This window comes from Dermacentor silvarum, chromosome 8 (genome assembly GCF_013339745.2).
Source record: "Dermacentor silvarum isolate Dsil-2018 chromosome 8, BIME_Dsil_1.4, whole genome shotgun sequence".
NCBI lineage: Eukaryota > Metazoa > Arthropoda > Arachnida > Ixodida > Ixodidae > Dermacentor > Dermacentor silvarum.
This window is the reverse complement of record NC_051161.1, coordinates 91,371,053-91,442,995: the sequence shown is the minus strand read 5'-3', so window position 1 is coordinate 91,442,995 and position 71,943 is coordinate 91,371,053. Positions and strand designations below refer to the sequence as shown.

Below are 71,943 nucleotides of genomic sequence, written 5' to 3'. Positions count from 1 at the left end.
GATGTTCTCTTTCTAGCTGCACCAACTTTTTAAAAAACGCCACTGGCAGATAGCACAGGTAAGTTTCACGATGCCGCCGCCATTACGAGAAATCAAAATGTTTAATTGAATAATTATTATATTTAGTCATAACCTTTGTTTTTCATTGTTTACTTTATGGAACATATTTCAATCTACAAATTACAGTCGATGTATTCGCGAGGCGTATAAACTTGGAACGAATTCACAGGACTACCCCAGTTTCGAAACAATACTTTTGAAAGTTTCCAACGAAATGCATTGGCGTTCCGGTTACTTTTGTGCTTTAATGTATAAAAAGCGTTCTCATAAAAAAGTGGAAGAGTGCGTTTTTATCGCAACTGTGGCGGCGCATATCTCGACGCTGGTCCCATCCTCATAATTCATTCTAAGGCGATATGCCTTGCTTACTCACTAACTGCAGTTCGTAGATTGAAATATTTGTCGTAAAGTAATTATTTTAATGATTCAATTAGGCATTCTGATTGCGAGCAGAATTATTGGCTGCCCTATCGAGTAAATTGGCGCAAGGGAGAGAATTCTGCTATCTCCTATTGGCAATTTCTAAAAATTTGGTGCAGCCAAAAAAAAAGAAATGATAGCGCGCTGGGGGAACGGAGCAAACGACGCAGGTTTTCTGGATAAGATCAATTCAATTTTGCTATTTTGAAATGTTTCACTGCCGGGGGGGGGGGGGGGGGGAGCAGTGACGTCACTCGAGGAAATGCGCTGCTGGTGGTTAGCGGATATGACGTAAGTCCCGGCACGTCGCCTCCGAGATATATCTCCGTGCCAAACGGCGCTTAATTTCGGAGGACATGGCGAGCTCGGAGCCGCACGCACTAAGTCACACATCACTTCCGGCAAGTAGCAATTAAGGCAATTCTTTTTCTGTTATTGCGTCAGCATTACGAGTGTCATAGTTGGGAAAAAGTGTTTTTTGTGTCTAGTGTGAGAAGCCTGTCACGTGGTAGAGGTAGAGAGGGAATGGGAGAGCTTGGAAGATCGTGTTGTATATATAGATCGTGTTGGATATATATATATATATATATATATATATCCGCTTCGGCTCTCGACGAGGCAGGACGTGTTTCGAGTTAGCTCCGGAACAACATTTTGCAATGTGGTGAACGTGGTTTAAATCGCTGCACCAGGACCTCAAATAAGTGCGATGTAAGACTCGCATTTCTCTCGCATTTACTCCTAAATTGCCACTGAATTTTTTTTTTTCAGATTCGGTATCGAGAACGTGACTTTTGCGAACTTTTCGGGGCGCATCCACTCGTATTTGAAATCTAACATTTTGCGTGACGGCTTGTCTACATCTACACTATGTAGGCTATGTAGGTTGAAACTATTGGCTTTTTATGGGGCCCGAAATTTGGCCTTTAAGGACTACTGGACAGCCCGTGCAGAATCTGTAGCCATGCAATCCGTAATCATGCGTGTCTCTGTAACACCAGACACACTATAAAAGAATATCTGAAATGCTTGACGTAAGAGGCAGACCATTTATTTGTTTATTAAGCGTGCCTTCCCAGCCACAGACTGCTGCTTATAAGTTTTTCTGCCCGTGAGATGCGCGCGATTGGATACAGCAGAACAGTTTCTTACAGTAGCATGCGCATAATGAAGACACAATTGCAGTGACAAGTTTTCAATTATCATACGTTTCCACTATCATTCAACTATGATAGGTTTCCAGAATTATTTCCCCTACAGCAAGGACACTTACAGTGAATCATCGCGTAATCTTTGCCATGCCTACTCCCAAATGTACTTCATTTACATCAAGAAGCTAACCTGGAAGATCATCCGTCTGCCTTTAATTCATGCTCTTCGACAGACAGAGGAATGGCGGGCAGATCAGCATGGCTATTCCTGTCTGTCTTACACAATTTGTTTATCCACCCACTCACTGACGTCATTCACCGAGCGGCTTATTACTTCTTTTTGTCTATCCTTCTATCCATCCGACCATCCATCTGTCCACCCATTAATTCATTATTCAAGCAGAGTCAACCAATCCTACTTTCAAAATTAAGCCTTGAATCTATAGTACCATGCCCTGGTGTCACAGACCCCGGTGAACGAGGCGCAGACGCCGGATCAAATTCCAAAGCCGACTTATCAGCTTCCGAAAATAATCCCACGAAAGCAAGGACAATTAAGAGTGGGCCCTCTGGTGCGCCAGCGAACGCCGGTTGCTGTCCAAAGACCGAGTCAGAGCCCAGAGTTGTCAAAACACAACAAAATATATTCTTCACACAAGGCAGTTACACACACACTTGCACACTTAGGCTAGACACAACACAATACAAATCAGATGGGTATTAACAATCACAGAAAATAACGACAAGCACAAGAGTCCAACACGTAAAGTACAAAATAAATAGGAACACTAAGTGTCCAATCGTATTCACCGTGCTGGTTGGTCTTGGAGTCAGACGATCTCGGCGTAACTTGGGGGCAAATCTCGAAGAAGGAACTTCTTCCGGAAATGCAGACGCTCGATGAACTCGTTGACTAGCTTGCCGGGGAATCCCCTTCTTCCGCAGACGCTCGGTCTTCACGTTACATAACTTCACCGGTGCGGACTCAACTCCTGAATTCTTCACTGGACTCCCGGATTCCTCACTGACAATGCTCGCACGGCGTTTATATAGCCGTCGACGGTCCTTCTCGAACATTCGATCGGAGTTGTGATTCCGTAGCACGGCCAAAGCTTGGGAAGCTTCTACTCTTTTCTCGTGCCTTCGACCGCTGCTTTCGGAACATTCTCGAGGGGGGGTGATGATGACTCATGCTGTTCACGCACGCTCACGCTGTAGTTATCTCTCTCGGCTCGCCGGGTGAGAAGGAGTCTCGGCGCGCGCGTGTGCTCTCTCTCTCTCTCCGATTATGGCGCTGAGCCGTGCTCCCCCAAGGGCTGCAGAAGATAGCGCCAACCTTTCCCTTTCCCTCAAGAACCACTTATCATCTCTCTCCGGTTAACGTCGCTTCGTCGAACCTCGTTCCAGACGTTTCGGCGCCGTTGTTAGCGTGGTTGCTTGAGGCGTATGCGCTCTCCCCCTCTGTTGAAGTTGCCGCGGGACCGGCGTGTTCTTTCGCGGGCTTGCGCGACACTCGGCGCGCGCTTGGATTACGCGCTCTTTTGTGACACCTGGCATCGACTGTCAGACCCTGTGTGCGTGGAGTGGCTAGTGCGCAGGGTATGTTTGCCTAACTATAAATCTCCGGCACATGCACCCCTTTTAAAGCTTTTTAATGTGTTAGAGTTCCCTCATGAACACAAATGTTTGGAAACCTTTCTTGCGTCGGCAATATTAAGGTGAAAGCCTTATATGTCTCGTTCTGAGGTGACCTTGAAAAAGTGGAGCCAAAAATCGGGCAAAAAATCGGCAAGAAATATGTACAAGAAATACATTACTCAATAAGATCAATACAAACCCCCATAACATTATATATCAATCGATAGACCATTACATGAGCAATATAAATATTGATAAATGATAATAATAGGCATTAAATTAATTATGATAATTAGCATGAAAAAGTGGGAAAATGGGTCGAGAAAACCCGGAAAGTGGCCAAGAACGGAGAAATAATGATAGTAACGGGTTTAAGTATGGTTATCGTGGTAATGATAAAAAATGGGTATACAGAGAGGTGAATAGCGTGAATTGATGGTGAATTAAACCGGTTTAATTGGGTGACTTGCAGTGGTCATGAGGGAGGTAGTGGCCGTATACATTGCACCAGGGAGGCCAATTCCTGTACTGGTGAGGGAGTGACTTTAAGAAAACTTAGTGGGCCTTCCTAAGTTGGTTGCACCTGGGCTAGCATAGCCCCACTGGCCCTCTGCAATTTTTTTTTTCTTTTTCTTTTGCCGGTGTCAGCCGCCACTCCAATCTTGAAAATGTAGTGGACTGGAGTAGGATTCGAACCTACGACCTTCGGATCAGAAGCCCGGTGTTCTACCTCGGCTCTAAGACACTACACGTGGGGTGATGAAGTTAGGAAATTTGCAGGCGCAGGTTGCAATCAGCTAGCGCAAGACAGGGGTAATTGGAGATCGCAGGGAGAGGCCTTCGTCCTCCAGGGAACATAAGTATATGCTGATGATGATGATGATGAGTTCGGTAATAGGAGTCAAACGAAAGATAAAGATGAGATAGAGTGAGCTAAGGTAAGGACGAGTAAATGAGAGTGAATTAATAGAGAATGAAGGTGAATCATCAAGTGGTGACAGCGCGAATCAAGAGTGATGAAAATTGGAAATTGGAAGCAATAGAGCAAAACAAGTGTAATGGAAGTAAAACCGAGATGATAGAATGAATGAAGGCGAACCAAGCAGTGATAGGGTTAATCAAGAGTGAATCAATTGTGAGTCAACAGTGAATCAAGGATTTATGGAGTGGGGGAGTGACTTGCAAAAAAGAATTATGTGAGATTTGAGGTTTCAAGTGAGAGTTACTCAGAAAAAAAGAGTGCTGAGTCACGGTTCAAGTTTTGAGAATCATAGGAAGGGTGACTTGCAAAAAAAAAAAACATGCTAGCTTGCAAAAATGACTGTAAATTGTGGCTTCAGAGTGATGATGATGACTCACCAAAAAGTGCTGAGTCACGGTCCGAGTTTGGTGAATAAAGGATGACTTGCAAAAATTACTTCGCAAAATACGCGCATGGGTTCGGAGTGAAGATGACTCAGTACAAAAAAAAAGTGGTCGTCGTGTCATTGAGTTAGCGGCGCTCGGGCTTTCGCCTTCAAGTCATCTTAGTTGGAGCAGAATTAGTAATTTTCCCCCAGCAATTTTACTTCATCGCTCATTTTCTTTCTCTCTTTCTTTCAGCAAACTTCTGTCCAGATTAACTATTTCAAACACTAACAGGTGGTTAAGGTCCCTTCAACTTTATCTTTCAACGAGTCCAGCTGTCCGTGCTTAATTGTTTTCACTAGTTACTCATTCCTTCTCGCCTCCACTGGCTTTATGCAGAGTAGTGGGCACACTGGAGAACCTTCTCCTCTCTCTTTATTTTTTTTTGTTTTTCTTTTTAATTCAGGCTTTTCTATCTGCCCCTGACCGTATGAGCGCTAGTATACACCGATACCACGACTCAACAAAAGCACGCATCAATACCAATGCAATATCCTTACTTACCGGATAGTGGTAGCATATGTGTGGCTTCGCCTGCGAACCCACGACCGCTATGATGCCCTTAGTGAAGGGAGAGTGGTCATCCTCCTCCTCCACATAGTCGTGCGGCGTTGATTCAGCGGCCGGCGAAATGTCGCCGTCATCATGCCGACTCGACACCTCCGAATCATCTGCAGGGAAGTCGAGGTCATCGCTCATGGTGGCTGCCGCTGGTGTAGTGGCGGCTCAGAGAAACCGGACAGTCAGAGAACCAGCAACACGACGATCTCTGGCGCGATCGTCTTCGAGCAGCCAGAGGTTCACGACGAGGAGGGCCTCTTTCCCGTCCCTGGATGTCCGGTTCCCCCTCCGACTCGCCCGGCAACCGCCGGAGACGCGCTGGTGTTGAAGCGACGGTCCTGCGTTGCCGACGGTAACGACCGTTGCCTAAGGCTGCGTCAGGAGAGACTGCCGTGGCGCTTAGCTATTACGGGCAGCACGTCATTATCAGGGCCGTAAAGATCAGTTGATCGGATATTGAAACAATGGTACTGAACAGGCGCCTACTGCAGCCCGCTCCGGCGGTGGAGTCGAACGTTTCTCGCGATCAGTAGGCCGCGTTCTTCTGTTTCCAGCGCCATCTCGGGACTGCGACAGAAGGACTGGCAATGTTAGGCACCGCGTTTGCTGTGCATCCGAATTTCTCCGCTTTGCCGAGAGGGCGTGCCCTGAGCGGTTGTGTTCCTTTGTCCGGAGGGCGCAATACGAGCGACCGAAGCTACAGAGCGTAACACGTTCAGGGAGTATAGGTTATACGGCCCTCTTTGTCGTTCTTAAAGATTTATAAGTGCTTCCCTGTAATTCAATCAGGTCGTCAATACTTCAGGCGCGCATTTGACAGCGGCGCCTCCGATCATTTTTTTCTGATATATTAGCGCAAGCACAATGAAACCGCTTTCCGTCAGTGAGCTATGAATAAAAGAGCGGCACTTCGTATCGGTTCGCGCTGCATAGTGAGGAGACGATGATTTGCGGCCTGCTTTTCAGTCTGGTCCGTGGACAGATTTATTTTTCTGCCGCGTTATGCAACATTTTTTATTACAGTAATGAGAACGCAACAGTGTGTAACGTTATATCCGTTTAATGAGTCATCCTGGAATTCAGCTCAGAATGGCTTTCTAAATGCGCAGTATAGTATTGCGAACATAATTATTACACAGATCAATGCACCATATAATGACGTCACAGATGCCGATATTTCGTCTCTGAAGACACAACCACTTCTTTTCTTCTTTCTGGCGGGGGGGGGGGGGGGGGATGAGGGGAGGGGCTGTATACAAATTTCTGTATTCTACCAACACAATTAACCACCATACAGCAATATGGTTATTATTTGCATTTCGAACGCTCCAATATATTCTTAGGCTTCGATCAGCTGTTTTGCCTGAACGTCAAATGAAATGAGGTAATAAAATATCGCTTATCTGACCATACCAATGTGCGCTTCAAAAAACGTAGACGTTAAGGCTATGAAGGCGCCTTTTTTACAGTGTTGTGCACTATTAGTAAAAAAAAAGAAGCTGAATAGCACTCAGCAACTCAGCATAAATTCTGTACTACTACTACCTAAACGAAAAGGAAATTTGTCTCATACCACGCCTAAACCAAACTCCTGTTAACGAACAATTAATCATTAAATCATCAATCCAAATTTATGGTACTACGAGCACTCAAGTACTAAGTATGTGTATCCCTAAGAAAGAATGACTAGCAGCGCTTTCGAAAAAACAAGCGTTTAAAACGGTTAGGTCTGCTAGAATCACCTGCTTAACTTAGCGGACAAACTGCAATATTTCCGCGACGATTTCCTCATGTTATAAAGTATATCGCATACGAGCTAAAACTGACCAAGTTTGGTAGAAGCAGCAGACATCATAATTTGCGTGGTAATCGCCTAAACCAATATTAAATAACAAAATTTTACTACATTATTGTCATACATGACATAAAGGGCCATGTTGTAGTTGCAGAGTTGAAGTCAGCAGCTCTTCCCAAAGCATAAGTCATTTATAGAAATTTTGTGCCTAGCACCAGTTTTGAAAAATACAGAGTAAAAGTGTGTCCTAAAATGCGTTGCAGTTAACAGTTTTCCTTCATTTCTCCACAGTGCGGAAACATATTCACTGGAACAGCATTGCATTTCGCTGCCGATAGTGAGCACTGATTGCTCAAAACCCTGTAAGGCATTCTTCTTTCTGGGCTTTTACGCGCCAAAACCAGTTCTGATTACGAGGCACGCCGTAGTGAAGGGCTCCGGATTAATTTTGACCACCTGGGGTTCTTTAACGTACAACGCAAGCAGACGGGCGTTTTTGCATTTCGCTGAAATCGAAATGCGGTCGCCGCGGCCGGGATTCGATCCCGCGACCTCATGCTCAGCAGCACAACGCCTTAGCTAACGGAGCCATGGCGGCAGGTTCACTGTGAGGCATAGTTTCAAGCAAATGGCTAGGCTTTGAGTAGCGCCTGACTTCGACTCTGCAATTGCACTATGTCTCTTAAAGTCTTCATTGTGAAACTTAATTGGTGAAGTTCTTGCGTTGTTTAATAAATTACAAATTACAGCTAATTACAATGTTCACAGCAGCTGCAAAGCTGGCTGACCAGACGTAATCTCTCTGCCTCGAATCTCACATGTTTATCAATCTCACACATTCGAGGATGAAACAATTGGCAGACAGCTACGGAACATTGCCTCCAGACCACCGCATTTCTACACACAGGAAAGACAGCAACGCTGTCATACGGTGAACGCTGAACAGGTCTGAACAAGCTGTCAATCAGTCCAAGGAAAGTTGTTATATTCTAGAGGCTATTCATCATCATTCTGTGGTTTTACGAGCCCGAACCACGATCTGATTATGAGACAAGCCGTAGTGTGGGGGCTGCGGATGAATTTTTATAATTTTTTATGTGCGCCTAAATGTAAGTACATAGGCGTTTTTACATTTCGTTCCCATAGAAACGCGGACGCCGCGTCCGGGAACGCACCCGCAACCTCGAACTCAGCAGCGCAACCCCACAACTATTAAGCTACCTCATGCAGCTGGTAGCTCTTCCTAGTAGATTTTACTTAGCTTTGCCGCCCTGTGTTTCTGGAAGATGTGACGTAAATTCGAAAATTCGGTTGAAACAAAGCACAAAGTTTACAACTGTATATTCCCTGCTCCCCTTACCTCCGCACCAACGAAACCAGAGAAATTTAGGACCACGATTTTGCGGGGATTCCTTGCACTTGATTCTATGCCACTTTTATCATCCACCGTTCACGGCCAGCCGATCCCATTTATAACGCGCGCGGAGCGTCCCTCTCGACTAATGACGAAGCGCGAATCTCGCGACATGGAATGACATCAGAAATGGCATCGCTATAAAATCACAGCTTAGATATTCCAATTGTGTAAAAAGCAACAGTTAAGCAGTCTATAGCTGACAAAAGCAAACAAAACAAGACAAGAAAGCAGCAGGTCGTGGGTTCGTCTCCGGCCGCTGCGGCCGCATTTCGAGGAGCGGGGGAGGGGGGCGGAATGCAAGAAAGTTCGTAATATCGTTTATTGAGTGCACGTAAAAGAACCGAAGGTGGTCAAAATGAATCCGGCATTCTCATACTACGGCGTAACTCATAATCAGATCGAGGTTTTGGCCCGTATAATCCCAGAACTTTTTTTTTCATTTTTTTATTTATTCATTTTTTTTTATGAAATGCAGAATTGCACTAAGGATCGATGGGGAGACGAGGGTCATACAGACTACCGTATATGGATGCTCTACGGATGAGTCATTTCCCTTTGAAGGAAAAAAAAAACGATACAAATCTATGCACCCTGTTAGTAGCTCGTGTAAAAGATGCAACAGGTAACGAACGAATGAATGAATGAATGAACAACCCGTTCCGCCAAGCTAATACATGCCAACATAGTCAAATACTTTGAGCACGTGCCACCTTGTGCCAACTGGCGCAGGAATAATCATCCAGATCGCATCGTTTCCACTTCTATTTTTCGTGATGTACTATATACCGATTTGCTAGCATTTTCGGAATTAGAGATATTTTTTCGGCACTACTTGTAGCATTTTGCGCGCTAAAGCTTTCCTTCTTAAATATTGTTTTAAGTGAAAAGGTCAATAGACCAGTTCCAACGCATTCTGATATCCATATAATCTATCTCACTAAATGTCCAGTTATGCTCCGTTGCATACATAGCAGGCAGCGCTGCGGAATGTATATGCAAGTAGGGCGGCCATAGAAGTTGTCCTTTATCTGCAACGTTTTCTACGAAAACACTTCTTAGTATATTACGACAAGAACTTTTTGACCCAAGCTTGCGTTAAATCATGCATTACTTCTGCATATGTGTGCATGCAGCAGACGACGTACTATGTTTTTGTCGCGGCGCAAGCGATGCGCCGTAGCCGCTGGCCGCAGAAACATGTTACTTCGCTCGTTTAGTGGTAAGTAGGTATAGATAACCGACGCCGTTCACGTATAGATAGTTCATGTTGTGCGACGTAAAAGTACGGGAGTCAATTCTACATCAAATTACATGGTGCGTACCTGATATCTTTGTTTATTATGTGACACACTATGTTTGGCTCGCGGATGCGAACAGCTAGTGAAGTCACTCTAGCCTTCGTGTTTGAAACAGATCATATGTCTTCAACGAATGCGAACTAATGGATAAACATATCGAGGCCAACTTCCGGTCCAAAGGCGCGTGATACTCTCGGGGCCAAAGTACCGAGGAGAAATCTTTCTGTAGTGGGAACAAGAGCATATAATATAAGGTGCGGTGGGGTATAGAACGTGTGGCACTACGGCAGGTGGAAAACAAATAATGTGAAAATACGTTCATGTACAATCTTCGTAGAGAAACTTGGTTGTTTAGCAACAGTGCGCAAGCGCTAAGTCACAATAATCCAGCTGTAACTGATCACTCGGTTATTTAAGAAGCATTTTCTTAGGGTGCTACTTGGTCAATTCCCGTTCACACTGCCGTGTAGTTAATCGAGCAGTGGCCGTAGATTTCGACACCGTAATAAAAAACGTGCAATAAAATGCTTAGGATGGCTGCAGGTCGCAAGTTCAACAAATTCTGGTATTTCCATGGTCCTTGTGTTATTCATTAACGTTTGCTTCCATGTGATTCGCCCTACAGTAAAAGATGTGGCAATGTCTTTGTGTCTGACCGGAAAAATATCCGTGAACCTAAATCACAGAAGTACTGGCCAAAGCCAGGAATCACGGTGACAAATATTTTCCGGCAGCAATTTGCAACAAGTGTTCATCTCTACCATTTCACCGCTGCACCTTGCCATAGAAGGGGATGACATCGCAAGTTAGAAAACCAACAGATCGCCATAATTAAGAGAGGAGAAAATTGACAACTTCGCCCGAATACGGAGCATTGAAGGCGATTACACGGTTTAGCGTTGCGTTGAAGACGTCCGACTAAGCTCACGTGAATAAGAACACCGTCAGCTGCGCTACAGGCGTCACACCTTGTTGGGGCACGAGGTGAGACCGAAGGGAAAACTATCGGCATTTCTCAGCGTCCATTCTTCTTTCTGCGGTTTTACGTGCCAAAACCAGTTCTGATTATGAGGCACGCCGTAGTGGAGGGCTCCGGATTAATTTTGACCACCTGGGGTTCTTTAACGTGCGCTACAGCGCAAGCACACGGGCGTTTTTACATTTCGCCTCCATCGAAATGCGGCCGCCGCGGCCGGGATTCGATCCCGCGATCTCGTGCTCAGCAGCATAACGCCTTAGCTGACTGAGCCACCCCGGCGTCCAAAGAATGTGTTATGTAAATTTAGCTTGACGTTCACTGCCCGTTCTGCTCATGCCAGTGTGTATTCACCGCGGCGTGGCATGCACACAACTACTCCGCAGGAGCGCTGATGTGTGCCCGCCAAGGAGGTTAAAAAAAAAAAATCACCGCTTATCCACGAAGTGAATGATGATGAGTGGTCGAAGCACCGGGGGATCATTCGGGCAAAACTCCGGAAGCGTTCTCTGGAAGCCGGAAGCTGGCTTCCGGAAGCCGGAGCTTGGCGTACATATGCTATACGTATACAAACTGTTACGTTGGGGTGCGTTTATTTAGCAGATGAATTGATGAAAAGGGGCCGCGCCGACACCGAGCCGCTACCAAGACAAGCGCACTTCGTTCTCCTCTTCCTCCGTCCTTGCCGTAGCTTTTGCGTAACACTCCTCCCTTCACAGACGAAGCCCGCTGGGCGAGTAACTGTTACGTCCACTCAGAGTCACGTGGATGACAGCGTTTCAGGCGAGCGACGTGAACAAGCTGCGTCTTCTTAGACCGGTAGCCATTGGACACGAGACCAACAATCGAGTAGGTTACATCACTTAGGCAATCGGTGATGACGAAAGGCCCGGTGTAACGAGCCAAAAACTTCTGGCACAGGCCGCGCTTGCTAAGTGGTGTCCAAAGCTATACAATGTCCCCTTTGTCGTATGACACATTCTTATGTCTTGAATCGTAGTGAATCTTGGAGTGGTCCTGGGATGCCAACGTACGGAGCTGAGCTATGCGGCGTGCTTCCTCAGCGCGGCAGAGAGAATTGGGCAATCGAAGAGTCCGCATGAGGAGTAAAAGGTAAAATGATGTCAAGGAAGCTGCGGGGTGGTCTAACATAAAGAAGATAGACAGGGCTGTAGCTGGTAGTTTCATGCTTTGCGGTGTTGTAGGCGTATGTGATAAAAGGCAAGATGTCATCCCAATTTTTGTGCCTGCCATCCACGTACATCGAAAGCATGTTGGTCAAAGTTCTGTTAGTGTGCTCGACGCGACCATTTGTCTGTGGGTTATACGGGGTCGCGTGGCGAAACTAGCAAGCACAAAGACGCAACAGCTCTTCGACTACGTCGGCCACGAACTGGCGACCGCGATCGCTCACAATAACACACGAGGGGCTCCATGACGGAGTATAACGGAGGACAGGAGGAAGCTCGAAACATCAAGAGCCGTGGCCGTTGGCATCGCTGCGGTTTCCGCATAACGCGTCAGATGGTCGACGCAGACTATAATCCAACGGTTGTCGTTCGTTGAGCGCGGGAATGGGCCGAGAAGATCAACTCCAACCATTTCGAAAGGAGATGATGGTGGCGCTACAGGGTGAAGGAGTGCGACCGGAGCAGTATTAGGGTGCTTGAATTGCTGGCACTTGTTACAACTGGCCACATACTTCTCTATATCCCGTCGCATACTGGTCCAGTAGAATCAGCCCTGAATTCGGTGGTATGTTCTGGTGAAACCCAGGTGCCCAGCGGTCGAGTCGTCATGCATAGCACGGAGCACGTCGGTTCTTAAATTTTTAGGGACCACTAAGAGGAGGCGGGCACCATCAGCCGCCTAATTCTTCTTGTAGAGTAGGCCATTTTGGATGACAAAGCCATTGTTACCTGTTGGCTGAGCAGCTGAGGCGAAGAGGGCATCCAGGCTGCGGTCGTCACGCTGCTCTTCCCGGAAGGTGGCCAGGTCAGGAAAAAGAATGTCGTCGATGGCGGCCAGAAACTCATCGAAATTGTCTGCGTCACATTCACTTTTTGGTAGAGGGAGCCTCGAAAAACAATCAGCGTCCGCATCATGTCGGCCACTCTTGTAACGGACTGCAAAGTCAAATTCCTGTAAACGTAGCGCCCATCGAGCAAGGCGGCCAGACGGGTCGCGGAGACCAACTAACCAACATAGTGAATGGTGGTCAGTAACGATCGTGAAGCGGCGCCCGTAGAGATATGGCTGGAACCTCTGGACTGCAAAGACGACGGCGAGACACTCTTGCTCAGTGACGGTATAATTTTGTTCGGCCTTGCTCAACGAACGGCTGGCGTATGCAATGGCATGCTCGGCGTCACCAAAGCGCTGCACGAGGACGGCGCCGAGGCCGATTCCACTCGCGTCGGTGTGCAATTCTGTTGTGTCAGAGGGGTCAAAATGACGAAGTATGGGTCCGGAAGAGAGCTGGAACTTCAGTTGACGAAACGAGGAATCGCAATCTGCTGTCCAGATGAAAGGGTTATCCTTGCGCAGCAATGAAGTCAGGGGGTAGGCAGTATCGGCAAAGTTGGGCACAAAACGTCGGAAGTACGGGCAAAGACCCAAGAAGCTCCTCAGCTCGCGTTGTGACTGCGGTTGTTTAAAGCCGCTAACTGCAGCGACCTTCTGTGGGTCTGGTCGCACCCCGTGCTTGTCCAGATGTCCAAGTACTAGCGCCTCTCGTTGGCCAAAGTGACATTTCTTTGAATTGAGTGTAAGGGCAGCTTGTTCAAGGCACGTCAGAACATCGTCCAGTCGATGGTTGTGCTCTGCAAAAGTGCGGCCAAAAATGACGACGTCGTCAAGATAACACAAACAAATCTCCCATTTCAGGCCACGCAGTACCGTGTCCATAAACCTTTCGAATGTTCCGCACGCTTCTTTTTAGCTGCCGTATCTCCGAAGCACTTCTTCATTTCATCTACGAACCGTTATCACGTCGTCATGCTTTCTTCGTGGTTTTCAAACCACACTGACGCGGTTCCCTTGAGGAAGAAGGCAACGTTGTTAAGCTGGGTGGTGGCATTCCAGCCATTGAACCGGCTTGCGCGTGGGTAAAAGCTGAGCCGTCCGTCCACGTCTTCCCCGGATTTTCCGGCGAAGGTTCGTGGTTCGATGTAGGGCTGCCATTGGCAGCTGGAAGAAGGCGGCGGGTTGTCGCCGTCGGAAGCCATCTCTGGTGGCAGACCGGCAATTCGGCGACTTCGGCGAAGCTCCACGGATTGCACTTCTGCGGGCGGTTCGTCGTCGTTGTTCGGGGCCGCCGTTCTTTTACCCCGTACCTCCACCAAAACTGTTAACGATGGGGTGGGTTTATTTAACAGATGAATTGATGAAAAGGGGCCGCGCCGACACCGAGCCGCTACCAAGCCAAGCGCACTTCGTTCTCTTCTTCCGTCCTTGCCGTAGCTTTAGCGTAACACTATATATATATATATATATATATATATATATATATATATATATATATATATATATATATATTGTTACAAGCACGGGGAAAAGGGGTTTATTTAGGCGTGCTAGAGCAGGAACAGCAGGCTACGAACAGCAGGAATGGACGCTGCACAGTCGTCGTCCTCCTCCTCTTTCTCCTTTTGATCCGCACGTCCCTTTTAAGCACTTGGACGCAACATACCTCCCCTCGCAGACAAAGCCCACTGGGCGAGTCAACTGGCTTGTCGTGGCGTGCATGATTTCAACCTGGCGACATGCGCGACTTGTGTCCGAGCAGAGCGTCGACCAGTGTTCGTGAGGCGCGCGAGAGTGTAGTTCACGTCGCTGATCTTCTCGATGACAACATACGGTCCCTCGTAGTTTGCCAGCAGCTTTTGGCACAAGCCGCGCTTCCTTGTGGGAGTCCAAAGCCAAACGAGATCACCAGGGTGATATGTAACAGGCCGATGTCGTGCATCGTAGCGTGCTTTGGAGTTTTCTTGCGACGCCAAAGTCCGAAGACGCGCAAGTCGCCGAGCCTCTTCAGCGAGGCATAGCGTATCCGCGACCGCAGGATTGTCGTGGTGGTAAAAAGGGAGGACAGTGTCGAGCGTATACCGGGGCGGGCGAGCATATAGAAGGAAGAAGGGGCTGTAACCGGTTGTCTCATGTTTGGCGGTGTTGTATGCGTAAGTAATAAACGGTAGAACTTCATCCCAATTCTTATGATCGGACGCACAGATCCCGTATCGATAGTATGGCGTGTTCGATACTCGGGAATCGAGAACGCTTTGTCCGGCTGCGCAAAGTCAAACACTGACAGATGCTTAGAAAGCGTATCCACCAAGGTATGACGCTCCCTTGTGCTGAGCGACTTGTTTATCATAGACAGAAGCTTTTTGTCCGAGACGTGGCGAAGGTCAGCAGGTTCACACGGTGGGTCTGTTAGTACGGCTATGGACGAAGACGTGTAGTTAGTAAAGTAGGCAAGTTTCAAGCCGTTTGGAAGCGATACGGGTTCTGCCGAGCAGTTGGTCGTCCACAAGTCAGCACGCCCGTTGCCGATGGATACCACACAATGAGGGACAAAAACGTTCTTCTTCACACAATTTAGATGCATTGGCTCTACGGAGGCATCGAAACAGTCTGGAACATCACCGCGACATACAACCGGCACGCACACAGAGGTAGACGCAGGCACAACAGTATCTGCGGATACACAAAGTTCACCTTGACAGCAAGTCTCCTCTAAGAGCCCGGGCGAAACATGGCCATCGACGAAAACTTCCCCCGTGCGACAATCGACGGTCGCACCACACTGTCGCAAAAAGTCAATGCCCAAAATCACTTCGTGCGTCGATCGGGGAATAACTACAAATTCCGTCGCGAAAACTCCACCAGCCAAGGATACTTCAGCAGTGCATACACAAACAGGACGCAACGACTCGCCGCTCACTCCACAAAACGTTGCAGCCTGGTCCCACCGAAATACAACTTTGCGCCCCAACCGACCTTTAAAACTGAGACTCATTACGGATACAGTTGCTCCGGTATCCACTAAAGCCATTACAGAAACACCATCAACATGCACTTTGTTCTTAATCATAGCAACTGCAGGGGGCATTTCTGTCGATAGCACGCGTCGAGCGACCTCACCCCCATCGGCCGCGCTAGCTAGTTTTCCGGTTGCGAAGACGAGGTGGAGCGGCGCACTGGCGATGGAGATTGACGTAAACGAGGTGCACGAGAGGAAGGTGGTGGCGTCAAGCTCCTGTCAGATGCCGGCGAGCGGCTCCGAAAGCTTCTCGGCCAGTAATCGTTGCCGGGAGGAGCGCCAGCTGACCAAGAGGTGGTGTACGGCCGTTGAGTTGCCCTCACAGGAAGTGTGGTCCTGGTTGAAAACCTGGATCGATCATTCCACGTTGTTGGGCGACGATTGCAAAACCTCGCTATGTGGCCCGCGACACCGCATTGGAAACACACCAGCAGAGGCCGCACATTTCGATGTTCCTCCATGTAGTCACGCGTGTTGCTGTCGATTGCATAGCCAGCAGGTGGATCACATTCATCATGGCTAGGCATCGGCTGCCGGGAGACGTGCGTGCGGCGAGGGCGTTGGTCGTAGTCATGATCGTAATAGCTCATGGTCCCTCTCGTTTGTGGGGTAGACCTATACTCAATGGTCGCTGCGTGAGCCGTCGGTTGCCAAGCGGTCGAAACGGCCGTGTTGCTCATCTCGTGTGGTGAGTACGCACCAGTGATGCCGGGTGTGCGACGGTAAATCTCTTCCCGATGGAGCAACTCTTCACGAACAATCTGCCGTATAGTTGATGAAAGGTCAACACACGAGCTCGGCTCTACACTTGCCACCGTTGTGACATTAGCCAGACGACCAAACTTCGGTATTATTCGTCGCATCTTCAGCGTCTCAAAGGTCCTGCAGTGGCGAATGACGTCAGACACGGTATCCAAGCTTTCTTTGCCGATCAGAAAATTGTAGACGTCTTCGGCTACTCCTTTCAACAAATGTCCAACTTTGTCATCTTCAGACATTTGAGAGTTGACTATCTTACACAGTTTTAACACTTCTTCAATATAAGTTGTACAGGTTTCGCCGGGAACCTGAGCTCTTTGCGAAAGCGTCTGTTCAGCGCGTTTCTTTTTTGCACTAGAGTCTCCAAAACTACGCTCTGAGTTCCTCGACGAAAAGCTCCCATGAAGTTAGCGTATCTTCGTGATTCTCATACCAGACGAGCGCTGTGTCGGTAAGGGAAAACACAACATTGGACAACTGCGCGGTCGAGTTCCAACCATTAGACCGGCTCACCCTTCGGTAGTTCGTGAGCCACTCGTCGACATCTTCTCCGGCTTTTCCTCCGAAAGTCAGTGGCACCCGATAGTATTGACACGGAACGCCAGGTGCTGGCCTTGAAACTGCGTCAGAGCCGTCGGGAATCTGGCAGGCGTATTCAGGCATGTCAGGTGAGGGTGGCGGAAGTCCGGCAAGTCGACGGCTTCGGCGAAGTTGTAGCAGCGTAGGCTCCGTGGTTACGAGGTGTACGCCGCACCGTCCACCAATTTGTTACAAGCACGGGGAAAAGGGGTTTATTTAGGCGTGCTAGAGCAGGAACAGCAGGCTACGAACAGCAGGAATGACCGCTGCACAGTCGTCGTCCTCCTCCTCTTTCTCCTTTTGATCCGCACGTCCCTTTTAAGCACTTGGACGCAACAATATATATATATATATATATATATATATATATATATATATATATATATGTGTGTGTGTGTGTGTGTGTGTGTGTGTGTGTGTGTGTGTGTGTATATATATATATATACATACATACATACATAGCGGTCTCCATGCCAACCAGAGCTACGGACTACGAGGGACAAGGCTCGGCCCTAAGGTGGTTCACCCCTAAAATGTCAACCTCCTTGGTGACCGCAAAGCGCTCATGCTATAGCTGCGGAAGCCAGAACGCTACCTTGGCTCCCTCCGGTAAAGCCAATTGAGCGCAGCGTGGTGGTGTGTCCACTTGACTTCATCGCTTTTGCAGACGGACGCATGGCGCGTTTCTAGACGCTTAACCTTCCACAGGTGGGCCGCGCACCCGCCGTCGTTGCCAGAACAGCACGGCTGTGAGGCCAACGACGACGTGGCGAATGCTCCTGGAGCGTCCCTAACTCTAATCACTATCGCAATCAAACGCACCCTGCTGCTTGCCCTAGACAACCTGGTCGGCTTGGTAAAGAAAACTTTGCCTTAAAACCGCCAACGTCATCATCAGTTGTCAGAATCGGTGCTTTCAGCACGGCCACTGGATCAAAAAAAAAAGATTTTTATTTAACGGGGAAGCTGTCTACGCTGTCCCTATGGCTAGGAGATGGGGCTTTGTGGCGTCCGCGCTGAAAAAATTAGGGGAATCTTCACACTAGTGATGTGAAGACTGGCCAAACAGCGAAGCTGGCGACCCCACCTTGTTTCATCTCGGTTCGGCGAAGTTCTTTCAAGGTTATGCTTTGAGTCTCGGCCACGTTTTGCGCAATATCACCCCGGAATCATCGACAGCCCAAGGATCAACGAACACTCGGTCATTAATGTATTTGGCGGCTTCTGGACGCTCAAACGCTTTTGCTCGGTTTCGCGGGATCTTAACTCCGGATATTCTGCGAATCACTGACGTTTCGTCGCCACTTTGGCGGCGCGACACTCGGGATAATCGGCGGCGCGATATCCGCGCCGCCGAATATTTTTTTTATTTATTAATATTTACTCCGCTTAGGCCATTGAGCCATCCTTTTCATTAAAGTTCATTCTCTCTCTCTCTCGGTGGGGCGATATCCGCGCGAATGCGCTCGCGCCACTGCTCGCGCGTTCGTTGTCCTCTTCCACAGCTGGCTCTGTTGCCGGTCATCATTCCAGCTTCTCTTCTGTCGTCGTAATGGGAAGGCCGCGTTTACCAGGGTATGAGCCATTGTTTAAGTAGGTATGAGCCATTGATTGTCTTAAGTGACGGACAGATTTAATAACACAAGTGATATGCGAATGTGTGTGCGTACCCATCGTTACGATGACCACCGATCAGGACAATAAATATCTTCGTACCTTTGTTCTAAACTTTGTGTCATCTATGTGTCGTGCGCTAAACAGCTTCGCTGGTCATCCACCTTCACAGAGTGGAATGGGTCACTAATTTTTTTATTATTATTATCATTATTCAGTGGCCGTGCTTTCAGAATATAACACCAGCCAAAAGCACCTTCTCCATGGTCCGCTTGCGCGCGTGCCCTGACAATGGTTCGTGCCGGCGATGCGTGCGACGTCCGTGAGCACGCGCCTGCTTTACCAGGGCAAGAAGAAGACAACGACGAGGAGTCAGAAGCGTTAGCGGCGCTTTATGCTTTTGTCGCGTTAGCAATCGGTCTTCCTTCACCATGCCGCTAGAAAACCTTGCGGACGAGAGCCTGGAGAAGAATCCCAACCTCGAGTTGGCACAGATGAAGTTTTTGCTGGCCCGCCACGAGCCCCATAACGACAAGCTGAAGCAAGATCTCATGACAGCCATCACTGACCAAAGTAAGCGCTACTGTTGTGGGCCCGTTTGGCCTCGGCGTCTTCCGGCCTCAGTTAAACACGACGCAATGCTATAGAGCACTAGCTAACACGATCTAGAGGAGTTTAAAGATCCGTGTGACTCAATTTCTTTATTGGGCACAACGATATCGTCGTCTCCCCCCAGGGAGCACAATTTCAAGCGTAGCAGATAGAAAATTCGCAGTTTCGCCCGAAGTAACGAAGCATTCACAGCGATAGCAAAGCTATAAGCGTTTTGCTTGAACGGCTCGGACGGTGTTATGTGACATGTGGGTGCGAAGCAGCACGCAAGGCAGCTCAAACTGGGCGGGAAGAAAAGCGTTCTATAGCAGCTACCAGGTGTCTGCGAAAGCTTTAAAGCCCCGCTTGCGTCATGAGCGTCGCCAGGGGACGTTGCGGGCATTCGATTTGTGGACGCTCCTAGCATCCATCCATGCCCGCCTGATGCAAAGGGCCCCGCCACATTTCATCCTCATCATCGACGCTGCACGAGATGGGGGTGGTCAGCGCACAGTGAAATAGTGGATCCGTAAAGAGTACTGGCTCCGATACCAGTGAAATTACATCCCTTTCAGATTGCAAACCCTAATAGTGTTTGGCCATTTTTAATGCTTTAAGATAAAAGGCATGCGATGTGAATGCTACGTCTTATCACTGTTCTTTGAGCGCTGCATTAGCCAATATCCTGATGCATGATTCAGTCAAGACCATAAAGCATGGTCAAAGTAACTTTGGCGTCTCAATAATATCTCATCTATATAGCTAGAATACCGAAGCATACATACGAAACATCGGCGAAAATTTTCATGGCATTTTTATATGATTGCTATTGCAATAAAAAAAAAACGAAGTTTATTTCCGAAGGCTCAATAGTAAGTATCCTGTTGAGATGGCCACATCTGTTGCCACACAGGCAAGGCAACTGCGCATAGACTAGGGAGCCTACATAAACAGCGCTTGCATGTAGGCTCCCTAGCATAGGCCAGCACGGAACTCCCCCAAACGTCTGTCACGCTCAGATTCAACAGACTATTATAGCCTGCCTGTGTCCCAGACGTGGTCCCAGACTGCACAAGGGTTTGCTGCCGCACAACGTAACGAGCATTCCTATAGATGAAACGCTATAGCAGTTTGCTGGCAATGTGAATGAAACGTTGAAGCTATAGGGAAACGAAATTGAATACTGGGGTTTTACGTGCCATAACCACGATATTATTATGAGGCACGTCGTAGTGGTGGACCCCGGATTAATTTTGACCACCAGGCGACCTTTAACGTGCCCCCAGTTACTTGTTTTATCTAAGGACCTTAGTTCGGGGAGGAGGAAACCAGTAGGAACGGATGAGTGGCGCTACCTTGAAAACTTGTTTTGTCTCGGGACCTTACCCTCAATGCACAGGACACAGGCATTTTAAGTGCGGAGCACTTGAGGGGCTCGGGCTGTTGGTGTCTAATGTGTCACGTCGCCACGCTCACAAAACACAAGCGCAAAACAGGGCCAAAACATGACAATACCAGCGCAAAACCGGGTAAAATTAAACTAATTAGATTCAGAATGATATAAAATCCAGGAATACTCATGCATTCATCGAATTAATTCGTTAAAATTACTGCTAACACGCCCGGCTGATACCGGCGCAGCGCAAGAGATAAACACAAGGAAGACACAAGGGAAACACCGGCGAATCACTGCCTCGCACTTCCCCAGCTTTCACGTTGAGTGGAGCTTCATTACCGCCGAGTTTACCATTGTATTAGCGCCGACTTCTTTTTTTTTTTTTTTGGCATTTCGCCCCCATCGATATGTGGCCGCCGCGGCAGGGATTTGATCCAGCGACCTCGTGCTTAGCAGCGCTATATAGGAAACCATACGGGAAAACACCTGGTATTTTGCATTGGAATGCAGAAACAATACGGAAAATGCAGAACAGACGGAAATGCATCTTGGCATGTGGCAAATTGCTTGCGGTTGCGACTAACGAAAAATTGACCCCGCGGGTTCCCCTTATTCTCCTCGCTGATAACATAGCGAGGGTTGTACATATGTTTTAAGCGTTTTATATACATATGTACATATTATTTTACACGAAGGGCTCCATGATTATCGGAGCTTACTACATGCTAACGTCTTTGCCATGTCCGAGCGTCTACATGTCCGAGCGTTTTCATGCCTTAGCGTCTACATAGTCAAGCGTCTACATGGTCGAGCGTTTACTTGTCTGAGCGTCTCTCACAACACTCAAGCTCCGCTTTTTATGCAGTTAATTTCCCCTTTTCAATCAATGAGGGAATTCGCTGCAGTTCTTTTTGGCCAAACACAAACGTGTACCAGTTCGCAATATCCCGCCCATGATGTGGCACCGTTCCGCCGGGCTCCGTCTCCAACGTCGCTTGATCGCCCCCGCACACCAGGCAACGGGTGGCACCTTGGGAATCAAACGTCGACGTGGTTCCCACGGGAAAGCTCGACGATGGCCCCTTGCAAGTGTTAGTGGCCTCTGAGGGTCAGTTTGACAGGGTCCGGAGACTGGCTTTCGCGGAAGCCACCGTTTCCAGGGAAGACGGCGGCTGTTGTTTCGGAAGGGGGCTTCATGCTCACGCGTCACAGTCGGCGCCGGGCCTCGTCGTAGTCCGGGAGGGCGCTGGTGTTTCCCGGAAACACCCCAAAAGCGACGTTGTCGTCTTAGCGCCGCACGATGCCGATGACTCATTGCAGCCTGGGGTCCCAGAATTCCTCTCGCCCATCAGCTCTGGGCCGTCGAACTGCCGAAGATACGAGACAATTGCTCGTTCATTCGCCCCAGGTGACGCTGAATTAGTCACCAGTTCCTTGGCCTCGAGAAGACGACGAAGCGTGAACTGCACTACACAGCTGCACATCTGCCGGTGAAGCATTCTTTGTCCCGAGGGACCACCAGGCACAACAGAGGGTGCTTCAGCCATTTGCCTGCTCTTCCTGTGCCGAACGTCATCCGCCACCATGGCCGTAATTCGCGCTGGTTAACTACTCCCAGGGCTAGTCTTGTAGACATGCACAAATCCTTGAGAAAGTTGAAGGGAGGATAGCCGCCATTGAAGCTCAGTTGGGTAAGCATCGCAGGCGCAATATGAAGGTGCGGGCTTGGCCAGCGGTTGTCTTTTCGCTCACTTCTACCATTTCCCATTTCCAAATTATTTCTACATATCGATTCAAAATAACAGTACAATCTCCTTATCATTGCCCTTGCTTCAAAGTATGTTGGCTTCATATGGCTCTGGCCATAGCCCTCATGAGTCGCAGATGCACGCGGAACTAAGTTCAGCAGTTAGGGGCACCAGAATTGTAGCCTACTGCTGCAAACATTTTTTTGCATGTTCTGTCGTGCGTGGTTCACTGCAGACATGGCGCCCTTCTACGAGGAGACGTGCGCCGAGCTGGGCTGGACTCTCGACCAGGGCCTGGCGAACAAGATGAGGGCGGCCAACGCGGCCGAGCTGGTGCGCCTCGATGCGGCGATCGAGGACGCCGAGAAAAACTTGAGCGAGACGGAGGTTCGCGAGGCCCACCTGGCCAAAGCAGAATACCTGAGCCGCATCGGTGACAAGGTATGATGCAGGATGGTAAGCTTGGTGACAATAAAAAACAAGAAATACTGTAACAGGCGGCTACACGTTTAGACAACCAGTGTCATTAAAAGAGACCTGTGTTTTTTGTTTTTTTTTCGTTCTAACAGTTTTCAAATTGGAATTTTGCCCTTACTGCTGATTTGTTTTCGGTCAGCTTTTTCAACAAGGTTCCAAGTTTTACCGTTCCATATTCAAGAAGGTTGTACATCATCACCGTTTAAGGAACACCGGAGCACCCGACCCACATCAGCGCTGGTATTGACATATGGTGAAGCATTGATGAACTATACAGCGTGTTAGGAAGGAATTTTACGTTGTGTTGTCTCGTCAAACTCGGTGTCCCAAGATGGCGCCACTCTGCAGCTGCTCGTGTACGCATCTAAGGTATTTACGTATATCTCAAATGGCAATGGAACGCAGATGGGGCTGAACCTGTCCGCCGAAAAACTGTCTTGTGGTGATTAGCCGGAATTTTTGTGAGTGAAGGCCGCAGGCGCTGTTAGCGCTTCTTTTCAGCAACCTCTTGTAAAACATTTGTTTTAGCCGTTGTCACGACGGCGTGATGATTATCATGAACGGGTAGCTCCTACGACGACGGCCAATGAGGACGACGGAGTTGTTGCCGGAAAGTCCCTAAAATAGCCATAGGCGTTATGCTATAGATACAGTAGTGCTGATATTAGCACGCATAGACCCCACCGTCGCTTTTAGTTTATACGACACTATGGCCCACTTACTTCTTGTGCGGCTTGTGCAAGGATCACATGACGCGTAATCCTTTCCCAATTCGAGACGAGCCTGCGCTATTGTTGTCCTTGGGCCGATAGGCGGCAGCGCTGGCACAACTGAACAAGACGTACGACAAGACGGTGGCCCTCGGTCATCGGCTGGACCTGCTGTTCCACCTGATTCGTCTGGGACTCTTCTACATGGACCACGACCTCATCACCCGCAACATCGACAGGGCCAAGAGGTCAGTTCATGTATGGGCACTCCACCGGCTGCACGCGTGCTATACATCGACAACAGTGTGCGTTCGTTTTGACGCGCGATGTTTTTCCAGGGAATTTCAGCTTGGCCCATATATAGTTGCGCAGTTGATGCATCAGCACACTTCAACACAACACGATGCGCACGCGCGCGCTACGCGTCCGTTTATCTCGAGTAAAGAATGTCCCTTTTAACCTCGACCAAACAAAACGAAAACTACAACGAACCCATTTTCTACGTATTTCATGCCGCAAAATCGGCGGCAAGCCGGCCGCAATATCTGCCGAAATGTGTTGCGCATGGTTACCAGCTAATGCTCAATCCCCACAGCACGCATTTTGACCATCACAAAAAAGCCTGGTACACCGCAAATGTATACTACTCGCAGAAGTCGAGTGACACCACGCAGAAAGTATGCCGGAATTGCCCTCCGTGCATGATTGTCACTCCGAGTAGACACGTAAAATGCATGTGTGTCCTTGCGCAGCCAGTACAACTGAAAACATTGTCACTGATTGCTGAAAAATCGATCAACGTTTTTTTTTTCAATGCTTCACCAAAAACATATATAGCCCCTTTGTTAAGTGTAATAATGAAGTCTAAATAGAAAAAGTACGGTCCATAAGTTTACGACTTGCGTTTACTCTTTGCATCACCTACGTATTTAAAAAGCCCCATTAGTACATTTGATAATATATACACTGGTAAAATTGGTAATAATATCGTACATTTTAGTGATGTTTAGTTTAAGTAGTGTCGGCGTATTCGACGCCCTAACTGATGCAGTTCACAGTACATGTATTTATATTCATTTATTTTTTTTTTTGGGGGGGGGGTAGGGGGGAGAGCAAACGCAGAGTAGCGCACGATGTGCTAATTTCTTTTCTGTCTAATCTTCTTGTTATTTGGTAGATTTCGGTAAAAGAAAACTGCACGTCTGATTCACAAATATCTTCACGACAGTGCGAAACATGTCTAAAGAAGATCAGCTATTTGCATGCCAAGCTAGAAATCCACGTATTTAGGTGATAGCTCCCCAGCTAAACCTTCCTCTAACAGCACGTCCTACCTTTCAATACGTTGTTGCAGTCTGATTGAACTGCGCGGCGACTGGGACCGGAGGAACCGGCTCAAGGTGTACCAGGGACTGTACTGCATAGCAATACGGGACTTCAAGAAGGCCGCTAAGCTGTTCCTGGACACGGTGTCAGCCTTCACCTGCTACGAGCTGATGGACTACCAGTGCTTCGTCACCTACACAGTCATCGCTTGCATGATCTCTCTCTCCCGCGTCGAGCTCCTCGACAAGGTACGAGCTGCGGCCGGGTGCTGTCGCGCTTCCGACTTCTCGAAAATTATTACTTCGGCGTTTAAGAGGAAGCCTTAGAGCTCGGGTGCTCCTATCTAAATAGGTGTAAAATGACAATTCGTTTTTCTCGGCAACCACCGTGCCAAACTTGACGAGGTTTGTTACATCTCAAAAGAAAAACTTAGAATCTGGTGACTTATGGTTTCGAATTTTTTATTTAGGTCGTCAATGGTTTAATAAAAATTGGCAAATATGGAAGAACTTTCAGAAAACGAAACTATCAGGTTTACTCAGTGATGAAAAATGACATCACAATTCTGTACATTGCATCCTAAGTACATCTAAAGCGGACAAAATTTATATATTACGCATGAATGTCGAAAAATGTAGTAATATGGAAATACAGCTTTTGCAGAACCCTTGTACACATCGTAACCAATTCACGTTAAATATAAATGACATATCGAATTTGTCCGCTTTGAATGGTCTAATGGATTCCGTTTACAGAACCGCGATAGCTGTTCTTGATGCAGAGCTATTATTTGTAAACTTCGTGCTACTATTTTTTTTTTCGAACTTTCGAAATTTTGAAAACTCATTAAAAAAATGGAGCCCCTACATCGAAATTTCGCTTCCAACAGTCACCAGAATTTAACTTTCTCAAATGCAGCAAATTTCATTAAACTCGGTCCAGGGGTTATGTCACGAAGGTGTTTCTGCGTTTTACATGTATTTGAATCGGTCGCGTCGGAGTTGGGCCCGAGCTAAAGCTTCCTCTTTAGAACGTAAGTTAGCACACGCGCGACGGACGGAAAGCATTGACTGCTCGCGAACGAATTTAAATTCAACTTTGTCTCCCGGTTGTCGAGTCTGGCGGAGCTTATGAGAAAGGAGTCTCAGAAAACGTTTTTGTGGAACTTGTTATTTCTCAGCTAGAAACACCTTGCTCTCCTCGGCAAATTAGGATATCATTTCAAAAGCTGATTTGGTTAATTATTATGTACCTATCGTATTACTTAAAACTTCAATAACACTAAGTTTTCCTTGAAGAATAACCCATTGCTACCAAAAAATAGTCACTGTGGAAAAGGTTCAGCCCTATTCACAGCAATATCATTTGATAATAACTTGTTTATTAGTTTAGATCTTTCTTCATAGTTTCTCACCTTTAAAAAACAGCATTGCTTCTAATATGTATCTGGCATTGTTATTCAGCATATTTTCTACCAGCTTATTATCACAGCTTTACTAACCTATCCGTAACATCCTGTTCCTTCGTTTATTTTAAATATTTTGCTCCCGAATACGAGGTGGCATTGAGCTATGGAATCTCCTTTTGTATGTTCTATCATGTGCAATATCTTTAGGAAAATAATCAATTTTAACGGTTAAAAATTAGTGCATTTACACGAAAATTCCGGCCAATTCAAATTGCTTAGTCACTTTACCACAACATGGCGCACCGGGAACATACAGGAACAAATATATGCAACAGGGTGAGGCATGTGTTTTCTGCAGAAAAAGCCCGGAGACGACTGAGTACATTGTAACGGAATTCAAATGTATCAATCCAAACACGACTACTGAAAGAATGTACACCTACCAGAAGCAATTGAGTTCATTGATCTACGCGTCCAGCGATGAACTTAAGGAAAAGAAGATTGGAGCAGTGATGGAATAAAATGCAAGGAAGCGATGAAAACATCAACATCGTCCTAGGTAACTTTACAATATACAGCAGAGATATGCTGAACGCTATATTACAATAGATGCACTAACACACAGTTAGCTAACGCAGGCTAAATACTTATTTGTCGCCACCCTCATTCAAAGGGGATGCCATTAGCGATCATCAGATTATCATCATCACTGGGCTCAACCAAGGAGGCCTAAGTTTTTTTTTTTTTTAACCTCCATGGGCTCAACTCTTACCTGGAGACTTTTACCGGTAGGTTAAACATTATTTCACAGTGAATGCCATCAAGGATCATATCATCATCCTGATCATCGCTGTACTGAGCCAAGATTACTGTGTTCGAAATATCAAGCAATGCCAGCTGCACGATTCTGAGTCGCACAAAACGCAGATGCGCTAAAGCCTCCAGAAGTATTATTGTTGCGCCTTTCTGCCATGTGGTCTCATTTATAAACTGAATAAGCCCCTTAATTGTCTGCTGAAACTGCGCACTTAACAACTTAAACGTTAACGCAGATACAAATGAAGGTCAAATACGAGGCTGTTCGCACCTGTGCCTATTTTGTGTACGTCCAGTGTCTTATTTTAGTGCGCTGTTTAAACTGAAACAATGAGTAACCGACCGGTCCATTTTCGTCGTTCTGTCTGCTCTCGTAAAGGTTGTCAAAGGACCCGAGATCCTCGAAGTGATGCACGGCATACCAGACATTAGCGAGTACGTCTTCTCTCTGTACAAGTGTCGCTATGCCATCTTCTTCAGAAAACTCGGTGAGCACCTTCAGCTATTTGCATGCACTAACTGATCCTCTTTTTCACTTCTGGTGGAATCCGACGCTGAGTTTTAGAGAAACAAGCATAAGATAAACAAAGAGAGGAGATACCCGCGGGTAATAGTGTAAACATTCCGTATTATGTAAATCTAATATTGGCGTGTTATTTGATCTCGATTATGTATGATAATGGTTTGGATTGTAAGCTTCTCGTTATGTCAATATTGTTCTGCCTTTATCTTGCATTCAAGTGTTATACGAAGCTGCACAATTATACAAGCAGTAGCAGTGATATAATACATCGGATGACTTTAAATGGGAAGTGAAAATATTTCTTATGCATTCGTGCGCCTGCACTTGGATGCCATTAATGACCGCATCCTTGCTTGTATCCAGTGCCGCATGACAAGAAAATTTATTACTTAATGTTCACGAACTCACTTTTAGCACCAGCATGACTGACTGTTGGGCTAGTTGGTCTTGCATCATAATTATGGTAGTTTAGCGCAAACTAATACACCGACACAAAATAACCGAGTGGACAAGGGCGGGCACGTCCTTGTCCGTTACTTTTATGTCTGTGCGCTAAACTACCATAATTATAATCACTTTTAGCTATCCGTGAAATTCATTCGTAAAACCACTTCACTGACTTGTTTTTTCTTCAATTTAAATATTCATTCATGCTTTTCACTATCTTGTTGATTTATTCTTTGTCACATACACCGATGCAATAAGCTACGCCGTGACATCAACACAAGACATATCAGTAGCTTTTGTGAAGTTTGCAACACACGCTGTACGGAGGCAATATAATTAATAGAGGCCGGAAATTTCGGCAATATGTCTATTTTTACTTATGCCCTTATCGTGCCTATTTGACTCATAGGCATACATTATGGGTCTACAAATATTTTAGTGGTACTTTTATTGTGCCTATAAACACCTATTTCGATTTCGTTGTCTATATTTCATATTTAGAGCCTAAAATGCATTTTTGTGTAATATCCTAGCCTTTTACCCTCTGGGGAACTCGGCTAAAGGCAGCCAATTATTACCCCAAACATTTTGCCGGTGTAGAGGCTGTTATTAACAGATTTGCAGCAGACGAGAGCATCGCTGTGAGAAGGGCTTGAACAGCGACATACGCGACAATACACTTGAAGGTGATATATTGTACCTGTGCGCTCATTTAACGTTTTTAGCCGGCATCATCGAGAAACCTAAATGCTCGGGCACAACTCTGACCAGGTATGTGGGGCTCACTCTTTACGTTCAGGAAAGATTACGCACCATCCCCAATGAACCTGTTACTGGTAGAGTCCGAAAGTTGAATGTGCCTCGGCCAAAAATCCCTGCTTTTCAGTACCGGTGCTGAAAGAACTGTCAATGGTTCTGACCAGCGAACGTTTCATAATTCCAGAGGACGTTGGATCATCGAAGCTTCCGAAGTACAAATATGTGCCCCTCACTTCGGTGGATATTGAGAGTTCCTCTTCGGCGTACAAACCAATAATCAGTGAAAAAACTCATAACATGAAACCCGAAAATCTTGCGATGCTGCTTGTTGTTCACTGCTTTCACTTTTCTCCGGGTGCGTAGACACACTAAATTTAGGATAAATCTTGCAACCTACACAACTTGCCTCATTCCGTCACATAGAGAAAATAAAGTGAAATACAGTAAACAAGCCTTTAGTGGGCCGTGTTGCCATCATAATTTATCTTCACTTGCACAGCGAAAGTTATTATTGGGGCCTATACGTGCCTTAAATACAATATTCGGCGCGAAATATAGCTTAAATGACAGCTTTAGTGCCGGTCATTGGTGCCTAAAGCAGCATTTTTAGTGTTAAACATTCGTTCTCTAATAATTAGTTTCACCACCCACTCGAAGCTGTATACGTACGAAGTGCACGCACTCAGTATTTTACTCTGAACAGCAGTCAGGAACTAGGAGATGGGCAGAACATGTCCGTTTCATCGTTCGTTCGCAACAGTCATGCCCTGTGCCACTGCGTCAAGGGTCTTGACGCCAGAGACTGATAGTCCCTGGTGATCGGTCCATCTTCCCAACACCACTCCGCACTGCTGCTTCGCTGCATCACAAGACGCGATGCACTGAAAACGTAACACGAAGCAAGGCTGGGACCCACATTTACTTCTGCGGCGAACAGCGCTACATGCATTGTGGAATGAACCAAACGCGTCTGTTTCGCTTATCAGTTCGCAACCATCATACATGTCCAACGCGCTAGGGTGAAGCAGAGAAAGGGCTCCGATATGACGCGTGTTGATGTGTACACTTTCAAGACGCCAGGGAGAGGATTGTGCATCAACAAAAGCAAAATAATAAGCGACAGTTATGAGGACTTAACACCATGGAGGTCATTTGAATATTGCAGGAGATCTTTTTTTTACGACTCAGAGAATTGAGCGGTATTTGAGCAGGGGCAGGTGACTGGTGTTCGCGGTGGCATGCTTATCGGAATCAGAATAACGGAATTCTTTCTTGTTTAATACATTTCCTATATTCATGTTGGGTCCTAACACCATATATGCATTTCAATATAAGTCTTTTCAGCAATCCTGCTGCTAACACTCATTTGTTGGCTGTGTTTGTGATGACATGTGTATGTCATTGACTGATTGCATTTCACGTCCTGAAACGGCACAGAGATAAGGCATAGTGGAGAGCTTCGGATTAATTTTGACCAACCACCTGGCGTTCTTTAGCGCGCGCTCAGAACTCAGTATATAACCGTTTTCACATTTGACCTCTACTGGTATTCGTATGGGAGAGTATTCCGAAATGCTCCTTATGTTTATAATTATTTATAAAGTGACGACGACAGTAACACGTGCGTGAATCTGCGGCTGCACGTGGAATTATCGTTTCTTTTTCTGTTGAATTGTGGAAGGGCACTGCAAATGCCACAAAAGCTGTTTCAACCACGCATGGCTTCCGATTCCTTCGCGTTGATACCGACCATGGTTTGACCACATCTTGATGTACAGCATAGTTGGCATTACAAAATTGCATGTAAACTACTCTACGCAGACTATAAAGAAAGAAATTTACATGTTTTGACATGTTTCACAGCTACAGGTTAGCACAAACCGTACAATGAGGATTAATACAACGAAACAGAATCGAGACGTGACTGGCGTATGAAGGTGAACACCTTCGCTAGTGATATGTCCAACAACAGGACCATTTGGCATCTATCTCTCTACAAACAGTTTCAGCGTCAGAAACGTTTGTGAATGCTGATGTTTCCATCAGTTGGGGCAGCCACAAAATACAGATGTCTACATCCCGCAACTGTAATCTCGTGCTCATACACATATGAACGATGGTGTCATCGCCACAATAATTGTCGGACAGTTTCACGAAGTGTTTTGGGATATGTCGTGTTTTGGCTAAGTAAAACCCAACCGTGTGGGTGTGGTCGATGTCCTTCTGTGTTCGTCACAGCATACGTCGAGCAGCTGCTCCAGCGCGACCGTATCTGGGCCCCTCACGTGCGCTACTACGTGCGTGAAATGCGCATCCTGGCCTACAGCCAGCTGCTGGAGTCCTACCGCAGCCTGACGCTGCAATACATGGCGGACACCTTCGGGGTCACCGTGTCCTTCATCGACCAGTGAGTGTCTTTCACCATGTCCTAAAGTGCGACGTGCACTGGCTATTCAATGCATATGGGTTTAGGATTACCCCGTTATAGACCAGGGTACTCTGACCAGCTTGCTGAGGGGTGTGAAATCAAAAATTGCGCCAACGACTACCGAGAAGTGTCTCCATCTGAATTTCTTTTCAGACAAGGAAAACAACTTGACACCACACCGTAGGAAAAAAGAACAGATACGTATCAAGTCTATCTTAGTTCTGCTAGTATTGAGTGCATCGTAGTTTTGTCAGGAAAGACGGAAGTGCTTCGAGAAATTTTGGCGATATGTCCTGTATTGCGCAATTAGGTATCCAGAAAGCGCAGCGCTTAAGGAAAGAAGATTTCTGTGGTTTTGTTGCCGAACGAGTCCATGATTTTTCACAATTGCATGGTTAAAAATTTACCAGTTGATCAATGTGCGTGCTATAAAGTAGCAGTGTATACACTTACCACTCGTAACCAATAAAGATTTAATGTAAGAAGCTAATCTTAGTCACATGCGTGGAGGCATACACGGGTTGTGTGAGAACAAGATTCCGATACGCGTATGCTTGTTTTTATAAAAAATGCAGGGGGTCGTTTTGCACCCGATTTGTGTTATTTGTGTCCTTTATTGGGTATTTTCACCTTACTCAAATCTACGGTGTGGATTTCAACGCACCGTCTCATTTCAGTGCAACTCACTATCTCACTATCTCATTCATTTCATCTTGCTCATTATGCAAGGAATACACCGCCGACAGCGCAATTCACGAAGAATGTTGAATCAAGAAACTCAACCCGAACTAGCGCGATCGTCTGTACTTTAGCTAAGCAGACAAATACTCATTCTGTCAGCGATGGAAGCGGAAAGGTGGCTCCAGTCACTGCCAGTTCTGAGAATAAAGCAATTGAAATATGCATTGGTACGAACCCTGGCAACACCAACTTCAAAACGATGGTTACTGCGGGATGAAACGTAAGTTGGTACAAGCAAAAGTCTTTCTGCCAAAACTACGTTTCTATAAAATGGAACTTGGTTATAAAAATGTCACAGTTTCGCCCTAAGGGCGAAGCAATGAATGCGATAGCAACACAGCAATGTCATACGAAGTAAGTTGAGCGGCTTTGGTAGCAATATGAATTGTAGTAAACATGAGCTGATTAAGTAAGCAGGTGTGCTGCGGCGTAAGTACACCGACATGAAGAGAGGCTCGATGACCACGAGAAGGCGCATGTGAAACGGTGGTGTTGATGAGAAGCGCTTCCCGTGGGCAGCGCGTGCGAAGGGACACACCTGTAGCGCTGCACTGCCGATCCTCGCAGCATTGCATGTGTAGCGTGCGTTGGAAAATGTGACCCGACTATCACTAACTGAATGAACAAGCGTGGTGTGAGCGCGCACAAACAAACACGAATAGATCACACTGAATGACTGCAGACAACGACTGTCAAAACGCTGGCAGCAAGCATACGCCGCAGCAACGGGCGAAGGTACGTGCGGTCTATCGCTTCAACGGAAAACTGAGCGGCGAATGCCCGGCGCATAAAGGTCAGAGCCGTGTGGGGATAAGAGACGGTGCGGACGAGCGACGAGCGCGGTTGTTGGCGGAGTAGAAGTGCGCCCCCCCCCCCCCCCCCCCCCCGCTCTTTCCGGCGCTGGCTTCCTGCTTCCTTGCTTGCGCGTGGGAGATTGAGTGCGTTCGCTCTCCGTGATAGCACGTGTCCCCGCACGCTTCCGCTCGGGCATACGGCGCGCGGCGAAAATTTTATCTACAGGGAACCTCACGGCGACGGCGACGGCAGAAATTCGGTTGAAGTGTCCATATAATTGCTATCGCAATAAAATGAAACGGCTATGTGCTAGCTGGCGCGCAGCCACCAACATTTTTTTCTGTGCTCAGGGAGCTGGCGCGCTTCATCGCGGACGGGCGTCTTCACTGCAAGATTGACAAAGTGGGCGGAGTGGTCGAGACTATGCGGCCCGACAGCAAGAACTACCAGTACCAGGTGCGACTGCTTACTCAACGTGAATAACTCAAGTTTTCTAAAACACAACATCAAACAGGCTCAGGGTAGCAAAGCATGTGCGTCTGTAGTTCATATGCCACTAGCAGCTTGTCATAAATCTTCAAGGGGTGAACTTGGTGTGCCGCCAAAAGTAACCCCGATGTTCCGCAGCGTGGTTTAGAGGGCACCGATTATTTTGCGTTTTGCAACACTGCTGTAGGAAAGGCTGCACAGCTCGCTGGACTACGCATGTAAGTTAACCTTCCCCAGTCGATGACTAAGTGCCCTCTGAACGACGCTGCGCCACTTCGCGGGTACTTTGTACGGCACACCAAGCTTCCCCATAGAAGTTTCGTGACTAGAATTACCAAAGCGGCTGTAAACAACACGGCAAGTGTGCGTTATTCAGTTCTAGCAATATTCCGGCCTTATACATATAAACTTTAGGAACCAACCGTTTGGTCATAGTTATAGGACGACTTCTAAGGAGCACTTTCATTTGCAGTCTACGTAACGTTAACAGAGCCTCGACTGCGCCGGCAAAGCTATTATGAAGATACGAGTGACGAATTGACACCTGCCTTATTAGAGTTGAGCTGTCATACGGTAGGTCCCTGCGGATCGCTGCATGCGTAGACCCAGCGCGGAGACCAAAAACGCAGTAGCGTCGACACAACGCAAAAGTGTATTGCCAGCGTGCCCCAGTTGCGTTTATTAGCCAATGGGTGTGCCTCTTTGGCTGGTGACGTCGCGCACTGCCTAGGCACGTCATCTCAGTTGCATTCCGGCCGTGTAACGGGTAGGTCGCGTATTGTACGAACCGAGGAAGAAGAGCATGCCTACGAAGAACGACGGCGTGAGCAGAAGCCGGAATGCGTGCGAAGGCGGCGGGAGGCGTCAGCAACCACCCGCCGCCTTCGCGCCCATTCCCGCTCAAGCATCGTTACAGAACCCATGGCCGCCTACCATATAGGGACCACAAAGCTAAAGTTACCTTAGTGACAAAATAATAAATACGGTAGAAAATGACAATTCATCTGGTATGTGTCTTAGTTTAAATCAATATAGTTTATCACCATGTATGCAGCTCCGCTGCTGATCTACCTTCACATCGTGGAATGGGACTTTTTTCTTTCTTGCAGGCCTGCATAAAGCAAGGAGACATCCTTCTCAACAGAATTCAGAAGCTGAGTCGTGTCATCAACATCTGAGCATCATCGCCGGACCGCTTGAACACTCCGCGGGTACGCTCGCAATCTTGTGGAGTGTATGGTCCCTCCGTTCCAGCACTCCCCGAGCTTTTTTTTTTTTTTCCTCCAGCATTAAAGGGGTTCTTTTTGCTGTGCCTCCGCTGGTTCTCTTTAGCGGCAATCTGCGCATTTCGCCTTGAGCATATTTCCTAACGACTAACTTCCACTCTGCTCTGCACTAAGCATGTTACTTTGGAGGAGCAGAAGCCAGATTTAGTGCTTTTGCATGCATGTAGAAGCCTAAACAAGCCATACAATAATTTTTTTTCATTTTGTATACCGTCAACCACTATTGTCACTATACGGAGGAGTGGCATTAGTAACATCACCAGTAACAGCGCTTTCGAGGGCTATAAACGTATATTAATTACCACAGCGATGGAGGCGGTAAGGTGGCAGCTAGTCCCGAAAATAAAGCAATAGAAATATAGTTTAACCTTTTCTATACGAAGTGTTCAACCCTGTGGGCACCAGCTTTCATCGTTTTCAAAGTTAAACTAGGAATAATAACCTAAAATAATCGGGGGGGGGGGGGGGGGGGGGGGGAGGTATTCTGTAAGAGTCCACCTAGTGGTCTGTCCATTTCGGCTGTCGCGATTGGCTTGAGCTGCACGAGCGAGAAGGAGCCAGCCAGTCTCCTCCTCGCTCGCGCAGCTGGAGCCAGTCGGCGACGGCCGAAATGGCCAGTCCACACACTTATAGAATACCCCCCCCCCCCCCCTGGTGTAACAAAGCTAGATGCAGGCAACACCATATGTCAAGAGCGTAATAACTTTGTCCTTGGTTTGACTACATTGGGTTGCATGAGACGTGCACCCCCTACATCATCGCCAGCAGCGAAAAATGAGCGTACTTTTCAAATGCCATCGATGACGGGGCAATCAGGATGAAAAGCTTAAGTGAGGAACCACTATGTCATGTTAAATCTGTATCTATGCGTTCAGGAGGGTAAAACGCGCTTTTATCTGAAGAAACCGTATAAATCGACGGTCTATCCATACATCATATATATATATATATATATATATATATATTATATATATATGTGTGTGTAGTGTGTGTGTGTGTGTGTGTGTGCGTGTGCGTGTGCGTGTGTGTGTGTGTGTGTGTGTGTGTGTGTGTGTGTGTGTGTGTGTGTGTGTGTGTGCGTGTGCGTGTGCGTGTGTGCGTGTGGTGTGTGTGTGTGTGCTGTGTGTTGTCGTGTGTGTGTGCGTGTGTGTGCAAGCGACAGCTGTTCTAAATATTGGATACAACATGACACTGATTTATGCCAGAACATCTACTCGCAAAGACATGTTAACATAAAGCGAGGTTAGCATTCCTTGAAAAAATGCCAGCAGATACGGTAATTAAAAAAATCACATCATCTCCCCATACGGGCAACCATGGTGGGATGCGAAAGCATCGAGGGGGGTGCGCATCGAGTTTCCGTTTCGTTTCACTTGGCAACACAACCCAATGAAAGTTAGTGAGATAATGTATTGAGAAGAGAGGAGACGTCTGTACGAGGTTGTTTTCGTTTGATGTGTACGTCCATCGCCGCGTCGTCGGGAACAATCCTGGGTAGGCATTGCACGAGTTCCTGCACTTCGATCGGAACGTTCACGACTTGCCCCGACGCTGACGTTCGTTCTGGACGCTCCCGACCTTGCTCTGGTTGTTGTCGAACCAAAGCCGGTCGCACACGTTGCAGCTGTGCCCGAAGCTCCGAAAGCAACAACCCCGGCTTCCCGAGCCTTCCTCTGCTCCGCGGCGGTGGCGCTGCCGCTGCAACTAGCGCCAACGTTGACGTTGTTCATGGCGTTTCGCACATCGTTGCACAGAGAGAGAATGACGGAAGTACAGCGAACGCGGGCTTTATACTGCGCCGCGACATTTGCGCCGCCTACCAGTGTACCCATAGAGAGAGAGGGAGAGAGTGAGAGAGAGAGAGTTATATGCAATGATTTGCTGCGCCGCACCTGTGGCGGAGGGGGGAGAGGGGAGGAGGAGAGCACACACCTGCGTAGGAAAGGAGAAAGAGGGAGAGTTGCGCATGCGCAGTATGTGTGCGGACGCCGCAGAACGTACACTGCCCCGAGCATATAAGATGCTTTCGCATCTAAAAGTACAGAAAGCAGCCCGAAGTTGAAAGTAAACAAAGCGTTTGCAAATTGCAAGCTTAAAAATGCATTAAAATATGGCTGCGACTTAGCTCAGCTAACCATGGATATGCAAAGCGAAAGCTTGGTTTAGCCTTGTTAAGTCTTGGTTTCACTTGGTTAATCTTTGATTAGCTTAACCAACGTTGTGGTCCCGCTTCCGGCGCTTTGCGAGCCGGCTGGGTCGCTCTTCCTCAGTCTCCGACGCTAGCTTTGCGCGCTTGGTATTGCGGACCCTCTCCAGTGAAGCAGCTCGCCGGGCGATATCCGCAGGGCGATCAGACGCCGCTTGCCAAGCCGTCGTAGACAAGCGGCGTCTGACCACGCAAAGAAGGCCCGACCTCGCTCTCATCCATGGCCAAGCTCGCACTGACTAGGCGAGCGCGGCGCTCCTCTTAGCCAGGCACGCGGCGAGTCATGTGGTCAGGCGGCGACGCAGCTGCGGAGAGCGCATGCGCCAAGCCAGCGGAAGCGACGGCGGCTAGCGCACACAGTGCCGGCGGAGTTCGGCGCGGCGAGTCACGTGATGCGTTGTCAAGGCTACGGCGAAGCTGCGGTCAAATGAAGGTCAAATTGCTGGCGACGGCGAAACTCGGCTCGACTGGGTTAGTAAAGCTTTCGCTTTAATAGGTAAAATATTGACGCAGGTGTCTGATATTGCAAATAGCATTGTGGTACACATACTTTACATGGGAACTTTTAGGAAGGTCATACTCGTAGTAAAGCGATAAAGGTCAGTGGAATATTGGTAAGAACATGACAATCACAGGCGTACTGAAAAGCTCTCGGTTCTACCTATTTTAAAAATAATGTGCATAAGTTTATTGATAACAATAAAAAGAATATCTTTTTATAAGATGGTGTGCAGATTTTCACGCCTCACTAATAATTTATTATTTTTATCAAGCAGTTGTTCCAGCCATGTCGCAGGTGAACGTAGAATTTTTGCCTTTTGAGCTCCAGGCTGTCATGAAATTTCTTTTCTTCCAAAAGAAGACTCCAATGGAGATTTATGAAAATGTAAGCGAAACACTTGGCGACAAGTGCTTCTCATACTCCACCGTTAAGAATTGTTGCGCACAACATGAACGGGGCCTGTTTCAATGCGAAGTTGCAGCAAGGTCCATGAGATGTTTGATGGCTTCAGCTCCTGAAATTTTTGTTTATCTTTGTGTCCACCACTTGATGCTCAGAGACGATTTAATGCTGGTACACCAAGCACATGCACGGAATGAGTCGCATCCATAAATAATGAGCAGTAAAGCGTTAGTGCAGAAGCTGTCGGCGAAATGGGTGCTCATGCAAATGTTTAAACGCCGATGGAAAGCATCATCGCATTTTGGAAGCATCAAAGCTCATTTTGGAGCACCACCAGCGCTCTGGTGACGACTTCCTTGACCGTTTGTCAACTTCTGAGGAAACGCGGCTACATCTTTCTGATCCTGAAACTGCACAGCAGTCCCTGTAGAACCGGCACTCAGGTTATCCGTGACCAAAGCAAATCAGGACCCAGGTCTCCGCTGGGAAGGTTATGGGTACAATTTTGGGAAGATACAGAAATATTACTGATCTAATATCTCTAGAAGGTTCGTACAGTGAACGAAGAGTACTAACACAAATAACTGTTTAAATTAAAAAAAACGTTCTTAAAGAGCAAATGAAGTGGGAGGTTCCGGAAAGGTGTTCGCTTTTTGCAGGGCAATGCCCCTGTATCACAGACCTGCAAAAACAATTGTTCTTTTTTTTATCACACTAGGATTTAAATGCATCTACCATCCACCTTATTCACCCAATATTGCTTCATGTGACAATCTATTCTGCTTCCAAACCTGAAAAAAAGAACTTAAAAGGAAAAAAATCTAGTGATTTAGAGGTCATAGCTGCGGTGGAGCAGTACCTCTACCAGCAAATTTAACAATAATTTCAACTTATTGAAAGAGCTACTCAAGCGTTGTGCAAATTTACTCGAGTTGAAGGAAGATAATGTGATTGATAGTGAAAGTATCAAGATCGGTGGTAGTTATTCCTTGGTCAAGCCAAGAACCTTTTGAGCACGCCGGCACCGTCAGGCAGAGGCGGTACCGATGGTACATGACATACAAGATGCTGATACCTTCATATAAACAAGATTTGAGTGCGATATGGCGAAAATGTTTAGCGAATAGACAAATATTTTCACCTGACAGATCGGTACGTCAACATCCATGTCCTTCAAGGAAATTTTGATAAATGTTCCTTTCGCGCTATGGAAATGCACACGACGTTACCCGCGGTTTATTACTTCGTTGTAGACCCGATTGCAATTCTATACTGAAGATAGTCTGACGAACGCTGTCGGCCAAATATTCTGTCCCGCTCTATACAGTGCGACTAAGCAGCGAAAACATTATTCCATGCGTGTCCTGACTGTGCTCAAGCCAAGTGTTATCAAAAGGGGCAGCCCTATGTTGACATCGTGACCTCTGGTTTGACGCAAACGTCACGGTGAGGCAGTCAGCAAGTTCACGAGGTTCCAGCCACCCAACATTCGACATCTTCGTTGGTGAGCAACCGCCGAGAGAGGAAATTAAATGGACGCATTCTGCTGGAGGTCCGCACAACCCCTTCAGACGCCAATTGATTTTGTCTTTTGAAAATTTAGTTTCACCATATCTGTTGCATCTCCATGATCATCAAAGCGTATAGCCTGCAGAAGGGATATAAGTATTTTAAATTCTTGAATGAGTTTTGTCAAGTTTACATAATGTGGACTCCAGACGAGAACTCTGTACAGGAACGTCAGATATGAAAACACCAACTATTTCGTGCCTAGCATACACGGAACGCACCTATCCGGATAATTCAAAAATACGCGTGTTGTACAACATTACGAAAAACTGAAAAAAAAAGAAATCCCGCTTCAGTGACGATATATACTGACATTGAGAGCAAACTCAGCCGTCCCCCTACCAACCCGTTTTCCTCAAACGCTTTACATATATTGTTCTTATTTGCAGTGCAAGTCCAACCGGAAGTGCTTTGTGATATACGCAATATGTTTTAAATATCCATACCTTCATCACTGTCATTGTTTTTTATGTATCATGTTGGTGTACACAATTGTGCACACAGCGCTTGAAGAGAAGTAAAATACTGTAGACACTATACTGATTCTCCACAATTCATGATCGAAAGCAATTTTAGAGAAGGTCGGCAGATCAATTTTGTAGTTTTGTAACAATGCGGCGAGAATTATTACGGGGCAAATTACATTTGGTGAACAAAAACTCTTGCTGGCTTCCAGTGAAACCTGCCAACTTTTGTGGATTTGTTTCGATTTCTCATTACTTTTGTTTCGCTTTGCAACTTTTAATGAATTGTGTATTCCGCCTTCGAAACTGTGATGCTCGCTTGCCGCGTCGTCAAGAAAGTGGTGTGTATTAACGTTTCGTTTACTCGCGCAGAGCATCAATTCCGTGTGACGTCATCGCGCCTGTGGAACACGATTGGCGCACTTGTATATATACTATATACGAGCATAAAACTTCTTACCTTTCAGCTCACGTGTTGGTAGGGTATGGTCATCATCATCATCAGCAGCAGCAGCCTATATTTATGTCCACTGCAGGACGAAGGCCTCTCCCTGCGATCTCCAATTGCCCCTGTCTTGCGCTAGCGTATTCCAACTTGCGCCTTCAAATTTCATAACTTCATCATCCCATCTGGTTTTCTGCCGACCTCGACTGCGCTTCCCTTCTCTTGGTATCCATTATGTAACCCTAATGGTCCACCGGTTATCCATCCTATGCATCCTATCCTTAATGTCAATTAGAATATCCGGATATCCCCGTTTGCTCTCTGATTCACACCGCTGTCCTCCTGTCTCTTAACGTTAGGCCTAACATTTCTCGTTCCATCGCTCTTTGTGCGGTCCTTAATTTGTTCTCGAGCTTCTTTGTTAACCTCCAAGTTTCTGCCCCATATGTTAGCACTGGTAGAACGCAATAATTGTACACTTTTCTTTTCAACAGCAGTGGTAAGCTCCCAGTCAGCATTTGGAAATGCCGGCCGTATGCACTCCTACCCAATTTTATACTTCTGTATATTTCTTTCTCGTGATCAGGGTCCCCTGTGAGTAATTGACCTAGACAAACGTACTCCTTTACAGACTCTAGAGGCTGACTGGCAATCCTGAATTCTTGTTCCCTTGCCAGACTATTGAACACTATCTTAATCTTTTGCATATTCATCTTCAACCCAATTCTTACACTTTCTCGATTAAGGTCCTCAATCATTTGCTGCAGGGTATGGTATGGTATGGTTAATCTATCATTTTTTTCATGTGGTTGCTTTGCGTTGTTTGTTCGAATAGCACTGACCACACTCTTCTGTAATAGTCTCTACGCTTCTTTCTGGGGTTTTACGTGCCAAAACTAGTTCTGATTATGAGGTACGCCGTAGTGGAGGGCTCCCGAATAATTTTGACCACCTGCGGTTCTTTACTGTTAAGACGGCACCTGAGATAAGTAAACAAACTGTATGGGGGAACAAACGTGGATGTAGATGCAGAGCCTTATGTGGCAATGCCACAGCCCGTACTCTGAGGAATTTGCCAGGAATCGAATATTCCAAAATAGTAAATTTTAACGCATAAACTGTAAATGAAATTACCCACTACGTGAAATAGGTAGGTTATAGAATCACAAGAAGCACGATCGCCGCACATTAATGAGTATGAAGGACTAAATCACAACATAAACAACACAAATCAAACTAAATTTGGTGGTAAATGCCAGAATTGCGCAATTGTGGCAGTGAAATACTGCAGACTTACGAAGTTAAAAAATTCATTGCAAAATAAGTATATTGCTATCGTCTGGCGTCTCAACCACGCGTGTAAGTCGATGTGGTAATATATCGCAGGCGTGGTTCCTTCTTTTCTTTTTTTATTTTGAAGATTGAGGAATGCGTACGGGAAATCATAGTCATCCGTTCAAAAATGACACCACCTGCTTCAGAGCACTGGACTTGAAATAATCATATTCCTATATTTTATTCAACCTGCTCTTCAACTAAGTCAATAATTCGTTCGGGCGCCACACATAGGTGAATTTACGGACGACACGTCGTGCTATTCTCCCATATGCTACGTTTTTTTTTTTGTATTCTTCATAGAAAAGTGAGGAAAAATATTGTTGAATGACCATGGATTCAGAAGGGTAACTCTACTTCCCTGACTTTCACGAAGTATTTCCATAATCGGGGGCAAGCCCGCAGGAGACCTTCTGAAGGGCCATAAACAATGTCGTTAGCTCTGTGGCATGCTGTGCACGACACAAGTAGGTTGACGTGCAGGTCGTTTGTCCAGGAGCATGGCTGTAGCCTATACCAAAGCTCTATCCGCGGGCACCAACTGGGAATTTGGCAGTAGGGAGGAAGCGACCGTCTTCGCGCGGAGCGATAAAAATAAAAATCAGCCAGCCTCGGCACCCGCATCGCCTCAAGCGCAACGTTTCGAGAAGGGAACGCATAAGCGTCGCGCGATCGCAGAAGCCTGATCGGACGTGCAGAACGTCCATTACGGTGCAGGTAAGGTTCCAGAATTTACATTTGGCAGATCGCTCTCGCGCGCTCGGAGCACATTCGCCTGGTCCATGCGGAGCGCGATGCTTCAACTTGCCTGGTCCATGCCGAGCGCGATGCTTCAACTCGGAGCGCTCGGATGTGCTCTCTCCGAGTTCGGTGCGCGATTGAATGGCTCCTCCGATTCTTCTGGAAGCTGCTGAACATTCGGCCTGGGGCAGGTTTCTTTCCTTACTCCAATCTCTAGTCTCTATACGTGACTTCGTATTACTGCGAAGCATGTCAGAGCGCGGAAGAAACCAGTCGAATGCATGTCCTTGGTATACCTTTAGATCGCGTCTCTGCGTGGGCCGTTCAAATTTATTCTGTTGAATTTGCAGAGTGTTTCTCTGCTACGGTCTTTGAAGTTTGAAGTGCTTTGAAGTGAAAGGTATTCAGCATATAACGTGAAAGCAAACTATATGCAGGAGGAGGTCCCAAAGTGAAATCAATTCGAAGAGACCTCTCGTATTTAGTATACAAAAGAAAATTGTGGTAGGACGTAAACAGGTGAGTAAAAACAAACCAACAAAGGCAACAGCAAAGCAATGCTAGTACAGAATGCGCAAGGAACGTAAGTACAAACTAAAGTCATGAAACGATGCGTGATAGTGCGATGCTAATTACAAACTGTCAACTGCCGACGAAGACATGTAAGAAATGCAGACGAAAAACCAGTTGCATGAATGCCGTACTTACAGTTCGAACCGTTGGGCAGAAATAAGTTTTGCAATGGAAAAACTTGTTACGTTGTGATTACTGATGGCATTCCTATGAATGAGCTGAAGGAGATAATGGTTATTATTGATGCAGCAGGGGCAAATATTCCCAAATATATAATTTACAAAGTACAAAGCTTATTGAGGTAATGAAAAAGTGGAGATATATCGTGCTTGCCCGTAAATAATGCAACCACGAATATAACACATAGGTGGTAACAGATAACACGCTGCGCTATATAAGTCCACGGGTGGCCTCAGAGGCCAGAGGCATGGCGCGCCGGTGCCTGCGAACGCTGAGAATTGTTCCCTCGCTTGGTCGCACACTCAGTGGCACAGACTCAGTGACCCAAATTGGCAAGAGGTTCATCGAAGAGTGGCAAATACCCGGTGCATTAATGACGCAACTCGGTAAAGCGTTACCGTGAAAGACGGTAATTGAAACGCGGCACATACACAGTGCACTTGTGGCGCAGCCTGTTAATGCGTCGGGCTGCTGTCCTCGAGGAACCCTTGTGACGTGTGCATTCCTCATCCCATACACCATTCCTCATCCCATTCCTCATCCATACTACACATCGCACTGCTCCCAAGAAACATCCACCCTGTCCACCATGAGCAGCGGCGACGGCAGCGTGCAAAGGCGCATGGGAAACAATTCCCTCTAAATCTAAGGACGCCGATGCTGCAGAATACAGCACCGCTCCTTATTTCACCCTTTCCATTATTAATTCTCAAGGCCAGATCGAACTGCCGCCTCCATTCCCGCTTCCTCTTTTGATGAGGAGGAGGCCATAGCTCACGCTTTTACCATTCCAAATTCTAGTCATTATCAATGTGACTCTAAAACTGTCATCTACAACATTGGAACGGGTAGGATGTCCAAATCAGCCCTCTCACTCCCCTTGGTCTATCCCCCCCCCCCCCTCCGATACACACAAAATACAGCTCTAATATGGACTCCCACGCGCTTGGGCCTTCAGGAAACGAAGCGGCTCACGCCAGCGCCCGAGGATTTACGGTCCGGGCGCAGGCATAAATGAGCCACATTCCGTTGTGGCCGCGGCTCAGTTCGCTGCATAGGATCGCCTTCTAACCTTTCAAGACATCTGTAGCCACTACAGCCTAGACTGTTTAACCTTTCCGCCTCTAATAAACAAGTGCTCTGGCGACAGCTGCAGACTCGCACCCTTCCCTCTCCTCCCCTCATTCACCTCTTCCACCCCTCTATACCCCTCCTCTACCGGTAAATTTTGCTCCACAATCAAGGCCAATCTTAATTACATCATGTGGGGGTGCCCTAAGCATCCCCCTCCCCTGTCCTTCGGTAAGTTAATAGGTAGTGAGGAACAGTGGGAGGGTGTCTTGCGCCGCTCCAGGCCCGACATCCAAGAACCATCCTCGGGTGGGCTGAGAGGATTGCGGAGGACTACCGTACTATCCCTCTGCCCCTTTCCTTCAAAAGGAAAAGTAAAGAAAGAGACTTCAGCCTGGAGAGCACGCCTCTGGCCGCCTACTCCTCGCTGGGGTAAGGCGATGTGGGAGATATCGAGGGAAAGAGAGACTTGGTGTTAGAGTGTAGCTTCGTGTTACAGTTTAGTGAGTGTCAACTTGACGTTTCACAAAGCCACTTAGAAAACGTAAGGCGAGTAACTAAACTCGTGAATTAGATATGGGTGATAAAAGTGTCCGTAACTGCGAACATTTTTGTTGCCTGCTTCAGACGCTCCGGAGAAATGTGGCGGCAAGTGTGTCTCTGCTTAAAAACGAACAGCATACTATCAAACACCACGGAACGCTTGTCTGGTGGAGCCAGCATTACTCCTACCTCGCTAAAACAATTCAGCGTTTGAGAAGGTTGGGCTGACAAGACAAACGCAGAAAGGTGATCATATCTGTTCCATTGGTGCTTGTTTCTTTGTTTGTTTCCTTTGCAAGCTGAAGCATGAAAGAAACCACAACCTGCGATTAATAGAAAGGCGTTGTTTCCTCCCGCGTCATGGATCCATGACGGAGATATTTGAGAGGCACCGTTTTCAACGGGCGACATACCCAGGAGACCGCTTAGCACATTGTGAGAGCACCACGTGATCGCCACAACGCTCCGGAAGGCAGCCGCGAATTAGAGAGCAAGTGCAGCAAATTTGCTGCAGAGGATGCAAACACGAAATTGCAACCGCCCACATCCGCCATGATGGTATCTGCAGTGCTTTCGGTGCCGAAAATTGGTCCCCAATAACCTGCTTTACGTGACCGTACGATCAACACCATATTTGAAGTCAGCAAAAAAGCATGTATCCTACATCCTACATCCCACCGGAAATTATGTATTGGCGAAATCGAAGAGCGCTGTCACATGCTTGCGAGGAACGAGCAGGACGCCATAGTGAGCCTTCTAAGGCTCATCGATCACCGATCAGGTAGGAAGGCACTGCCGAGTGCGTAAGACGACACTATGCGATGCTGCTTGCTAAAATACCAAGTGGACGTCGATAGTGGAAATTAGAAGCAACCAAGTTGCAATAAATTCCGACAACACCAGGAAACAAGTGCAAGACCAAAAAGAAATTTCTTTATTGTTTTCGATGCTTCCTAGACCACCAAAGCAGGCACCCCTCAACTCCTTCTTGGAGGGCGACATATTTTCTCTAGACCTTCTCACGATGAGGAGGATGGTGCTAGCTGCGGGCGGATGCTCTCACATTTGGTTGTATGCTTCTACAGACGTTCTCGTAACCGTGTTGGTCGGTAACCTATAAAGAGTGTTTCTTCAGAAATGCCCGTAAAAACAGAAAGAAAAAAACGAGATCAGGACGCCGTATTTTCATGGCATCGCCCTTTAAGACCACACGTGTGAAGCATATGAGTACCTAAAGGAGTGATTAACGCCCACGATAGCACACTGCGTGCGTGACTGGCAAATTGCAGAAGTGCAATCGTAAAACTTTTTTTTTACTTGCAAGAGCACTTGCTGCAGTTCTCAAGTAGTCACCGCATTGGCAGTCATGGGACTTTTTATTTTACTGGAGCCTCATTTTGTCATTACATGAGCAAACGCGACAAAGCTTCATATGTGCCTTAATTGATAGATAGGCGCCGTCCATCGACGATACTGCGGGCTATGCACAAGGGTGTTTTTTTGAAGCTCCTTTCCGCATTTCGACTAACGAAATGAGAGTGAGCGTTATCAGGATTCAAACTAGGCGAAGCCAAAAAACTTACGTTGGGTTATGTTCCTACTTTGTATCGGCAGCCGAAGTTGAGCAGTACAAACAGCCTAGGGCAAGGAATCGTGATAATTTTCATTCAGAAAGCACGAAACTAAAAGATCCCGCTAGCAATCTGCTATTAACCGACAGCTGGCAGCCGTAACAACGTAAAAAGGCACCGTTCTCCGCTCCTAAGGGAAATGTAACAGCTGTTCGTTTCTCTCCGGGTCTTTTGTCAAATCACATACAAGACGTAACGTAAGTAAACCGAGCATCGTACTTCATTCTTCATTTTTCTCTCGAACTACACTACGAGAGTGCATTCCAGGAAGTTTCTGTCGGAGCCTGCACTCCGGTACGTTCACAGAGTGTAAGAATTTGTCGCACTTCGCTTTAACTAGACACTATTTTGTCGAGAAGCCGACACCACCTATTCGAAAACTCGGAATAGCACATGGGTATGCACTATCGACCAAAAAAGATTACGGACCACGGGATCTCAGAAAACGCTAAATATCGGAGCAACCTTTAAAAGTAGCCAGTAGAACCGTACATCACAATGTTGTTCGCATATACCAGCAGAGGCTAGAAATGGGACTACCAGGCTGCATTTTGAGGCTGCGGAAATATTCAGCTTTTTGTCAGATCCCTTGGTCCGCGAACTTTTGGTCGATATTACATTTTCACTCAACCGCATTCATGTTCCATAGTTACGCACAACACGGACACGAACTCCCGAAACCTGCCCTCATACCACGGGCCAAAGAAATATCAATAACGTCTGTCAGTGTAAAATGTCTCACTCGTGTCGAAGTCAACATTGTGTATAACGTGGAAAGGTGCTGACGTTGCTTAATTTAAACGATTTGAATAAAAACTATAATGAATCTGTGAAGTCAATGACAGTGCGACTACGCTCGGAGAAAAAGTTCAAAGAAAGAAACATATGGAGAGCGCGTCGCTGCCGTAAACTTAATGCCGCTGGATTATAAAGCCACCACTGCACCAAGAGTTTTCTACACTTCGTAGAGGAGCCTCACAGTATGTCGCCACGCAGCTGCGCTCATGTTCTCAACTCTGTGTCGGAATCCCGGTGCCTCAGTAATACTCACGCATAGGGCTGAAAATTCTTAAAATGAAATTACAACCATATAAAGCCAACAGATAATGAGCCAAGGAAATTATAGGATACTTTATTTGCAGTGTTAATCGAAGTGTAGAGATGATAAGCTAAAGGTAAATGAAAGTGGGTCAAAAAGCAACTTGCCGCCGGTGGGAGCTCAACCCACAATATCCGTATCCCGCGTGCGTTGCACATACCGATTTTGCTACCGGTGGCTGTTCCCACTTCCAGGTTTTTGGCTATTTAAGCATGTGTACAAGATTTAACCTGGGCAGTGTTAGCCAACGCCACTTAAGGCCATGGCGGCGGATCCTTTTGACCAGGGTTTTGAACCAAAGCCGAACCTGAACAGAAAACTGCACGCAAACCGGAATTATAGCTGGAACTGAACCCCAGCCAGAACTAACATTCTTAGAACGCGCTTGAACCCGAACCGAACCCGAAACAAAAAAAAAGTAATCATGGTTACCGGTTCGGCCCGAAATGGTGCAAGCATATAGAGTGGAAATGGGTGTTTACTGAAGCACTCGTTTCAATGAAGCGGTTCTCCGAAATAATCGACCTCTGTGTGCGGAGCAGCTGCTATTTCGTTCAACTTACATTTGAGGTCACTAAAAGCGCGCCCCGTTATCCGGCAGTCACGTGGTATTTTTTGCTAGAGTTAACATTTAAAAAGCTAATTAGGCATTCTTTGTTAAATTCCCAGTTTACCGGAATGTAAAAAAATATCACGACGTGCTCCATACGACTCAGAACAGTACTGCGCCAATACGACACGCGTAGCGCCTATGTATTTTTTTTAATAATTGGACCAAGTTAGCTGTAACACCCCGTACGTTTCCACTGTTTTCATCGTACACCGTATCATCGTCATCATCATATCATATCATCACCATCGTACACCGTATGGATGATAACAAAAGGAAACTTAGGAAAGAGGGAAGACGCGTCGACGTACCGCACCACGTGCTACATGGTCTTCTTTCTGGGGTTTTACGTGCCAAAACCAGTCCTGATTATTAGGCACGCCGTAGTGGAGGGCTTCGGATTAATTTAGACCACTTGGGTTTCCTTAACGTGCACTACAGAGCAAGCACGCGGCCGTTTTTGCATTTCGCCTGCATCGGTGCTACATGGCCATGCGACGGCACTGCCTAAGATGATCGTCTTTGTGTGTACGGTTGCCCCGCAGCTGTAAAACATTAAACTTCATTGATATTCACGTAAAAAACATTTATCTCTGTAGATTGTGAAATTTCGGTCCTCTCGGTTCATCTTCTCATTTATAACATGAAATTAGTATCTTAGCACAGTGTAGGCGTAGATTTAGAGTCGAAGCCAGAATAGTACAAGAATCTACAACACATCGTGTGACTCACTTTCAGCTAAAACGCGACAACTCACCAGTCCTACATAAAAAAAAATACATAACAAACTATTGCTGAGCTCACGTAGCGTCCCGAGATATAGTTACCAGCACCGATGTTTTGATTTTCACTCTGCCATATTACCGAAATATTTATTATTTTATCGTAGCGGTAAACCGCCTTATGCAACAGTGGAAGGCATTACACGAAGCAGCACAGACGATGGCGGCATCCAACAACGCCGTTTTCGACCATATATATGAAACTTTCGTGTTTAATCACAGAATATGCATTGGCGACTGTCGCCATGGGAAGCGCCTGACTCGATCGTCTCCCAGATATGGCGCCAAATGCTTCAGCGTCAGCAACGCGGAAAACTTGCGAGAGTTCCGAAGAGCCGTGCTTAACGGGCCCGAGTCGCTACACATGTGGTAGCGCAAATGGCCTAAGTGCTATGCTAAATATATTTTTTTTAATGCCCGTGTTTTCATCCTCCCAGGAAGCGAGCAATGCGAGTGACGGTGGTAGCCGTCACCGTCGGGGCGCTGTTGCCCTTAGCGGGAGCGCAGCTCGCGTTCTGGCACGTTCCGGCTGATCGCAGCAGGGCCAGGCTACGCGACCCGTACGAAGCACTGGATGCTCTGACCGGCCTGGGATACGCTGCCGTGGTGGGACACGAAGAGGGAGACGGCGATTCTGAAAGTCAGCTCGAAAGGAAGCAGGCCCTCGAATACGTTGCCCAGCTAGGATGGTCTGACGTAGATATTGCGGCGGTAAGTATGTATATGTGTATAACCTTATACAGTGTCCGCTGTTTACTTACTGAATTTCCCGCGACCTTGTTGCAAAATTACGCCTCCGAAAAGCGAGAGAGAGAGAGAGATAAAAGAACGGGAGGTGAACTAGACAATGCCCAGTTTGTTAGCCAACACGTGGGGAGTGGCAGATGGGGACTGCGTCCTAAGTGTTTCAGAAACTGCTCATATGGCGTCCACGTGTAATTGCGCATAATTTTTTTTTCAGAAGTCTTCACAGCCTCTCTGCCACTAAAGCCAAGTCTGCACACCATGCGCTGCTCCAAGCAACATTGAACTCTCGATTTCTTGTGCGCTAGCGCTTTACGCGTAACTTGTAAATTCCAAATGCTCCGGAGTGGTGTAAACTACACGATAAGCAAAGTATGAGTGAAAAAGCAGAACTGAGACGAACATTTATTCAAGAGGAACGTGCCGTGCGTCAACTGTCATTTACTTTTCACTACGCATTCACGAAGGAAATGTATAAGAAACATTGCGCATGTAACGTTGGTAACAAAAGTTATATTGTGCAAGAACAAGCAACAAATGCACAGGTTTGAACTTCATGATCGATGTTATTGCACAGTAAATCACGAAGTAAAATAGATGTGAAACTCTAATGCAGACAGCGAAGGAGCACGTGCATCTAGGTCGAGTAGTCACAGAAAACTCATATTACGATTTCAAAAATGCAAATGAACGAAACAAAAAATCAGCCCTTCCCCTGTCGAGAAAATGGGGGTAAGCGAAGCTTGACGTGTGTGTACCGGACCTACTACTTTCCCGTAGTTACGAGGCGTGCACCGCCGTTGGCGGGTTCCTGGAGGGCAAGACGACGCTGTCGCAGGCATTCCGCTTCGTTTGCCCTAAACTCAGAGTCGGCGGCTCTTGGCTGACGTTTGGCCTCAGCATCGCGCTCCCGTAACTCGGGCTCCGCGGCTCGTCGCTGATGTTTCGCCTGGGCTTCGGAAGCCCTCACGCTAGAATCGGCACGTCGGCGACGAGCCCTTTCCCGAGCGAGTTCGCGGCGCTGTTGAATAAACGCAGCCTGCTCCTCGGTGGAACGCGCCACGCGCAGCCTTCCCATCCGAGCGCCTAAACTGATCTGAGGTGAGGAAAGCCCTGTGCGGCGCGTGCCAACCCGTTTTCCTTCCCTTTCCCTCCCCGCGACACACCAAACGACCCTGATTGGTGGCGCGCGTCAAGTCCACCACCCATTCACCCCGTACCCAGTGGAGCTGAAATGCGCGGCCTCGGTATGAGCCGCACGTGATTTCTTTCTTTCCTTCTCTCTTTCTTCCTTCTTTCTTTCTCTCCTTCTTTCTTTCTTTGTTGTCCCTCGCTCATACCCGCATATCCAATGCGGGTATCCGCCACGCGTGATTTTATTACCGTTAATCGTGACGTAACTGACGAGCATGTGATATTAATAATCTGGTGACCTGTCATTCATGTTAGTTGTACATTCGTACTCTTCCATGCCAATTATGGTATATACCAAGTAAACGAGACGCGAGTCTTCGATAGGGTGACGATAGGGTTTTAGCGTGACACCACCACCACCACCGCCACCTTGTGAGGCAATACAAGCTTTGCTTGAATAGCAAGTACGCATTTTGCTAGCACTTCGAAGTTATAAACAGTGGCTTTCTGATATCCCTGAAATAAACAGCACATAACCAATGCATGCTGTTTTTTTTTTTTTTCGTAGTGCGTACTAACAACTGTATAGCCCCAAAACACACATCCTATTGTAGCGTATTTCACGGCGAAGTAAATATTGATTCCTAAATGTCGGGAGCACGCAGGTTATGGAGACCTTCAAGACGGGCATTACGACGCCGGAGACGTGCGATACCTGTGAATACTTTATGGGCGTGCTGAAGAGTAACTCGGGCAGGTTCTCCATGCCCATCTTCGTCGCATTCCTGTGGACCATGTGCTACATCCAGTCCTACACCACGACCGAAGTGTGCACGGGCATTGTCAGGTCCTACAAGGTGAGAGCTGGGCTGGTGATTAAGTGAAAGTAGAAACCACTTGGTGCAACTGATAAAGCTCAGCCCATTCTTTTTTTTTTTTCAATTTGTTGAGACGCACACTGCCTGTGATGACGAGATCACATAGTGCACCACCGTTCACCATCAACAGAAACGCTCGCACGCGAGAAGCAGCTAGCATCATGTTCGACACAAAAGGAAAACGGCGAAAGAATATACTGTAGAAACGGCCAATTACATCATATTCTGAAGTAGACAAGCATACACAAAACTTGCTACAGCAAGAAGGAGCACTTGAAGGTACCAAATGTAGCAACCAGTAGTAACAACATATGAAGTAGAACAACAGTAAGAAATAACTTTTAATTCAGCAACTTATCTAGGGCAAAGAACCAGATAGTAAATATATTATAGTGTTTTTCTTTAAATGCAGTTCAGAGCCACCCTGTTGAAGAATTTTACAGGTGTACTTACTATTGTGCAGAAGGTTAGGTATTTCGTAGCACAGTGTGTTATTTCCGTGCTTCGCCCTGAATAATGCTGTTCTAAATCGGTCTTGTCGAAAATCACAGGGAGAATTAGTAGTAGAAATGTGCTCCATCTCTGCTCACATCATTTGTGACTTCCCTGGTCACGTCATGTGCGACTTCTTTGCGGACATACAAGGCGGGTGGTTGAATATATACGGTGATCAAAATTATGCTTTACATATTTCTTAAAATTAGACCCTGAGAGGTACGTGAAATGCACTACTGCAAACAAGTTATGCGGCCAGGGGGACATAAAGTGAGATGATAATTGTCACCGTAGGCTTCCTAATTAACTAAAGTCGATGAATGAACTTTTTATTGATTGCAGTAAGGTACTACAAGGTGTAGGACCTTACGGTATAGGACACAAGGTGTAGGACCTCCTACAATCCGCGTTTGTATCATAAGCTTATAGACAGCCTTATTCCTACGACATTTCCATTTGGTAAAATTGGTCTAGCATATCCATGTTCCTAGATATCCACCCGCAAATTTTCATCTCAGTTATTATGTACCACACAAGCAAGACCGTGAAGATAGATGCAAAGCTCTGCGTGTGTTGCAGTATACACCCGCGTGGTATCTATACATTGCTCTCTCATCATGGTGTAACCATTAGTCGACCTAATTTATCAGCACGTTTCTTGATTTTTTATCACGTATTCTTCAAGGACGACGTCGGCTACGTGATGAGAACTACGAGGTCCTCTCCGAACGAGCTCTGCACACTGATGTTTGGTAGAACGTGCGGAAACCTCACGTTGCCCGAACACGTGTGGGAGATAGTCGTTCCAGAAAAGCCCAGCGATACCACGCCTGTACTCAAGAAGAGAGTGGTGAGTTGCTTCCTTGCACAGTACGGTTTACTCTTACAGAGAACACCTACTTAGTATATTCAAACCAACATAGCTTGAACGGATCGTCAACCTCAAATTTCGCGACACATTGCACTTGGGATGGTCCCCATTTCAAGTGAATACTGGCACGCGTACGTATTTCCGGTAACTGCATTTATAACGCTCTGGAGGACTTAAACACGCTTATAACGCTCCGCAGGGCTTGCATACGTACTTTATTGCAAATGCCGTAATCAACCCCACCCACTTTTCATTTCGCCCTACAAATCACCCATTTACCTGACCCTTACTTTCAACAAACACAACTAAGGTGCCTCGTTTAGTTCACCGAGGACGCTTGGCGAACCTCTTATAACAGGTATATTGTATGACTTGCAAAGAATATCATCTGGGCAACGGTGCACTAAGCAGCGTTCTCTCGAAAGCAGATAATCCTGCCGCGAGATTTTCCTCGAGTGGCTCTCCTCAGTGTTCGGCGCGTGCAGGCACAGCCAAGGGCCGAGCTGGCGTCGTCCTTCCGCGTGCTGCACCTGTCGGACACGCACTACGACCCGGAGTACGTCGAGGGAAGCCTGGCATCGTGCGACGAGCCCCTCTGCTGCCGTGCCGCATCGGGAGAAGTGACGAACGACACCGACCGCGCGGGCCGCTGGGGTGACTTGCGCTACTGCGACCTGCCTTTCCGCACGCTGGAGAACATGCTCGAGCACATCGGACGACAGGGACGACAGGTGAACGAGTACAGCCTTCTTTTAATTTGAAAAAAAAAAATCCGGCAGAATTTCATCTCACGACGAATTTCGCCGTTAATGGGATTAGCAATGTAGCAAAGTATAGCGACACAACGTATCGCCACCACAGAGACGCGTCGTATTTGAGCAATGTATGCAGCCGTGCTCCTATCTCGCGCTTCGCTCTATAGACATGCTGCATCATTCAGCGGCACCGCCACGACGTCCATGCGTGGCGCTTCTGTGAATATACACTAAGGAAACTTTGAGTGAGTATGTATGACGCGAGTTCGATTGCACCCAAGCCCAGATAAATCTTAAATATTTTATTGCGATAGCAATTATATGGACATTCCAAAGCGGATTTCTGCCGTCGGCGTCGCCGTCGCCGTGAGGTTCCGTATGACGTCAGCGGCGATGAAATCGTCGCCGCGCTCCGGACGCTGTATGTGTGAGTGAAAGGGCGCGAGGGACGTGCGCTTTCATGGGGAGCGAACGCACGTCGGAGAGCAAATGCGCGTTCGGCGCCGTGCTCCCTGAAGGGCTGCAGAAGTAAGCGTTTCTTTCCTCCTTTAAAATCACCACATTTAGAGAGCAAACGCAACTTCTTCCATCGCGCGAAAGGCCGTGGGGGGACGGGAGGCAGGGAGGGATGGGAGGCGACGTTTCGCTGCGGCACCAAATGCGTATGTATATGAAAACGTTGCGAGGCGAGAAGGTGGGTAAGATTTCCGACGCTGCTCTACGAGTGTCCCATTCTGATCTCGTCGAAAACCTCCGAGCCGCCCCCAGAGGCACCGGCAACAGTCACCAACGCCGCGCGCGTTCGGTCGCTGAAAAGCGGCGCTTGCGCAGTGGCACGTACCCAGTAAGCCAAGTTGGCGTCGAGGAGGTTATGCAGACATATATAAGTGACATTCCGAAGGCAATTAGAAGCACCTGCGGCACGATGTTTATTTTTCTTAGCCTGAATTCGCCTACTGGACCGGCGATCTCCCACCCCACGACGTGTGGAGGATAACCCGGGCCGCCAACTTCGAGAACTTCGAGACGACCGTCTCGACTATCGCCAAGCGGCTGCCCGGCATCACGGTCTATCCGGTCGTCGGAAACCACGAAGCTGTTCCCCCGAACATGTAAGTTCCAGCCAATCGCTAGTTTCTTCGAAACGGAAACGGCGCGCTCATTCACTAAGACGCAACTTCATAAATTTAATCGAATGCAATGATGAAACAATGCTTTGCCGAAAAAATAGTGCTGTATAAAGTAAATCGATAAAAACTGTCAGCCCTTCCACTGGGGTGGAGATGAAAGACCAGTGAAGCTGTACGATGGTGGGAATTAAGTATTTCTAATTATGCCTATTAAGATGTGATGGTGTAATTGGTTATTTCAACTATTAAAGAATAAGAAATATGTATGATCTGGTGGTTTTCATTTATTTAGAGACCACAGGGACCATGGCCTTATGGTCGCTACGGTACACCGCCATAGGGTGTACGGCATAGGTTGGCATGTAAGTCTTCATAAACACGTCAACAACGCCGCCGCCGTCGACAACAGTTGTGCGCGTTGTTTGTGTGACCGCACACAACCGCTGTCAAAACGCTGGCTACGTGCACGTGACGGAACGGCTAAACGCCGTTGTCCACAGCTAGGGGAGAAGCGGGCGAGAGCGCAGAGAGAGTCGGCGGCACTAAAGCCCCTATATTTATAAAAGTAGCGCCATTCTTAGATCTTGCCACCACCGCGCTCACCCCAGCGCTTCCTCCTCGCCCTCTCTTAGCCGCCTCCTGTCGCCCCAGCCTCCTCCGCTCCCCCATTGGCCAATCCGTGTCACGTGGAAGTTCGCGTCGCGCTTTTGTATATTTTTTTTTTCTTTCCAGCGTGCTCCGACTGCCATTCTCGGGCCTGTGCGACGAAAGTGCTGTACGCACAAACGGATCAAACGTGTTAGGGACAAGAACTTCGTTGTGATGGCATGCTGCTGCGCCTTAAGTTGCCGCAACCGACAAGGCGAGGGCAAAAGGATTTTTTTGTTCACCATCCGGCGTGCGCAAACGCTTGCTGCACACTTGATATTTGCGCCGTCTCGCATCGTCGCGTTGCTACTTCCAAAACGACATTATTAAGACCAGTTACTGCTGACGAAGCAAAGTCGCGCCTCAAAAACGTCTCCGCAGGGCGCGATCGAAGTTTTCCTCGGATTTCCTCTGGTAGCGCGTTAGCTGTCGTCTGCCACGGCAGGCCCGACGCAGGCGGCGCCACTGTCGATATCGCGCCTCGATCGCGCTGGTCGCGCCGAGCGCGATAGTGGAACGGAGGAGGAGGGAAGTGGATGGCGCTACTTTTCTTATATAGGGGTTTTAGGCGGCACAGGTGGCAGAAGCCGGCAGGGCTGCGCGCATGCGCCACAGTGGGAGAGCGGGCACGCGCACGCACAGTCTAGGGTGCCTCGTTATGCCCTCCTCGCCCACCGCTCCCCTTCGACTGGGAAGTCGTACTTGCTCGCCGCCGTACGTTCACTCCCCTTGAAAGCGCGCGTCCCTCGCCCTCGCGCGCTTTCACTCGCAAATACAGCATACGGCCAATCAGAATTTTTTTTTTCGATTGCTGGACACGACCGTCGAAGTGAGCCCTTAACAGCTTCGCTGCAAAAAAAAAAAAAAAAAAAAACGATGTTTTCTTCTCTAAGCGCACGTACTACATCTAATTAGAGGCTCCAATGTAGCAAACAAGATTCATAGCGCACCAAACGAGCGAGGAACAAGGAAGCAGCTGCTGACCAAGTTAAAAAAACAAACAAAACAACAATATGAAAATATGATGAGAAAACGCAGGAGTACAATTAAAGTTGAATTAGTTGGAAACCGTTCGAATTCAATACAAAGAGCACGAAAAAACAAACAACTTGGAGGTGTCCTGTCGCCTATGTCGTCTCTATCTTTATCGTGGTGTTTGTTTTCAACACGAGCAAAACAAAAACAAAGTGAAATCAGGCGTGGCTCACGGCTTGTCTTCAACAAGACAACAGTAAAGTCACGCGGCTACTGCTGACATTGGCGTGAGAAATAGCACCATAGAGGCAAGTTTGCATGAATTGCTGCACGACTTGGAAAGGCCATTTCACCGGTCTCCTCAATACTGATTAGTAATCATAAGCACCTCATCAATTGGCATTTTTAGAAAAAGCAGGTAAGAGCACTACTACATTAAACAAGTGTTCTTTTGTGACAAGATCGTCGACAAGCGATGGACAGTACCGAACGTAACAATAGCAATACATCTGATTTTGTGCGTTGCAAAACTCGTCATTGAACGACTATAACAGACGATCAGTAAAGTGCCAAATAGCAGATCACGTTTAGTCTGGCCTCCTCGTCGCCGAACGCGTCCCGTTTATGGTAGAGATCGAATTGTTGGGAGAAAATGCCTCGGGAACAGCACAAGTTCTGTGGCATTTCTGCAGCTTAAATTGCGTGACTCTTCGAACTTCGTAGCAAAAGGCTGTTTCATTTTCCGAGAAATTCTGTATCACGTCTAACATTTCACGTTCGCTAAAGAAAAAATTCAGCCCTTCCCCTGTAGTGGAAATGGGGGTAAGCGAAGCTTGTGGCAAGACGACACTGTCGCAGGCATTCCGCGTCGCTTGCCCTATGCTCAGGGTCGGCGGCTCTTCGCTGACGTTTAGCCTGGGCTTCGGAAGCCCTCACGCTAGAATCGGACGACAAGCTTCACTCACCCCCCATTTTCTCGACAAGAGAAGGGCTGGTGCTTTTGACTCTTTGGGTCCCACGTGTGACAAGGGTATTTCAAGAGCGCACTACAGGAGCCTGAGCTTGGACCCTTTCTGCACAATCACCAGGATCGGCCCACATGACAGGGGTACGTGTCATTGAGTTTAAACCCTTTGTGCACTATCACCAGGATCGGCCCACATTTCAGCGTGACACCACCACTGTGAGCCTATAAAACTTCGTTAAAAAGCAAACGGTATGTACTTAGAACAAGAGCGGGAAGTTGACAACGAGACAGCAGAACTCTCACCTCGTCCGCTTTCCGTACGCTGCATATATGTGACCCAAGGGACAGGCCAACTGCAGTTCAAACACGGAACTCCCGGCGCGTGCAGGTTCCCCGAGACCGAACACCGCGATCCACAGCACGCCGAGAAGTCGCAGTGGCTGTACGACACTCTAGCCGAAGATTGGAAGGTGTGGCTTCCGGAAGACGCCCTCGCCACCGTCAGACGGTAGGTGTCTCCGAACCTGTGTAGCGAGCCCCCACAGAGCTTGCATCGTGATTTTACGGGCACGGTCGGTAGACGGCACAAACTCTATAGCTTCAGCACAAAGCTCGGTTATCCGGGATCATATAGCCATTGTAACATTTTGCTTCAATTCTCCTTTTTCGCGCTTCGGCTCTGGTTCGACCGGCACACCACATTTGTTATCACCAGGATCAGTGAGCAATGAACGGTGTAAGATAAGAAAAGGAATAGAATTGAGCGATAGCGTTACATTGAGCCGCTACCGTACCTCGTGTCTTTGCCTCGGTTGCTGGGCGTGCTCGTAGACTCACGGGCATACTATGGCATGCAGCTTCAAGTGCTATAGCAGCGTGACGCTGCATATCGAAATCGTGCGCCTCATGTTCGCGATACCGGGAAGCGGGCCGCCAACCCCAAGCTACGACGTAAGGTTGTCGGTGGTTGTGGCCTGCGTGCAGCATCACGCTGTGGAAGTTGTGACGGATCTAGCAGTATGATCACGCTACATACCGTAATGTAACGCCGGAGCAACTATCCTTTCAGCGCGCGTGTTTCGATAAGGGACACCCTATCCTCGCTCAACTGTTGCGAAGTTTCTGGTCCACAGCCTGCAGACATATATACCGCCGTTGATTCATGGGCAGATACCTTCCGCAAGAGCAACAAGTTGTGTAGAGTGGCGCAATTACGATAGCACGATAGATTGCGATATCAGGCAGGGCAAGTTGCACTTGTGGAGCAGTGACTAGCTGAATTTCAAATAAATCGAAAACTTGATGTGAGAGGAAGTGACGTAAAACAAAAGTTAGATGGCAGCGCCACGTCGAAATTCACACAACAGCTTCCCGTTACATCATGCGTTGTGGTGACTAATGTTTATCCAAAAAAAGGATATTGTATTCAAACATTACCGCACGCTTCGCCAGCAAATTCCCACAGCTCCTATTTTCTCATCAACTTCTCCACAAGAAAATTGATAAAACAACTTACAAATCTATGACTTCAATCAGTGGCATCGTCCGTGTCCATATATATATATATATATATATATATATATATATATATATATATATATATTTGGACGTTAAATTGAAAAATAATGGTATCCCTCCTTCATTCAAATTTCATCCCCTCCGCTTTCCCACGGTTACTATCCTTTGTCATTCGTCTGACGCTGCAGCTGCAAGCGTGCTGAATTTAAGTGAAAACTGGCCAAGTTTGTTAAGTTGATAGCGTCCCAAAAGAACACTCCGTTAGATGGGAGACCCATCTAGTGGAGGGCTCCGGAACAATTTTGAACATGCGGGGTTCCTCAGCCTGCACCTAGAACATGCACTAAGGTGGCAGATCTCCGACAGTGGCCCCATTCTGAAAACCTTTCTCAAAAGAAAAATTCATGCAGATTCTACGCACTGTGAGAAATCAATGTTATGCTAAGCATTTTGCATGTAGCTGGTATAGCACCATTTGTACTCCTTCGATGACTTACCAGATGGACTAACGTATGTGTGTAATTAAGCAAGCAGTTGTTTTCGACGCGAGCGTGTGTGTAGCGACAGAAGCAAGACGACGACAATAGCGTGACAGCGACAGCATTACGACAACATTTTTTTAGCCTGTGATGAAACGTTACAACCTGTTACGTTACGATCTGGGCCGATCCCGAACACGGTACAATGTATCGCAGCGTCTTCGTAGCGTCCTGCTACGAAAGAGAGTGGTAATTAAGCCTGTAGCCAATTGGAAAAAAATTACTCCATCTCCCGCTAAAGGGAACCATGTGTGGATGCGAAGCAGAGGGGAGATGGTTAGCTTGAGCGGGAGATGGTTTCGCGGCAGCGGCCCGAGCGCTCATCGCGGCGCTGCACAGGAGAGAGAATGAGGCGCGCGTGCTCCGTCATTTTCATACCGCGGAACTACCGTGGCGCCCCCAGCGGAGTATGCAGCTGTCGCACCACCTGTCGTGCGCGCCGCTCCGGATTCCTAGAGGAGAGAAAGGGGGAGCGTAGGAGAGAGAGAGAGAGGGGGGACGCGCATGCGCTGTGGGGGTGTTTGACGCGGGAGGGACGGACAGAGCCGCCGGCAATAAATGCTTCGCATTTAAAAAAAAAGCGCGCGCACATGTGATTAGCTCTTGCTATGTGACGTGGCAAACATGCCAGTCGTTTCGAAGAGATATAGCGCACGTCGTTGGCACGAGGGAAGCATGCGCGCGATCGTGGCCTCGCGCCACGCGGTTTAGCAGCATCGCGCTGGAGGTTCAATCCCACCATCGGACACATTTGAATTTGCTTTTAGAGCGATAGCTCTAATACTCACCCGCCATGGTTGCTCAGTGGCTATGGTGTTGGGCTGCTGAGCACGAGGTCACGGGATCGAATCCCGGCCACGGCGGCCGCATATCGATGGGGGCGAAAACACCCGTGTATTTAGATTTAGGTGCACGTTAAAGAACCCCAGGTGGTCGAAATTATTCTGGAGTCCCCCACTACGGCGTGCCTCATAATCAGATCATGGTTTTGGCACGTAAAACCCCATCATTTAATGTTCCATTTTTAGCTGTAATACTCCAGGTACAAACCCAGAAAACGCATGCATGGTTCCATATAAATCTGACCTTCAAGCTCAGCCATGGTCAAACTTGGACTTATAACCTGCCTAATGCGTTGTGGAGTGAAACCTAACAGCGGCTCAAGGTCAGTCTTTCGTGCAGCCACCGCCAGAGGCGCTGGCTGCGTCCAAGCTATGGGGAGCCTACATGCGAGCGCTGGCATGTAGGCTCCCTACCAAGTTCACTGCGTGTTCGCGCCGAGAGCGCCCACCGTGCCGAGCAGCGTCTGTGTGTTGTCTTGTGATGCAATTGTAGATGCGGTAGTTGCTGCTACAATATCGGGTATGGCTTCCATAGCCAACTACTTCACCGACCACAAGACCATCTTTGTGCGCATCGCCGACACACAAGCCCTCAGCTCCACCCAAGAAGACAAGCAACATGATTAACTCGTTGCAAAACAATAGTCTCGTCCTTGCCTAAACCATGACATCAATAAAGTTAAATCTCTGCAAACCAATAGTCCCGTCCTTTCCCAAAGCAAGCAAAACCGAGCTATCGCTTGACAAACTTGGTTTAACCGCGTTCAACCACGGCATCTGAGCTAACCAGGCGACTAGGAGATGGCAGGGCGAAGTCGAATTTTCTTTTTTTATAAAACGAGACGAGAGAAGAACCTACCTACTTCACTGTTACTGGGATGAGCCGAAGAATGTTTCGCATTAAAACGTGGGTCCGGCCATTGACAGTAGCAAAATAAGGGAGTTATTATTTCGTTTAGGATTCTTGTAATCTTGGTCCCGCAGTAGTTCTGTGATTAAAGAATCCGGTTGTACCTTCTGGGTCGATCGCTTACTGTTCTGCTGCTTTACAGCTTTTGTTGCTCACTATTTATCTTTACTTTTATACCAGGGCTGGATACTACGTTGCTAAGCCAAGAGAAGGTCTTCGATTAATATCGCTCAACACAAACTTCTGCTACAACTTCAACTTGTAAGTACGAGTTCCAATGATCTTTTTTTTCGAATTAACGATACTGTCGAATATCTTAGCAGGGTTCATTAATGCGTTCTGGCCATGACAAAGGGAGCAAATAAGTCGAAGGCGTGACAGGAATGAATAAAGCAAGAAAAATATATTAACCTAAATAGTGAATCGGGTAGCGTAACACTGTCTAAATCAACTTGAAGATGGTGGTTAGTTTAGCGTTAACCACACTGAAAGTTTTCTTCACAAAACGTTTCGAGCACCAGTCACCGTCATATTTCGAGTCACGCGCACATATGCACCCGTCCCCCTCTCCCCCCTAGCTTATCGTTCACATGCAAACGTATCTCGCCGAGGAGAGCTGGCAGGAGCGAGGGTGCAGTTAACCTCAGGTCGATACAAACGGATGCGAAGCATGCCAGTTATCGATTATGCTCCGTGCTAAGCTCATGAACCTTTGCGCCTTCTTGTCCCTGTACTTTGTCAACTCTAATCCCCGGGATTAGAGTTGACAATAGTACAGGAGCAATAAGGCTACAAACGTTCATGAGCTTAGCACGGAGCATAATCGATAACTGGCATGCTTCGCATCCGTTTGTATCGACCTGAGGTTAACTGCAGCCAAAAACAAAAGAAAACGCGCGCTTTCACCTAGAAATGTATACACAGGACATAATTGAATGTCTGTTTTTCAGAGATGTCTGGTCTGTGGCTTAAGTAGGGAGCAGAGTTAGTTGGGAGGGATTACGAGGACTCCCTTGCCAGATTGTATTTGCCCTAGCGGATTCCCCCGCAAACTCACACAGGGATAGTAGCATATTCTGGGCGCGCCTGGAGTCCTAGTGTGTCGTCTATGCCACGTGAGACCGCTCCATCCTGAAGTGTTTGCAAGCAACGAAACGGCCATTGCGACCGTCGGAAATTGCCCCTAATGAGCTAGGGGGAATCTGTCGCAATGTGACATCTGCGTGGCTTTTGCGGAGATGGACGACTTCTTGGTATGGTCTGTCAGGTGGACATCTTGCTACGAATGACGACATGGCAAGCGACTTCGAACATGTCATTGTGCGATTAACTACGTCTACTTATCGGGACAACTTAGTGACTGTACAGCAATGACACCAAATTTCAACCTAACTTCAAAAAGAAACTGGTCTCCTGAGAGAGGTTCTACCATTCCAACTTATCGTGCAGCGCAGCTGTGCAAACCTTTGAGGCACCTCCGTAGCTTTTCCTTTCTTTTTTTCCCCTTTTTGGGAGTGGTTCATGGCCGTTACGCGTTCCCTTGGCAGCTGGCTCTTCGTGAACTCGACCGACCCTGGAAACCAGCTGCGATGGCTGGTGGACGAGCTGCTTGATGCCGAACGCGTGGGCGACAAGGTACGAAAGCTTTGCCTGCGAGGTCCTTTTCTGAACAGTGTAACAAAAGAATTCACACCGATACGGTGTTTATCATTTCTGCGATAAACACTGATTGCCACTTTATGAAAATAAACTTTAGTAATTAATTTCTTAATTAGATAGTGTCATATATTACAATCGCGGAACGCAAGCCGGTCAGTGCTCAAGGAATTTTACTCAGCAGACATTATAACACTGCCACCAGTTTTGAGGCAGTCCTTACCAAATTCCGCCACGAACAACATTGTTATTGCACGAGTTACGTCCCAGAGTAAGGAGGTGTTTCTCGAAAAATAATGAGCGGAATGCCAATGCCTTTTCCAACAAATAGGTAGGGTTAATGGGGTCTAACTGAGGAGGTTGGAAGCAGTGCACCTCCGGCTACTCAATTCCGCTTCTATACAAAAGGTAAACTTGCATTAAAATAAATAAATAAAACATTATGATAAAAACAACACTCCAGCGCGCGCAAACACTCACACATACAAAGTGAAAGAAAATATACTGATGAAACATAACAACGAAGAAGAGTCACTGCACAAAATCCTGCCAAATTCCAAATTACGAGAACATGTCCGTAGCTTATAAAGAAAGGGTCTTTGACTGCACTGAAAGCTGTTCTTTCAAGGAGGCCACTAACTGTCCATGGTACAAGTATTGCCCAAAGAGACAATGGATGATTGCCCGGAGCCGTAAGTTTGAAGCGCAGCTTTTGCCGTTGCTTAGTGTATAGGGGGGCAGTTCACCGACACGTGTTTCGAGTCTGTGCACGGCTATCTCGAAGCTAGTATACCTGATAAGTGGGCACGCGCCGTGCATCCTGGGAAAAAACGTTAAATTCTGGTGGACTGTATTCAAATGTACACTTGCAGCGTGTCTACTAAAATATTTGTTTACCAAGTTAATTCGCGCATTTTTCGTTAATTAAATGGTGAATAAGATAGGGATGGAAAACGCAGCCGCGCATGGTAGAAAATTGTGTAATTTGATTAGATAGAAGATATTTGCGGGCATATGATGGAGCCAACAAACGCTATAGATGAGTAATTCATGGAAGGAACGAGAAAGATGGAAGGCAAGGAGGTTCACTAAAATAACATCTGGTTGGCTGCCCTACACCGGGGGAATGGGAAAGGGGAACGCAAAGATTACTGAGGTGGCCTACGTCCTGCAAATGGACATAAAAAGTTATGATAATGATGACAATGGTGATTTTGATAATGATCGCCACATTTAGGATGTCCTCGGACGCTAATGTTCGTATCGTCGAAAAAAAATGACCTCTTGCTATACTGCGCTGGTGTTAAAAAAAGAAAAAAAAGAAAGCTATATAATGTAACCACAGAAACACCTGGTATAAACGGTTGCCCTTGTCACTCGTACAGTAGCCCTTGGAGACCTGATACGAACAGCACCGATTTTACATCGTCGACATTTCAGGTGCACCTGATTGGCCACATACCTCCTGGCTTGCCCGACTGCCTTGACACTTGGAGCGCCATGTTTCACAGAATCGTCGAAAGGTGGGCGTACACACAGTTGTTTTTTTTTTTTTCTCATTCACTTCAAATGTATACCTCGTGATCTCCTTAGTCTAAACTGAATAACCCTGCAAACACTAGGTCTCTGAACATGGATGGGCATGCAGCTTTAAAACATCTTTGACAGGCCAGTGAATGCTTCCCAGGAAGGATCGTGCAAATTATTTTCTTTTTCTTCATTCCGTATTATCAGTAAACCATAAAATAGCATTAAAAGACGAGTAAGGAATTAATGTGTTGAGGACCCGCCGTGGTGGTTCAATAGCTATGGCGTTCTACTGCTGCAAGTGACGTCACGGGGTCGATTTCCAGCTGCGGCGACTGCATTCATATAAGAGCGTATCGGAAAGAATATCGTGTGGCAAGCTATGGGTGCTCATTGAAGACCACGTTGAAGGCATCCAAGTGGTCAGAATTATTCCGGAGACATACCCCAGTGCGGTGTTTCTTATAGGCACATTGTAAATGTATAACATAAGACCGCAATTTTTTTTCTTGCGTTAAAAACGTTGTTGCCCCGTTAGCGAGACGCTTTGCTATAATATGAAAATCAAAACAGGGAGCTCGCCTTTGACTACTGAATTTGAATTTGACACTGAATGAAGGCTTTGAAATGCAGTAATCCATAGTGTGCCGAGTGCTTACAAATGTTCAATTTTTTTACCCTACATTGGCGCCAGGTTTTCTAGCACAGTGGTCGGCCAGTTCTACGGCCACACGCACTACGACGAGGCGATCGTGTACTACTCGTCCGTGGACAGGTCACGGCCTTTCGGGGTCGCCTTCGTCGCTCCGAGCGTCACCACGTACACCTTTCTGAACCCCGCTTACCGGATATACGAGGTCGACTCGGAGTCCAAGGTGATATGTCACCACCACTGCTAACATTCATATAAAAGCGCATTAAGACAATGTAAAATGCATGACAAGGGCGCGGCGCAGTCAACATTAAACATACGTATGTGTCGTGCTTTTTACAGAGAAGCTGTATGCCTCTCGTTGGTCGGAAAATTTTGTGGCGTAAACACAAAACTCCAGGTTACCAATTGAAGGCATACAGCATATATATATTTGGTGACGTCACCACGCTTTCATATATAAAAGGGAGACCCGTCTAGCAACTCATTCAGTTCATTCTAAGACTGCCATGAGTAGACCACGGAAATAAAGACACAAGAAGAACAGCGTGAATACAATGTTCGACCATGTGAGTTGTTTGATACAGCTTCGCTGGACATTCACGTTCGCAGGGCGGGATGACGGACAAATTTTTTTATTGCGATAGCAAAGTATATAGACACTCCAGGCGAATTTTCGCCATTGTAGTCGCTGTGATATTGCGAATGCATTAATGTATGCTATTTGTTTGTTTATGCCGTATATGCAAGGTCGATTCTGTATTATTCAAACGACATAAGACAGTTTTAGCAGAGCCTCGCTTGCACTCCGTTCCGCCGAGAAATCACGCGCCCGTGTGGCTGCAGATAAGAGCGTTGATTTCGCCTTTTCTAACGAGCACGTCTCCCAGATACCCGAGCGACGCGCAGTCAGCTCGGCTAGCTACAAACCGTCAAAGGGATTCCCACAACTCGTGCTCCGCGCTCAATCGGCTATGTAGAGGAGCGAGGGCAGCGTTTTACGCTCCGCTTCCGTCATCAGCATTGTGCGCACGCGCACTGTCGTTCTCGCTGAACAGCTGTGCGCAAATTCTGAGGACGCACTGGTCTGAGCTGAGCGGACCGTAAAGGCTCATTCACACTACGCCGACACGACACCGATTTTGGTCTGCCGACTGTTGGCGACAGCGTTTTCCTTCCTTTAAATCGTTGGCCACAGCGTTTATTCCGTCCTGTAAACTGCTGTCGCCAACAGTCGGCAGACCTAAATCGGTGTCGCGTCGGCGTAGCGTTAATGAGCCTTAAGGTCGTCTAAAGCTGCTCTATAGTTGCTTAGATCGCGTTTTATGGTCTCGACTGAATTATTCCTCAGAATTTTTTTTTACGATATAAGCGCAGAAACAACGGCAGACATTTCATTCAAAGCGTATGCCTTTTATCTTACGTCTTCTCAGATAATTAAACAAGCGCACAACAATCATAGGGCTCACAATATGAAAGTGATGTCATTTCCCTGGCGCCGCTCTTTCACGAGCAGCGCACAGGTGCCGGTGCGATGTCATTAAAGGCCCTACCCGGCGTGTTAAAGTTTTTTTAAGTGGCAGAAATATTGGCGCACCCGCATATGCCACCCCTGCGTACAGTTAGAACACCGTATACGAGAAAGTCAAGCGCAGCGATAATGTTTGGTATCGCTGTCACTGCTTCATCTTTCAAGCGGAACCGTCGTTCTTTTTTTTTTTTTTTCTAGGCGCGTAGGAAAGAACACGAGACAAAGAAGACGCTGAAAGTCAGCGCTCCCTGTCCCGTGTTGATTTGTTCTTGTGTCCATGCCATTAATGCGCTGTTGCATTAATTATGTTGCGCCAACTAGCCCAGAAAGAATTTTTGGTTAGCTTTAGCTCCATCGATAGCTTGATGTCGTTTCGCAGTGTCAAGAAACCCTTCGCACTCTAATTAAAGGCACCCTTAAAAGGCAAAGCTGCTTCGTTTCCTGAAACCTCATGAGAGAAAAAATTTGCAGATGCAGAAGCTTCATAAAAGCACTTACACAATAGGTGCACAGTGTATGTACGTATCCCTACATGTATCTATTGGTTTGTCTTTATCGTATGAGAAATACTATACACTGCATGTGCTGGTCCACGCAAAATAGCTGGTGTTGTTAAAAGACCGAACAATCAGTATAAACAAATTTCGTATATGCGCAAGATGAGAGACAAATGACTCAAATCAACAGTATAGCTAGCTCATGTACAAAGTCACTAATACGTGAGGTGAGGTCAATACATACTGGTTTACGTTTCTGGCAAAAGATGTATAAGTGTTTCTTTCACGAAAAATACAATGAAAGCTTCTCTTGAAGCACATTTTATCCTGCCGAATTGAAGAATTGTACTGAGCGAAAGTTTCTTTTGTTTGTTTCAAGGAAGCAGTACAGCTCTCGTTTTGTAGCGTTTCGCTGCAATCTAATGCATGGCGAATCGCCCTCACATAAAGAAGATTTTACTTTGGGACATGAAAATACCCTTTTTTGTTTAATGTTGCTGGACCAAGTAGCCGATCTTCGTACTTCTGTTTTAAGCTGATAGCTTTAAGGGCCCCGTGTCGCAGAAAATCCGACGTCGGCGTCGGTGTCGGCGCCGGCGTTGCCGCGAGCTCGCCGGCGTCGTTGGCGTAAATAATCATCCCGAACCACCCCGACCGCGCGGGCCCTCCCCGTGGTGCAAGGCGTTAGTGAACAAAATTGAATTTCTCATAGTAAAATCCGCCGTCAGAAAAATCGCAAAGTACGACTTAACCGCAACCTACAGACGTGATAGCGTCGGATTGTAATTTGAATATACGAGAAAAAAGCCTGATAAGCAGCCAGCGATGTTGCGCAAGTCTGCATGTATGACTTTAAACGGCTTGTTCGGGTGTTCAGGCAACATAAGTTGGTTCGGTCGTGGCCGGTAAATGATTAAAGGCGAAGCTTAAACGTCCTTCAAATTTTTGGGTCTTTTCTAAATATGAATCTTGCATCTATACTCACATTTGTGATTTCTTTATTCGGGTTAAATTTTAAATTTCGTCGAATTGTTAACCCACTCATGTCTAATGTTATATTTTGAGGGTTCAAATAAATAAACAAAACATTCAATTAATTATGCGTATTTCAGTACAAATAACAAGTATTCGGTGTGTTTCGTGCACAACGCGAAAACTTTCGAATCAAAGATCCTCAACAGCTGCGACACTTCTCGACTTTTCTGCCTTCAAGCTGGTGACGAGACACGAGACGTACTGTATGAACGTGACCGAGGCCAACCAAAATGACGGAGAACCCCGCTGGAGGCTCGAGTACAGCACCGATGATCTGGGCCTGGCGCATGTAGGCCACGAGGAGTGGGCCGCGCTCATCAGAGCCATGGAGGCTGACCAGTCTCGGTTTGACCAATACGTCGGGTGAGTGCGTCGGTCCCACATATAACATGTCTGTGCTTCCCCTGCCAACACACTCGAGATTGCCTTCCTTAACGGCTCAGTGATAATAACAATTTTACCAGAACCAAAACTGACAAGGCCATCATGGCACCTGACCATTACTGTGTATTTCTGCCAAAAGAACCCCCGACATCTGATGATGATGATGATTATGATGATGATCCTTTATCATGGCTCGCACCCACTGAGAGGGATAGGCCAAGAATCGGGCGGCAGTAGGTAGCTAAACAAAAAAAAATATTTTTGACAATGAGAAACGAAAAGTAAAAGAAAGCAATAACAAAAACAAAGAACATTTGGTATAACTAAACTAGTGTGCCAACGAGCTGTCAGACTAACTGAAGGGTGAATTTTAAATGATGTTACAATCAAGGTCAGAATAAATACAATGTTACTACCGAATTTAGAGAAACAAATTTCAGTGAAATGAATACTGATCTGATAAGTAGAATAAAGTTACTATATTTGAAACAAGACGATTACCCCGACATCTTCATCTTCAAGAGATCCTTTCTTGCTTCTTCAACTTCTTTTCCTGCGTTGGCCTTTTTGGGGTGATAATCAAAAACGCTTCGTATGGCTGCAAACTCCAGATGTTCATCACTCATGATACCTTATATGATTAATACAACTTGCTGCACCAATAACTTCACAACATCAAGGGTCCCAGAATATTTGCTTCGCTACCTGGTAGTTATTTTCGAACGAGCACAAGGTATTGCAGTCCAACTTCTGGCGTATGGACCTGGCGCCGCTTGTGAAACATAAACGTGGTGGTTTTTCTATTTCTGCATCGCTCCTCAGAGCTCTTGCAGCGCTCACTCAGCCGTAACTTGTCTTCAATCCCAACATTCTTATCTACAGTCAGTTTTTAAACCTCATCATAGACTGCAGTCAAGGAATGCAGGTATTATAGCCTTCAAATGAGAAAATATTCCTTTGTAAACAAGAGCTATGACACTATTTGCATACTCCGTGCCAGGGCGTGTCGTCACCATTCTGATACACTGATCTATTGAACCCGAAATGACGAATTTTTGCATACTCCGGTGCATTTCTTTTCCAGCTTGCTCAAGTCTGCATGTATGTCTTCCAACAAACCGGTTTGTTCGGGTGTTCAGGCAACATAAGCTGGTTCGGTCGTGGCCGGTACTTGGCTTTGTTTATCTAGTACAGGTGACATGACCTTATGCAGTTTTCAATGTCTCTTTTGATGTTCTTCCAACCGAACATCTGAGAAGTCCTGTCGACTGCGCCAAAATTTGTAATAGAATCAAAAGGGACCTGGCCATCATGGCGGCCATTATGGTTTATTTCGGTCTGAAGAACTTCCACGTTCACCTTGAAGAGATCCTTTCTCTTCTTCGGCTAGCTGACAATAATAATAATAAGCCTACCTGCGTCCGCTACAGTGACAGTGGCTCAGTTATCATCATCAGCACTAAACTTCTTTTCCACTGCAGGACAAAGGCTTCTCCCAGATATCTCAAATTGCCCGTATCTTGCATCATCCCACACTTTTCCATTCCTGCACGTGTTCTAAACTCGTCAAACTACCTAACCTTTATCCTGCTTGGCTGCGTTTCTCGGCCCTTGACATATATTCGGTTACAGTGATAGACCACCGGTTATGTGCGCTGCGCGTTATACAATCTTTACAGCTCCATTTTTTCCTCTTAACCTCACCTATAGAATATCAGCTATACACCCGTTCGCCAATCACTACCACTGTTTGCCGTCTCTCAAAGTTACATCTTACACGTTTAATTCCATTACTCCTTGCGCGGTCCTCAGTTTCTTCTCAAGTTTCCTTGTTATCCCCAAACCTTACGTCAATACTTAAATGGAAAGTGAGACATCCACCTAATCGTAGCAATTGCTACAAAGGAAGCCCATACGGGTTTCTCGAAAGAGCCTCGCAGTTGAAGAAAAATTCGTCCTGGTCCGGGACTCGAACGCGGGACCATCGCTTTTCCGGGCATCCGCTCTACCATCTGAGCTAACCAGGCGGCTAGCAGATGGCAGGGCGAAGTCTAATTTATTAACAACACGAAGCAAAGGCAATTGTTTAACGTAATAGTTCCGCGGAAACCCGCTAGGTGGAGAGAAGTAATTAAATGTAAGATGAGACATCCACCCAATCGTAGCAGTTGCTACAAAGAAAACCCATACGGGTTCCTCGAAAGAGCCTCGCAGTTGTTGTCGCAGCTGTTTCTTGCTGATGAATTCGACTTCGCCCTACCATCTGCTAGCCGTCTGGTTAGCTCAGATGGTAGAGCGGCTGCTCCAGAAAGGCGGTGGTCCCAGGTGCGAGTCCCGGACCAGGACGAAGTTTTCTTCAAGTGCAAGGCTCTTTCGAGGAAACCGTATGGGTTTCCTTTGTAGCAATTGCTACGAACGGGTGGATGTCTCATTTTCAATTTTATTACTTCTCTCCACCTAGCAGGTTTCCGCTGAACTATTACGCTAAACATTACGTGAATACTGACACTAATTTGAATTTTCGAGTTCCTTTAGTAGAGTGGTACACTGTAACTACCACCTCGAGCGTGTCCTGTAATAATGGCCAAGCGTATAGTTCTGAAAGCGAGTATATATATATATATATATATATATATATATATATATATATATAGTTGCGAAATCAAACAGTCCCCCATACTCATATCTCTCTCTCTCTCTCCCTCTCTCTCTCTCTCTCTTTCTCTCCCCACACTGATGCTCAGGTACACGACTCGCCTCGGCGACCAGGAGACGAAGTGCGACGACGAGTGTCGCGAGCGACTGCTGTGCCGCTGCAGAACGGACAGGGCGCACGACTACACGGCCTGCCCGCGAGATCCCACAGCCAACAGGAACAACGCCACCGGGAGGCAGTACAAGCAGTTAGCGTGACGTGCGCCAACTGGGAAGCAGCGAATTTGTTTTCAGTCAAAGATTAATTACTCGTGACTTTTGGACTTGAACATATGTCGTGCGAATGTGTTCCAAGTAGCTTTCCCGCGTAACACATCCCTCGACTACTCCGAAAGGAAATCAGCCCCAACCCAGACTGACAGAGTTACTATTCTTCGATAAAACTCCTAGGCTAGGGAAAAGACAGTATCAGTTGACACTCAGTTTCAAAATGTTCACCGGAAGTACAAGCTGCAAACCATGCTCGTGGGCTCTATACTAAGCTAGAGATTGAGCACACCACGCGCTCCCGTGGAAGGACACGCAGGTCAGGGTCACGTGCATAGGCATTGCAGTGCTGCTGATTGGCCAATGCCAGCTGTAGCTTTCGCTTCAGTTCTACATTACTGTGAAATAGACTATACGTATGACATTATAATAATGCTGAGCACGAGATCGCGGGATCGAAACACAGCCTCGGCCGCCGCATTTCGATGGAGGCGAAATACAAAAACGCCCGTGTGCTTGCG

General features: G+C 47.0%; 3 protein-coding genes across 3 annotated transcripts in view; 2 read left to right on the top strand and 1 right to left on the bottom strand.

The window, feature by feature from the left end:
* Positions 1–5,634, bottom strand: part of LOC119461570 (uncharacterized) — a 56,539-nt gene extending 50,905 nt beyond the window's left edge. The window contains exon 1 of the mRNA XM_049673232.1: positions 5,181–5,634. Within this exon, the coding sequence (XP_049529189.1) occupies positions 5,181–5,375 (195 nt within the window). The 5' untranslated portion in view covers positions 5,376–5,634. The remainder of the gene's footprint in view (positions 1–5,180) is intronic.
* A 13,415-nt stretch (positions 5,635–19,049) lies between these two features.
* LOC119461569 (26S proteasome non-ATPase regulatory subunit 6) lies at positions 19,050–34,665 on the top strand. Its single transcript, XM_037722918.2, has 8 exons — positions 19,050–19,292; positions 22,690–22,895; positions 23,744–23,889; positions 24,996–25,215; positions 27,571–27,679; positions 31,159–31,327; positions 33,235–33,340; positions 34,483–34,665. The coding sequence occupies exons 1-8, from the start codon at positions 19,151–19,153 to the stop codon at positions 34,549–34,551; spliced, it is 1,167 nt and encodes a 388-aa protein (XP_037578846.1). The 5' UTR covers positions 19,050–19,150; the 3' UTR covers positions 34,552–34,665.
* Positions 34,666–49,259: 14,594 nt separating this feature from the next.
* On the top strand, positions 49,260–71,414 carry LOC119462277 (sphingomyelin phosphodiesterase). The gene is made up of 12 exons (XM_049672917.1): positions 49,260–49,523; positions 51,356–51,547; positions 52,749–52,913; positions 53,420–53,665; positions 54,632–54,801; positions 57,798–57,917; positions 61,399–61,479; positions 62,766–62,853; positions 64,315–64,397; positions 65,096–65,276; positions 68,295–68,479; positions 71,245–71,414. Exons 1-12 carry the CDS (start codon positions 49,260–49,262, stop codon positions 71,411–71,413), a joined length of 1,944 nt encoding a protein of 647 aa, XP_049528874.1. The 3' UTR covers position 71,414.
* The last annotated feature ends 529 nt before the right edge of the window (positions 71,415–71,943 follow it).

What these genes read in the sequence shown, in the direction of transcription:
- LOC119461569 (XM_037722918.2), top strand. Translation starts at nt 19,151, where the DNA reads ATGCCGCTAGAAAACCTTGCGGACGAGAGCCTGGAGAAGAATCCCAAC. An exon ending in GCGTCGAGCTCCTCGACAAG is followed by an intron (nt 25,216 to 27,570) that starts GTACGAGCTGCG and finishes GCTCTCGTAAAG; the next exon opens with GTTGTCAAAGGACCCGAGAT. An exon ending in ACCGTGTCCTTCATCGACCA is followed by an intron (nt 31,328 to 33,234) that starts GTGAGTGTCTTT and finishes TTCTGTGCTCAG; the next exon opens with GGAGCTGGCGCGCTTCATCG.
- LOC119462277 (XM_049672917.1), top strand. Translation starts at nt 49,260, where the DNA reads ATGCGAGTGACGGTGGTAGCCGTCACCGTCGGGGCGCTGTTGCCCTTA. An exon ending in GAAGCTGTTCCCCCGAACAT is followed by an intron (nt 54,802 to 57,797) that starts GTAAGTTCCAGC and finishes CGGCGCGTGCAG; the next exon opens with GTTCCCCGAGACCGAACACC. An exon ending in TTCTGCTACAACTTCAACTT is followed by an intron (nt 61,480 to 62,765) that starts GTAAGTACGAGT and finishes TTCCCTTGGCAG; the next exon opens with CTGGCTCTTCGTGAACTCGA.